The following is a 68058-nucleotide window of genomic DNA, read 5'->3' as shown; positions in this document are numbered from 1 at the left end:
ATATGGTTGAGGAGTATAGTCAATAGGATATTTGGTGTGGGACATAAAATCCATTAATGACATATCTTTGTATGTTTCTCAATTCATGCTAGATTCCATTTTGGTCACACTCATTTAATCATTTGGTGTTCAAACAATAGCTATTTCCAAAACCTGATTTTTTTTCAGCTATTATATGGGATAATAAATATAAAAGAAACAGCAATTAAACTCAGCTATTCTTCACTACCATCAAGTCAAATTATGCTGAAACTCAACACGATTGATTACAGTACATCCAGCAGTTATGCTACCGCTCAAGAAAACAAACACAAGAGATAAGAAAAAGGGACGTCCGGCTAACGATTGTCAAGTACCAAAGGCTATTCATGAAGTTTCACAACAATATATACACAATCCAACACAAGCTTTTAACATTCACTAACAAGAAACAGCATCCTCCACTTGAGTATAAGGATTCAAAGAAAATAGTCAAATCAATTGCTAGCAGTCTTTATTTTCAGCTCTATTAACTCCAATCACTTTTTTTTTTCCTTTTTCATTGTATCCAATTATACACTAAAAACTTAACACAATGAAGCTGTTCTAATTCATCAATTTTACTAACAAGAACCAACCCATTTGTAAGTCATCCAGAACTCAGCAATTGAAAGGCACCACTTTTAACTAATTCAACAAAATACAGCAAAATCTCAAATCCATACCATTAGGGATATCTTTAAGCTGAGTTCCACGACCCTGCAAAATCCAAAAAACCAATAAAAAAAAAAAACCTAAGACATAATCCATAAGTAATGATTAGAAAATTTTCATTTTTTTAGCGTTCCATACCTTCTCAATAGACACAGGCTTGGCCGCAGACCTTCCAGTAGAAGGCGCAGAGTACCTCTCCACGACTTTCCGCTCCCTGGTGGGCCTCTCACTAGTCGGCGTCACTGGCTCTTTCACTTTCTCCTTATCCTTATCCTTCTCCTTCTCCTTCTCTTTCTTCGGCTCGTCAGATTCCTCGCTCGGTTTTTTCACGCCCGCTTTACGCGACCTCTTCCCCTTCTTCGCTCCTTCCGGTTTCTCTTGCTTCTCCTCCTTGTCTTTGGTCTCCTCCTCCGCCTTCGCTGCCACGTCACCTTCCTTTGTGACATCATCATCTTTCGCGGAAACTTCCTCAGTGTGAACCTCCTCTTTCGTTTCCTTTTCGTCCTCTTTCTTCTCTTCTTCTTCTTCTTCGTTGTTCTCTTCTTTTACTGCCTCTCCATCTTTAGCGCCTTCCTGCGCCTCCGCTTTCTTTTCAACTTCCTCAGCTGGAGCAGGAGCAGCCTCCTCTTTTTGTTTCGCCTCTTCTAGGGTTTCCGACGCCATGGAAATTTCGAACCCCTGAGTCTAGGGTTTTAAGGTTTGAACTAATTTTCAAACGAACAAAACAAAGACACAACCCTAGAGTAGAGATCGCGCAGAATTGAGGTTTGCGAGAGAGTAATTTGAAATCAAAAGTCGAGTGTTTAATTAAATGATTTGAAACAGAGTGAGTGAGTGAGAGAGAGAGAGAGAAAAAATTAATTGCAAAAATAGAGAAAAAAAAATTAATGTGAGTTAGGGCGGGTTGGGAAAAAAGGGGCGGGGGTTCAAAAATTTTTATGCCAAAATTTTGAGAGCGGGCTTTCGTTGTTTTGCTTATTTTCTTTTTATTTTTGGCTTAATTTTTTATACCGCGGCAAAGCGAAAAATGTCTGATCCAAAACTGTGGAGCCAAAACAACGTCTGTGTCAATCCCCCCCCCCCACCCCGAATCGATTTTATATATATACAAACGTAAATATAAACCAAAAGTGTTTAATAATGTTCTCCAATCTTAACAAATTTAATGATTCTGAAGTAGAATATTTTTATATATTCTAATTCAGACCCTGAATTTATTAAAATTTTAAAAAAATTCTAATCTAAGATTAGTTTAATAATATAATAACAATAAAAACTATTAAATCACATGATTTAATAGTATATTTTTATTATCTTATTAAATTATATAGTTTAATAATTTTCTTCAACTTTAATGTGTATATATATATTCTTTAATGAAGGCATTCTTATTTTAATACTACTAACAAATAAAAAAAATTTGATTTCAATACACTAATTAACAAATTATGAAATTTGTTAAATTTTATATTTTTAATAGTTTAGTGTGTAACCTTATTTTAACAGATTAAAGATACCCTCCTCACTAATTGGGGATAACATCAATAGCCCTATTATTTTGGGTTAAATACGTTTTGTTCGATAAGAGTTGTAAATTTATCGTGTTGAATATCAAATAAACCACCAAACCAATCGTCGTCGCTATACCTTGACTGTGAATAGTGTAATTATCCATCCCCCACTTCTTTTTTCTTTAATATGATTGGTGGTGCATCTGTTACGCTCTACGTGCAAAACAAAAACTCATGTTCTGATCTGTAAATAAAACTCAGAATCGAAGTTCTACTCTTGACCTGCCAAACGTCATCCTCCCTCCAAATCTCACCTCAAAGGGTCGGTCACTATTTTGCTATAAATTGGCTTCAAGCCTTTGTAAACATTTCACTTGCAATTTCAACGGGATTTCCTCTCTCATTTGTCTATACAAACCTCCCGCTCTCCCTTTCAATATCATAAGCCTTCTTTAATTAATATTATAACAAAGTGTTCATTTTTTTTTTTTGCTAATATTAGGATAAATTTTTAAATAGCATGAGAGTTGATCAAGCACCGACCAAATTAATACAAGACGATATCGTTTGCCATGAACTTTGTATTTTGATGGATGACGTAAATGACGTTGTTTCGTATTGATTTGGATAAAACTTTCTCACTTACGGTTCTTCTACCTCCACAAATGTAAGAGTTCTAGTGCTCTTCATGGTTCTTACCCTCTAATTTTCTATTTGAAAATGATTCCACATTTATATTATTTGAATATGACTGAGGCTTCTACATTTTTAACATAACTAATATGTGACTCACCCAAATATAGGTTTATTTCTAAATATTTTTTTTGTTTCTTAATGAACATTTTTTTAATATGTTAACGCTTGAATTTGACCTTTTCGCTTATACCGTAAGAGACCAAACAAATGAAAGAGTGTCTTGTTGAAATAGTATTTGATTAATGAAGTGTCGCAAACTTGATGAAGATTTTTATTCTATTTAAAAATTAGTGTGTAATAATCAAAATTTAGAACTTGTAAAAGTAAATATATTTAATATAAAAATCAAGGGCTACAACGATATTATCTACTCATTACGCTTTTTAACCAATGGCCATTGGCCCGCATGCTCTGAACGTGACAATCTTTCCAAATTCCCAATTATTGATTTCAGTAATCATTGCAGTGTAAAGTGCTTAATCTAAGACATAACTTCTTTCTTGACCAATGTAGTTCAGGCTGTCTAATTAGTTAATCCGTTGCAATAATATACCCGTACAACAATCAAGTATATAATATTTTCATGTGTATGCATACTCAATTGTTTCTCAACCGATAGATAATCATTTATTTATTTTCATCTGTATTACATTAAAAAATTTTAGTTTTACAAATCTAACTTAAACGTGCCTGGATGACGCATAAGATGTCTCATTAGTTAGAATACGAACAAAATATCGTAAATGAATAAGTTTAGTATTACTTAGATTTATATTTTAAGTGACATATCATTAGTAAATTGTTGTGCGTTTATTTTTATCACTAATGTGATAATTTGACATCACTTATCAATGAATGACGAGTTATATGACGAATGACTTGGAACAAAAGTTGTATCCCCAACATTCCATGTGTAGTGTTGCACCTTTTTTTTTTTGGTTTGAGCAGTTAATTATTTGGAATCAATCATATGTGGTATCTCATAGTGATTGAGCATGATTACATAAATAATTTCTTAAAAACTGTATGCCCTAACAATATGCTTGTTAGGATACTACAAGCCAGAGATTTATCAAGCATTAAGTTTGAGAATTTTCTCCCACGAATATGCGGTAAGAAATCTACTTTTATTAAAAGAAAATGAGAATTATATGGCTCAACCTCATTTCCTCAATATTATCGACCATGTAGCATGGTTAAAGACTATTTTATTTGTAATCATTGATGTTAGTAAATCCAATGATAAAAAATGTGGATTGGGTAAACAATTTTTAAGGCGATTTTGTAATTGTTGTAGCTTATAAAATGAGTTGCTTCTACTGTGATGATGAAATAAGTTGCTAAATAAAAAATAAAAAAAATTAACTAGACATTTAGTAAATTGTATTGTTAAGTGGATTATAAATTTTTAAAAATAAAATGTGTTTGATAAATTTTATTATTATTTTTTATTGCCTAACGAACAAGATAAAAATAAGTTGTCTTTTTATTCTTATAATAAGAGATAAAGGTACAATACAAGACTAGATGAACTTATCAAATGAAACATAGAACTGACAAACACATATACCTTGCTTAGGTAATAGATTAATCAGTGGATGGCATATTTATATTAATGTATTTAGGTTGTCTTTGAATGTTGGATAAAAGGTTGGATTAGATTAGTTTTAAGGGTTAAAAAAATTAATACAATCCAAAATCATGTTTTGTTGTCAAGACTATTAAATTAGTCCAAATTTTAAGATAAAATTCATAGAATTATGATACGGTCTTCTAAAGAATAAATTTTTCAGTTATTTTTATTCTTAAGTTATTTTTATCTCTTTTGAGTTCTTATCATAATTTATTTTGACTAAGCAAAAATAGTTATTGTATTCACATAATTATGGGGAACATGGGGTATTGTGCTCATAATTTTTAGATCTAAGTTCTACAAGCTAGTATTTAGACTAGCATTGATGTCAATAACTGTAAGCTAAAATATTTTATTTGGCAACTAAGTAGTTCTCCTGAAATACAAAAATATGTATGTGGAGGCTTTGGTTTTCTCGAATTAACTCATTTATATCTTATTTTTTGTATTTTATTTGATTTTTTTGTGGTAGACAATTTGTATCTGTAACATTTAGCATCACAGCTTGGTTATTATTCATAAACACAACAACTAACGTCTCTTTTCCCGAATTTTAGTTTCTAGAAAAATAAATAAAAGATGAAACCATTTGAAACCAAGTTCATTAATGGTAGTTGGCAAAGAGTGAAGACAGTAATAGCGTCACAGTGGGGAATCAATGAGAACAAATGGAGGTTCTTCAAATTTTTTCATTGACTCCACTGAATGCTTGTTGTGCTTGCTATAGAGAAATAAAGTTGGTGATGAAAAATACAATGACCAAGGGATAGGTCGAGAAGACTTTTTACTTCAAAAATTTTAACCTTGAGAACAAGGGTATTTTCTAGGGAGAAGAGAATGGTACACTCTTCTAAAAAATAATTGTTTAAGTAATTTTATTATGAGGCTATCTCTATCTTTCTAGAGTTGTTATCATAGTTTATTTTGATTAAGTAAAAGTAATTGTTGCTTTTACATAATTTTAAGAAACATGGGATCTATTTTGTTCTTAATTTTTAGGCTCAAATTTTGTAATCTAATATTTAAACTAGCATCAATATCGGTAGGCTGAAATATTTTTATTTGGCAACTGAGTAGTTGTGATTTGAGATATTTGGTCCCTCAAAGTATCAAAAATATGTTTATGAAAGTTTGTGTTTCCTTGAATTAATTGATTTATCACTTGTTCTTTTTATTTTGTTTGATTTCCTATTGCAGACAATTTGTCTATGACAGATTAATTGTCCCCATATTCACATGGGTTTATGTAGGGTTAAATAGCCTAATATAATTCAAATTTGCTACATATCTAAATTTTATTCAATAAATTATTTTTAACTTGTATTTTACTTAAAATTAACATTAAAATTTTAATTCATTAGTTTATTTTAACTAACACCTAATAATATTAAACATAAAAGTTATATTCAATTATTTATATTCAACAATATTGAATATTAAATATTAAATTCAACAACTAGTAATGTAATTTAAAAAATAATATACTATTTAAATAGTTATTTTAGCTTCATTGAATTAAATTTAACATAATCTTGTCCAATATCATACCAAACAAAAAGACAACACTATATAATCTAATGGTGTGTTTACTAAATAAAAATCAAAATGGGCAGGAATCAAAACAGGTTAGAAAATGAATCATAATAAATTGTTTACTTGAACTGTAATAATTAGAATTAGAATGGATTGTATTCTCATTAATGTGTTTATTTTATCTTGGAATTATAATGAATTATTTTAAATTATTAAATGTCTTTGGTCTTTTATTGTAATTATTATCATTTATCATAATATTTGTCATATTGTTCAAAAACAATAATAATAATGACAATAATAAAAATTATAATATTATCACTATTGTTTGCTATATTAATGTTATTCAAAAAACTTATTATTATTAATAATAAAAGATAATAATAACTTTAGTTCAATAATAGTATTGATAAAATTAATAATAATAAACATGACAACATAAAAATAATAATATATACCCAAAAAAGAAAAAAATAACATTAATAATAAGAATAATAATCATCATAATTTTTTTAAAAAAAATCATCATTGTTTAAAAAAGAAAAATCATCATCATCATCATTTTTGCAACGTTTGCTAATGTGAGCAAGATCATTTGTTACTTCTGTGCGAGATTAGTTGATGATAGGGATTGTTATGGGGCAGATATGGGTTGGATCTACTCTGCCCCATATCCAAATCCATAATAAAAATCAAGATCCGTATTTGCTCCAGATCCGTCATGAATCCATATTTTTTGCTCCATATCCAGATCCAAAAAAGAAATAAATATCTATATCTGCTCCAAATTCGAAAAAAAAATTAAAATTCAAATCTGCTCTAAATCCGTCATGAATTCTAAAACTTAGTAATAAAAAAGTAATAATTTTTTAGAATGAAAATTGAAGGCTAAAATGTATTGATAACAAATAAATTATATAATTTTTCTCAAAAATATAATAAATATTGTAGCTTATATTTTTACACCAAAACAATAAATAAGAAAGATAATAAAATATCATTCAAAAGTAATTGTAGGAGTAAGATCAATCTAATATTTTATTATCTCCTTCATCATTCTACTATCCACGACATGCCCACCCTCATTCTTACAATATTAGATAATGACATATAAATTAAATATGATATATATCCAGTCATTTATCATTTTTATTATGACCATATTTGACTAAATATATGAATAACTATATTCCTTAAAAATTATTTGGCCAATATATTAAAATAAATTACCAGGTTGTATTACTTGACTTACAATTTGAATATTGCATGTACATGCTTTGGGCCTGACTGGCTTTTAAATTTACAAAACTAACCTTTAAGTTTTAAGAGTTTAAATGCATGGTAAATATCATTAATATGCTATGAATAAAATTTATTATCATTATAATTCCACAATTGTTAAGAAACTTTTAAAATAAAATAAAATTAAAAGATGAGTGGATATGGATTTAGATATTAAGATAGATCTAGATATGCTCCAGATCCGTCTTAGATCCGTACATTGATATCCAAATTCATTTTAAACTGACCAAAATTCGATCCATTGCCATCCCTAGTCGATGAAGCATCAACAACTGTTGTTTCCGACGATGATAGGTGTTGTTGCTGTGATTTGGGAAATTATTGCTTTTGTTCATTACAACATCGAGATTGCTAGACAATAGAAGATGCTGCTACTCGAAGCAAGATCCATGGTCGATCGTTAATGATTGAGCAATAAGAGATCGATGATGGAGGCCATAAATGCTTGGCTATGATGGAGGCTTGGTTGCAAGTGTTTGATGGAGAATTCGATGCAGGCCATAAAGAAATGTCTACTATTTTTAATTTAAATGAGGGCATTTTTAGAATATTATACTTTCAATGGGGGAAAATGGTCAATTCAAGGAATAAGAGATCGATTCTTACCTCCCCCTTGGGAATCTGTCTCCAATCTCAAATTAGTTTGGGCCCCATGACTCTGATTTTGATTTTTGCCTCTATTTTGTGAGGTAAACGTTATTAATGATTCCGACTTTAGTTGTCATATTCAGTATTTTTTTCTAAAAAAAAGTTGAATATTTCGATTTGATATAAAACTGAACACTCCTATTTGGTTTTCGGTTCAAAATTTTAAATTCAAGAACCTAATCGAAAAATTGAAAAAATCATTTTTAAATTAAAATAATGCCATGTGGCTTTCAAGGATTGGTTGGACCGAATTGGACCCTAAAAGAATTCAGTTTGATTAGGTTTTTTTTTTTTTTTTACTTTTGATTTGGTACTTTATGAGTAAAAAAACCGAATTGATTAATACTAAAACTGAACCGAATAGAAATATCCAAATTGATTTTTTAAAATTCCCATATTGAATTGAACCTAAAATTCACAAATCAAACTGAAATCGAACCGGTGTCGACCCCTGTCCCGATTCCCCAATTATGAGAGTAAACGTACTATACTATTGCCCAATCTAATAAAAAAGTTAATCCAATCTAATTTCGCCTTTCAAATGTAGCCTCACGGTTTAAGTTGAGTTTTGCGGTTGCGTTTTTTTAACCCAACCAAGCCATTGGGCGATTTGGGTTGGGTTCGGATTGGTCATGGGTTGCAGTACCTCTAGTCTAGTCATTAAAAATCCCAAAATGGCGCGCAGCTTCACTTATATGGGCGTCTGGGCCTCCGTTTGGGCCTCGTAGACCTGAATTAAACATACCGAACCCTACAAAACCCAGACCGGTCTATCTTTTTGCACCATCATATTTAATTAAATTACAAGAGCACCCATTGATATAACGCCACATTGCCCTAACTATAAAACATACTTCAAGTCCTCTTACTTAGTCTGTTCTGGCTAGGGTTTTTCTTTTCATTCGCCGTTCTCCAAAACCACAGAGCCTAGCAGAAGCGGCACGAAATGGTACGTCTCGAAACCCTAATTCTTTTCAACGATCTCTAGTTTAATTTCTATGCTCCTGATATTGATTCAGTTTAAGATTTGTGTATTAATTGTCAAATAAGTTTACATTGAATTGAAAATGAAAATCTCATGCGCTTAAGATAATTTAAATGGGTTTCTTTGTTATATTTCCGTTGTAATAATGAATTTAGTCACATTGGGACTGTTGGTTCTATAGGCTCCGAAGAGAGGAGGAAAGGTTGCTGCAGCACCAGCAAAGAAGAAGCCGGTATTTCTCCGATTACTATTTTGGGAATTTTTTATTTTTGTTTATTTGAGTGAGAGATGATGTTGATGTTAGTGCGCTCACTTGTTTGCCGATGTTGAAAATTTTAGGAGAAGGTTGTGAATCCACTGTTTGAGAAGCGTCCGAAGCAGTTTGGTATCGGTGGGGCTCTGCCGCCGAAGAAGGATCTTCACCGTTATGTGAAGTGGCCCAAGGCTATTCGTATTCAGAGGCAGAGGAGGATCCTCAGGCAGAGGTTGAAGGTTCCACCTGCTTTGAACCAATTCACCAAGACTTTGGACAAGAATCTTGGTAAGATTATATTAGATGGCTTTGCTTTCGCATTTCCTTGGATTTGCCTAACTGTCAATCCAGCAGATTTTATTTTCAAAACTGATATATTTCTTTTCTTTGTGGGTGAATATATTATGAACTTTTGGCATTGAGAATGTAAGAAAAAAGTGAAAAATAAAAAGAAAGGGCCTTTACATGAGAGTAATTGTGTGTAAGCTGGGAAGCTAAGGGTTGATTAGCTGTTGTGGTTATAATGCTGTGTCAATAGTCTTCATCTTTGCCATAATATGTCTGTTTTTAGTGTATCTATGTACCATGCAGCTGCGATTGTTCTGTCACTTATGATTAACTCTGAGCATTTCTGTCTTCATATTCTCAGAGACTAGAGAATTGAACTTGTAATAGCTTATCTTACTATTTCCATTGCATCCTGTTTGCAGCCTCAAGTCTTTTCAAGTTGCTCCTCAAGTACAGGCCTGAGGATAGAGCTGCTAAGAAGGAACGTCTTTTGAAGAGAGCTCAGGCTGAGGCTGAAGGGAAGACTGTGGAGGCTAAGAAGCCTATTGTTGTGAAATATGGCTTGAACCATGTGACATACCTCATTGAACAGGTAGACAAATTATTTTTGTTTATTTGTTTGCATGTGTTCTGTGTTTTGATTAATAGTCTCTGCAAGCCTCCATGAATAGTGTCTCAAACTAATTTAGATGCTTATTTGACTTCTTTGCAGAACAAGGCACAATTGGTTGTCATTGCTCATGATGTTGACCCGATTGAGTTGGTTGTCTGGCTTCCTGCCTTGTGCAGGAAGATGGAGATCCCATACTGCATTGTCAAAGGAAAATCACGTTTGGGATCGGTAAATATTCTTAATAGTTAGTGTGCTTGGTAGTTTCTTGATTATGGTTACTGATTGTGCTTAACTGCCTTTTGTACAGATTGTCCACAAGAAGACAGCTTCTGTATTGTGTTTGACAACAGTTAAGAATGAGGATAAGATGGAATTCAGCAAGATCCTTGAGGCCATCAAGGTATGTCAGAACTACATCTTTATAGAAAGTTATATACATGTTTTCAGCAGATTAAGAACTGCATCTCTGTGGTGTCATGGTTTTAAAATGATTATACATTAGATTGCGGCTCTATGGTGTACCTTAAAATATTTCTGATTTCTGTTTCAGGCTAACTTCAACGACAAGTACGAGGAGTTAAGAAAGAAGTGGGGAGGTGGTATTATGGGCTCCAAATCACAGGCAAAAACCAAGGCCAAGGAGAAACTTCTTGCCAAGGAAGCTGCTCAGAGGCTGACCTAGGATTTTGCTCAGTCTTAAGAGAGTCCCAATGTTTTGTTATTTCTTGTGCTTTCATCATCTTTTTATTTTAATGAACATGTTTCTATGTAGTCTCTTAGCATTTTACCTTATTAAGATTTTTAATTGAACTTCTGAACTGTTATATGTTTGCACCATTAGTATGTGCCTTTTTGATATGAGGAACTTATTGCAAGTCCACATTCCTATATAGATTTTGTGTGATCTTTTGTTGCAGCAATGTGATTGATTCCCCAGTTTTAATTTTTTTTTAATTAACATAGCCACACTGCCTTTTCTTGAGGATATTAGCTGTTAATGGAATGTGCTAATCTCATGGTTGAGGTTAAGACTTTTGGCTTTTGTTTTTCAATTGGTTAGAAAGCTGAAGCTGCAGGTACTTGTGCAAGTTTTGTGTTGTGGGTCAGCTAATGGTGGATACAACAGCTAATGGTAGCATATACTGAGAACGGTTGCCATGTGCATAAACTATCATTGAAATTGAATGGAAGTATTGCCAGAACTTTTACAAATATATGTTTATTTAAAGAAATTGAGAGGTTCAATATGTCGTTGAAAGGACAGATCCAATAATTGAGAACAAAAAAATAAATTGTGTTCTAGTTGCCTAATAATTTCTGCAAACGCGTTTGATGCATAAAATGTTCTTCAACCCAATCAGCAAGGAACTACTCCATCTATTTATAGAAAATAAAAATCAATTTACATAGGTCTTGAATGTTCGAGCTCAGGTTGCACTTGCCGAGCCACTAGCCATATTTCTTGCTGAGAAGTTCTCCATTAAAATTCTCTGCAAAGGAGGTCCATTTGTAAGAATTGTGAGAAAATTCAACAATTACCACTATGTTTCGAGCTCCGAAACTCAAAAAGACTTGTTAAGCAACACGAGGGCAGTCTCTTAATGCTTATATGATGCTTCATTATTTCTGTGGAGGACCCCGAGTAAAAATCAATTGCCAATTAAGTAATTCCTTGTTACTTAACCGCAGATCTGAAAGTTCTGTTAAGGTGGATTTAAGTATCTCAAGGCATTCTAGCAGCATAACACTCTTCTCTTAAGCTTATGGCGACATATTCCAACATCGAATATATCTCTTCCGAACATGGGTGCCTTCCATCTCCAACCATGAACTCATGTACAACATCATTAATCTCGATTACACTACAACCAGGGTTCTTGACAATATTTCTCTCTTTCATTAATCTCCTCATCTTACCGGCATCATCCCATTGTGCCTTCGCAGCATATATATTTGACATAAGAACATAGTTTCCATCATTGAACGGCTCCAACTTAATTAACCGTTCCATTGCAATCTCAGCCAACTCAACATTGGCACCATCATCGGCAGAAGCACAAGCAGTAAGCAAAGATCCCCACAAAACTGCATTTGGTTCCATTGGCATGTTTCTGATAACCTCATAGGCCTCATCCAGGAGCCTTGCCCTGCACAAAAGATCCACCAAGCAACCATAATGCTTGACATTGGGCTCAACCTTGTAATCCCTTCTCATGTTATAAAAAATCTCCTTTCCTTTCTCAATCAGCCCCGCATGAGAACATGCAGTCAAGACCGCAATCAATGTAACATTATCAGGTTTTATTCCACTCATTTGCATCTGCCAAAACATCTTTACCGCTTCCTCGCCACAACCATGTATTGCTAGTCCTCCAATAATAGAATTCCAAGTACAAACATTCTTCTCGAGCACAATCTTGAAAACTCTCAAAGCTTCTTCAATATACCCACATTTCGCATACATGTCAGTAAGTGCAGCACCAAGCTTGTCATTCAAAATAATGCAATTTTTATCAACAAACTCGTGCACCCATTTTCCCATCTCTGAAGCACCAAGGTTGGCGCAAGCCGATAACACAGACACCAAAGTCAGTTCATTCACCTCAACACCAGAATCTCTCATTTTACGGAACAAATCAATCCCTTCCCTATAATTCTTTTGCTTAACATGACCGTTGATCATAGCAGTCCAAGTAACCATGTTTTTCTCGGTCATTTGATCAAACAACAACTGGGCAGACTTGACATCGCCAAAATTACAATAAAAAGTTATCAAACGAGTGAGTGAATGTATCACCGAGTTAAAATCTTTGCTCTTGACAACGAGCGAGTGCACTCCTTTCACTTGTCGAAGATCACCACAAGCCTTTAAAAGAATTGGGTACGTGAAACTGTCAGGGTCCAGCCCATTCCCTATCATTTGTGTATAAAGTTGAATTCCTCTGTGGCCTAGACCAGCCTCTGCGTAGCCTCTAATCACGGTATTAAAAGCAAAAGTTGATGGGTTAATTATTTGGTTAAAAACTAAGTGAGCATAGGCAATTTGGGATGAGTTTACTAAAGATTCTATGAGCTTGGCTAGTTGGGTATCCGAAATGGTGCTGTTGTCAAAAGAAGCTTTAATGATTTGAGCTTGGACCTGCTTGAACTGCACTAAGTGGGTGCATTTTTGAAGTAAGGGAAGGTGGTGATGAGATTTAGTGGCGGTGTTTGAATTTTTATGCGAATTTGCTGAGTTGGTAAAGTGTGTAAATTGAGAATTTGGCACTAGCTGCTTGAGCATGTTTCGCAGTTGTTACTAAACTAGGAGACGCAGAAACAGAAATTGTTGTGAAGTTAGATGATGATTTATACCACAGCGAATATTGATTGAAGATTTCACAATTTGACATCAGAGTTGAAGGAAGTTATCAACTTACATATACCATGAATTCGCTACTGAACCCTTGTTCCAGTAGATTTTACCCTTTTTCAGCTGGTGTATATTTTTTAATTATATTTGAAGACTGTGTATTATAAGAATATGTAAATTTAAAATTTTAAACTCAATGTTGTAATATCTGTAAATTGTGATATAAAAAAAAAAATCACTTGTAGATTAATAGTATAAATAGCACAATAAAAAATAAATAAAGTAAAGTTAAATAGAGGGTCTACCAAGCAATAATAGATTAATTTCGCGTGTTAGTTTTTATAGAAAAAATTGCACAATAAAAACATTACATACTTCCCATTTTTGAATCATTCTTAATGAAAAATTATATACTGTAAAATTGTACAACAGGACAAGTGCACTGCAGATAATCAAGTTTAGTTCTTGATTTAATCACTCGCTCAATCTCATTTATGTGTTAATTAATTTATACTATAATCAAGTTGTTTGGCATAATTTATTTAATAGTTAAAAGTGCTTATTTAAACGTATAAATTTTTTTAATATTGTTTGATTATATTTTGGGCAAGATGTTTGGGAATTAAAATTTTTTTTTTTTACCTTTATTAGTAAAGCTCATATTTTAGATTTTTTAGGATTAGAGGTTATAAAAATGTTTTAAAACGATAAATTGTCTACAATACCCTTAATTTATTTTAAAATCTTATTTCATTTTTTTTTTCATAATATACCTTTAAAGAATTGCTATTAAATTGATTTTATAATTTTTAATAAAATTTTTTATTGACAGACAAACAACTCAAATATTTTTTGTAAAATCACTACTTATAAAAATTTTATTAATAAAAATTCTATTTAAAAAGCTTTACCAAAAGGAGCTTTTATCATAATATTGGCAACTCGAGTTGAACTAATGTTATTTGTTTCTGAATTTTTTTTCTGAAATAATGTTATTTATTTGATTTGATTTGTAGTATTTAGTAAAAAATTTCGACGTTATTAATGTTTGGTAATTTATATTTTAGGTGAAGTAACGAAAGTAAATCATAAGTGGGTCCCGAATCTAACATGTCAAAATCTGACTGGTGACTGACCTCACTTTTGCTACCTTATTATTTACCCAAGAGCCCTCTCGCTTGTTTTAAACCTATACAGAGCGAAATTTTTAGGTCGACTCCGACTCAATTCGTGGTTCAAGTCCGACATATGGAGATGCCACAATATGACCCGAATACTAAACCCGAATTCGAACTCTACACCATCCCAAGTCACTCCAGTAAGTCGCTCTTTAATTATAAAAGTTTCTGTTTGTCTCTCGAGAAAGTATTTTCTCGCGAAAATTAACTTTTTTTTTAAATTTTTTTTATTTTGTATAGGTTGGTTTAGATGGGACGACATTCACGAAACCGAGCGTACTGCCCTAAAAGAGTTCTTCGACGGGAGCTCAATTTCAAGAACACCGAAGATATACAAAGAGTACAGAGATTTTATGATAAACAAGTACAGGGAAGAGCCTTCGAGGAGGCTGACATTCACCCAAGTGAGAAAATCACTGGTGGGTGACGTTAGTTTGCTCCACAAGGTCTTTAGATTGTTGGACGAGTGGGGTTTGATCAATTTTGGTGCAGTATCGCGTGGTGATGATAGTGATAATAGAGACAGCAGCTTAGGGGATACAGAGCTTAAGAATCAAGTTAAGATTGAGGAAGGAGCCCCCAATGGTGTTCGTGTTGTTGCATTGCCCAATTCATTGAAACCCATTTCGGTTCCAAATTCTGGAGCAGATGGTAGTGGCAATGGTAAAGTGGTAGTGGCAGGTGAGACCGGGGTTAAATTGCCTCCCTTGACTTCGTATTTGGATGTTTTTGGTGATTTGGTGAAGTTGAAGGGGTTTAAGTGCGGTAGTTGTGGCGAGCAGTGTAATTCCGGATGCTATGAGTATAGCAAGGTATATTAATAACAGTTTACAAATGTTTGATTTTTTATTCTACTTAGCTTACAATGTAATCATAGTGGTCGCCTTGTTGGTTGTCTCTCGTGGTATTTACTTGATGTACTTAAAATTTGTGCTACTAACGGTTGTTTCTTGTAGCAGGTTATGCATCTGATTAGTTATATTAATTGATGGCTACTGATGGCATTAAATTTTCCACAAATGTTTATGACCATTAAAATTTCTATATATGAATGTCCAATCGTTGATTTTAGTTTTAATTTGGTTGGATATCTCACATTTATTCGGGGACTGATGATGCTATACATATTTAGGTGCTTCTGTGAAATACACACACACACACACACACACAAGGTGTCTGCGCTGAACCCATGGGTGGAGTAACTTTGATTACCAGGTTAAGAGTCATTCACGTGGTTTACTTGGTCATGGTGGTCCTGTGAAACTGGATATGCAGCTTATAGTATTTGAACTTGAATTTTGCTATACAAAATTACTATAATCAGTTTTGTATAATTTTGAGAGTTGAAACATCTGATACAACAGCCTCGATGGAAGTATCTGTTTATATTTAGTCCTAGACGTGGGATATGTGGAATTTTTTCATAAAGACCCACTGAAGTTATGTAAAAGTGTTTCTGTTCACTTTTCACATTTTTTTTCTTGATAGCTTTTGATTCCTTTTTAATTATGTTTTTCTTATCAGCAGGGTAGTTTTGTAATCTGTGAAAAGTGCTTCAAAAATGGAAATTATGGGGAGGACAAGTCCAAGGATGATTTCAGGTTTAGTGACCTAGGAGGAAACAGTCTTACTCATGGAGCTACTTGGACTGAGGCAGAAACTCTACTTCTTTTGGAATCTGTTATGAGGCATGGAGATAATTGGGAGCTTGTTGCTCAAAATGTTCCGACCAAAAGTAAACTTGATTGTATTTCAAAGCTTATTGAGCTGCCCTTTGGGGAGTTTATGATGGGTTCTGCACATGAAATGAATAGTTCTAGTTGCCCCACCGGGAGTCTGAATAGCTTAAAAGAAGGACAGTCAGCTTCATCTGAGAATCAAAATGATGTCAAAATGGAGGATCAAGTTCACGATCAGATGAATGAGAGCGAGCAAAATGGGGATGCTGCAACTGAAGAACCTCCTGCAAAAAGAAAACGCATTGCTCCCCTTTCAGATGGTGGTAGCTCACTGATAAAACAGGTAGGAGGCCTTGATTCTGTTCTTGACAATTTAGAACATTACCAGACTTTTCTTCTAATGGATTGTAGTGACGCTTCATTTGAGGTTCTTTTTACTTTGTTTCTCACTTGGAAAAGTTGAGTTTATTATTCAAACTTCGAATATGTTCAGTCATAGGGAGTTACAATGTTGTGATGATTGCTTTTGGTGCATACTATGGCGGTAGCATATGTTGACCAAAGGAAAAATGGAAAAAGAAATTAAAAAAACCTAGTTATGTGGTCTGTTCTGCTGATTACCATTTGGATTGACTTCTGGCTAGGAATTTTAGTTAATAAGACTTAATTGTTGGAAGTATTAATACATGAAGGGTAATGATTTTGAGATCTTAACGGTTTCAGACAATGCATGTGTTTTTTCCTTTTGACCTATTGTTTATTTTTATGATTTATTTATTTTTTAAATTAGGTAGCTCACATCTCAACTATGGTTGGCCCACACGTAACTGCTGCTGCAGCTGAGGCTGCAGTTGCAGCACTATGTAATGAAAGCTCATATCCAAGGGAGATATTTGACGGTGATGAGGATTATCTAGCTAATGGATTATTGTCTCCCACTATGGTTTCAGATCCAGAGAGGTTGATCATTTTGTTAATGTCTTTTCATTTTTCCCTATCATACTCCTAAGTTAATGGTTAGGCTCTTTCTTTGTTACTACAAATTGAAAGTTATTTTGTATTTTCTGTATTTCAGAGCACTTCAGGTTGATGCTTCAAAGATGGAGGAGAACCAATCAGGTATTTGTTGTAAATGAAATTGTGCAGAACTTTTTTGGTAAATTTTTAAAGGACTAAATTATAGAAATAGATGCTAGCTGTTCTAAAGATGCCTTTTGCAGATATTCTCATTTATTTCTTCATACCCCTTTGCTGAAGATTCTTGATATATCATATATGAACTTTCAGCTTGATATCTTTTTTTTTTCCTTTTCGGTCATTGTTGAACTTATGACCTTGACGTTTGGTTTTCCGTTGCTCAGTCTTTGTATCAGATTCTAATATTCTCATCCACATTTTTTTAATAGTTGGAGAGTTCTTTCCTTTAGTTTTCTATTGTTTACATTGTACCAGTCTTAATCTGAATCTATAAGATCTTACAGAAACTCAGGATGCATCCTCAGAGAAGAATGACGTACCTCTAAATTTACGAATTAGAACAGCAACAGCGACTGCTCTTGGGGCAGCTGCTGCTAATGCCAAGTTATTGGCTGACCAGGAAGACAGGGAGATTGAGCATTTAGTGGCTATCATAATTGAGACACAGGTGATTCTAAACTTTCTATTTGGTTTTCCTGTTGTTAACAGACTTGCGATTTTAGTGGGTTTTTAGCCCTTAAACTTTTTTTCTTTTGCATAAATGAATAATCATTAGATGAAGAAATTGCACTCCAAAATCAACTACTTTGATGATCTGGAGCTGATAATGGAGAAGGAATATAACGAGATGATGCAACTAAAAGAATGTCTCGTAGAAGAGAGGATTGACGTCTTAGAAAGGGCTCTTAAAACTGGTGTATCTAAATGGAGATCATAGTTCTGTAGATTGCTATCTGGTGGTGTACGTCAATGTAGATGTAGATCATTATATGTGTAAAGAAGCAGAAGCATCATAGATGAGGTTTAAAGATGTATTTGACAGGATTCAAATGCATGATTTATGTTCGATATTTTTCTTTCGAAGCAATTGCCAATTACGGCTGTGGAACACTGTACTGTTAGCTGGAATTTTTTGCAAAATTTTATGATTGCAAGCAAAGCATTCATGGCTGCATAACATTCACAATTTCTCTCTTCTATCAAGACAATCTGTTTGTATACATCTAAGATTTGCTCGTATTTCTACAATCTGTTCAGTCCCACGCTATATACGACGTTCCCACGCTATATACGACGTACAAACAAAGGAAATAAAACCAAGAAACAAACAATCAACTTTAATTTTCTGTACGGGAGATACTGATGAGCTACTTTTATATACTGTGTGGTTTTGTCCTTGTCTAGTGTTCTTAAGAGGAATGACCTGCGCATAGCATATCAGAAGAGCTATGAGCAAGATTTGATGAGTTTAAAACTTTGGAAGCTTCGTCCTTTAAAAAAGTTTGTAAAGAAGAAGCTTCTTGCTGGCTCCTGAGGAAGTTTCGGAGGAGTATTCAAGTTCCCCTTCACCTGTAAAATGGTTCGTCCTATCTGATGCTGGATGGAGTCAACAATTTTGGGATCAACAGGATTGCCAGAAGCGTCCGTGACAAAAAAGGTGTCTTTTACTTTTCTACCCATTGTGGATATTTCTGCTCTTCTGATGCACAAACCATATTCACGAAGTATCCTGGTAATATCCGAAAGGAGCCCAAAGCGATCATCTGTGTAAAGTTCCAGTTCAAGACCCTACAAGAAAAGAATAATTCTCTGCTTCAGTTATGCGATGAATACTGAAGGAAAATGATTGATTGATAAAGTGGTGAAAGTCTGAAACTAACCTCCGAGGCTCGCCTCTCAATCGCTGCTTCAAGACACGCCATAACACGTTGTCGTTCTGCTTCTGAGCTTATAGGGAACCCATCTACATGTTTGATGTAGTACTCCTACAAAATTGGTTTTGCCAAGTGAAGTTTAGAGGCACTAAAAGTCTACAACCACAACAGCAATCAAAATGTTCAGATGACAGATAGTTCGATAAATTCTAAATGCATCTGTCGATAAATTCTAAATGCGTCTGTGCGTGCTTGAATCATAATTTCTATGCAGTTACCTGATAAGCCTCCATTCTTCCTGTGACGACTGTGCCATGGTAAACCACATATTGCATGTCTGTTAGACAGCATACAGTGTCGAACAATAACTTTGGCCGATCTTTAGACCTTATTGTCACAGCTGTATAGTCTCTGTCACTACAATCCAGTATAGTCACATGAGGTCTGGAATTGTAGTTCGCACAATCAAGCCTCTCAAAATCCCTATCGGCAAACAACATTTGGTGCAATCTTCTTTCCCCGTGCAGTACCCTGGCTGAAGAAATCGACATGCTTGGTGTCCTCAAATCACCGTTGGTTCTTAAGACATTACAAAGAAGTTTCTTAATCTTTAACAGCCTTTTCTGGTCTTCAATTGCACAGCCTGATGATTGGTCCTTAACATGAAGCAATGCCGCAGCTCTAGCATTATGTGTCCAGATTTCGGCACTTACCACGCTGCAGCTGAGGTCTGTTAGGACAGCAGACACCTCTGATAGCAATCCAGGCCTGTCGGTTCCGGTTAATTCGATCGAGGTATACTCCTTAGAAGGCACTACACCAACAGAGCTTCTCATTGAATTTAAGAAACTTGCATTGGTCTCAACAGTCTGAGAAAATTGAAACAAATGGAGAACAATGTCAACAGATGTTTTCACATTTATACAATTGAGCATGATGTTGCTTACCGTTTTTATGTAACTGATGGTTGCCTGATCTCCAATCTTTTGTCCATTGATGTCAGTGACATAAAACACTGAAAAACCAAATTGCTAAGTCAGAAAGTTAAAAACCTTAAGGGGACAAATTTATATGAGTTTGCAGACTTACCATCCATTAAATATCCTCCATCAGAAGATATGTATGCTTTGGTAATAACAAGGTTAAGGTCTACTAGAAATTGGATTACTTCAAGTAAAATGCCATGCCTGTTGACACTATCCACCTAATTAGCAAAGAAGAGTACCGAATTAATAATTTGCATGAACACCATTTATGCAAGCAGAAGAAAGTTAATTTGCAATTGTTACCTGTATAACAGTGGCATGCTCACAAACATCATTGTCAATCACAACTCTGAAACAAAAGAAATACACATAAAAATTGAAACCAACTTGAAGATGGTAGATAATTCAAACAAATATTGCAAATAACTTTGTTGGGTACTTACCTTGGTGGGTTCATTCTCCTGATAAGCTTTGCAAATTCATCATCCATTATTTCAATTCTCAAATTCCCTGAAAACAGGAGACAATCGAAGTAACAAAACACACTTGTTGATTGTTATTTTTGCAGCGTGACTCGAGAACTGAAAATATAGTGAAGCGTTTAATTCGTTTATATATAGATAAAATAAAGTAGCGGACATGAGCAGTAAACAGAGGTGACTGTTAATTTGCCCAGAAATAGTAACGTGCAAACATTGTGGTGGGTACGTGTTCGTTTGTGATTGGTCAAAATTAACAGTTAGGAGTTAGGACGTTACTTGGGTTGGCCAAAAGTGAAGCTGACGAGCTGGGTGACTCTACTGTGCGCGCGCGGATTCTAATCCACGTGATATGATGATGTGGCATTCTAGTAGTATCATGCGCCATTATGCACTTCTAAATTCTTTTACATGAAGTCATAGGTACTATTTTCTTTTTTTTTTTTTTAGTTTGAAGGGGTTTAAATATAAATATGTAAATAATATGTTTATTTTTCTTTTATTAATATCTTAATATAAGTTTCATTTTATTTGTTTTTATAAATAAAAAACATCTTAAATATGTTATTTGACATTTATTTCCTTATAAATCAAAACAAAAAAGAATTAAAGTTTATAATTTAGGAAATAAGTATATCTAACAGAGATATTTTTATAATATTATACTTACTTCTTATTCAAATAATTTTTTATTCAAATAAAAATCACAAAAAAATATTTTTTCTATTTAGATGTAAATGTCTAAAAATCATATATAAACCACAAAAAAATAAACAAGTAATTTTTTTTTAAAAAATAAAATCTAAAATTAATAAATTTCAGACTTAACACATTTAATAAATAAGTCCTTTATTATCTTTCTCTATAGGTACATATGGATTTTTACTTGCCTTTGACAAAATTTTTTTACATCTATGTGGATGGATAAATCCGATTAGATTTGTGAAATCCGATTAGATTTGTGACAGATCATTTTGTGTCCACAAATGGATTAATTGCTCACGACAACAATGTGATTATTGGATGATGAGTGTGTCTGTATATTATTAGAATGTTACCGAATACTAAGTAGTGGATAAGGTTAAAGATAGGATATTAAAGGTATATATGAAGAAATATAGAAAAACAATTATGTTGAAAATCGAAATGGTTATCTACTTGAAAAACCTAGAGATATGAGAATATCAACTTATATCTATCTATCGATCTTTCCTTAAAAGGACAAACCCATGAAAGCGACTACAGTGATAGAGAAACTATAAACGTGGCTACATCAAGCAGTGACAAGTTGTGCACGTTCAATCAAATTCTTTCTAGATTTAGTAGTTGAAGAAATTGGGTGTTTACAAATATCTCATTAAGCTCTTTTTCGATGGTACCTAGGCTTACTACTCGTGATGATATATTACTAAGAAGGTCTTTGGTGTTATTAGAAGATTATTTCATATTTATTCACTTTTTATTAAGCGTGTGCGAAGAAAATGAGTAAAATAGTATTCAATATGTTTCCCCCTCAGAAGAAAACTTGATTTCTCATTTGTATTATGACAGTGTTAAGTGAGTTCAGCTAGCATTATCATTGGTATTATGATATTTTAAGAAGAGCACCCACAATTTAGGTGAAAAAAATCAGGCAAATAGTCTCAAACGGGGAAGCCGATTTGACTTGGGGTATGTTTGGGGTTGAATTTAGACAACTATAATTTAAAAATTACAGTATTAAAAGTGTTTGGTAAACATTATCTGTTGTATCTTGAAAGCTAAATTAATTTGATTTTATACTTGTAGATGAAAATTTTATTATAGCTCTATTAATTTTGTCAAAATTATTTTTAAAAATTGCATTTGCTATATACTATTTCTTTTATTTCATAATTATATTTTTTTTCCACAACAATTGTATCTTTTACAATACAATACTTTAATACTGCATAGGGCTCATTCCCTTGATTAAGAAGCAGATCTATGCACTAAGCTGAAATGAATCAAGAAATTTAATAGTCTTCAATGAAATATGGCCCGTATTTATTTATTTCTTCTATTACAGTCTCTTTAAGTTTGTTGTTTATTTATTATAACTCCATCAAACTGAGTCCTATCCACCATTACTTACGGTGAAAGCAAGAAGTTAAAGCTTTCAATAGATCTATCAGGCTCATTCCCTTTGAATGGAGGTAGTTATAATGAGAGCAGATTCCTAAGTTAATGTTCGACAGACTTCTGAGTTGTAATACAAAGTCTAAGTATCTAAAATCTCAGAGATTTTTTTTATTTTATATTATAATATATCTGTATATTATAACAATTTGAAACAAAAAAAATTGTAATAGAGCGAGAAGTTTAATTTGGGTAAGGTCGCATGAGTACATGGCCCATGAATAACCAAAGAGAAGAGATGGTGCTTTGCTGTGAATAATGGGGCCTATGATGGATTGATGTTGATAGCTTAATACTGATGCAGCTCTAGACATGGCGTATGAGTGCAAATTAGACAAGATTATTTGGAGGCCGCGATAGATTCTGTGTTTGTTTGATACCATGCACAAATATTTTTCATTTGTTTCCCTAAGCTTATATTATTGGTAGTTGAAAGTTTTGCACACATGTTTACTTGTTTCCTTTGGAAGAACAAAAATGGGGACAAGTAACTGCTGCTGCTTTAATTTTGCCTGATTTATCACGAGCAATCATGTTGCCACTAATTTCTTAGTGATGCTCACAATATTTTTGTGATCATGAGCTTGAGCCTCAAGAATTCTCATCACTTTCATGGGTAAAGAAAAGGCTCTTAATTAGCTCCTTAATTATTGATCAACAAAGTTGAAACCAACAAGTGGGATTAATTTTGTGTGCTTTTTCTTCTTCATGGACTTAGTTTCCTCTCTTTATTTCTTGTCTTTTGTCCGGTTATTCAATAACTTACGTTATTTTCTTTAGAGTAATAATAAGCTTACAAAATTAGAATCCAAAATTTGTATCTTAAATGACGTAACGCCAATCAATGATTGCAATAAGATTATGTAAGCATATTACTACTCTTTTCTTTGCGTGCTCAGCCCAGGCAAATGCAGAACTTTCCCTGGGAGCGAGCCGGTCGCACAAGTAGCACTGAGAAATTTTTGCTGTAAAGCCTTTTTGCATTCGGCAATCCATTGAGGAAGTGTGCATGGATTGAGTTGGATCCCAAATGCACAATCCCCGAAATTTGCACCGAAAACCAAGACCCCTATCATCATGGTTATCAAAATCAGAGCCATCCTCTTCATCCCTTCACCTTCCATTGAAAATTGAAACACCCAATTGAGTGTATGGTATCTTTCTTTTTGGGCACTGATATTCAAGTGTCTTGGAAAAGAACCAACACAGATTATTACCTATTTATAGGGAGAATAAGAATCTAAAATGATTCTCCCCATTGGCTAAGACATTAAATTTAAATGAAAAGGTGAGAAACCACACCATTGAGCAATAATAATAATGTAGCTATATATAGTTTTAAACAAGTTGATCAATCCCATTATGTTTCAGTGTTTTCTGCTTACTTATACACCCACCAAATTTGCAAATAGCCACTTTTCTCTATGATTAGTGAATCTCAACAAATTAGAGATTAACATATGGCTTCGACCAAGTGTGCTGTCATTTCCAGGTGTAGACATTTGATTCTTTAATTAGCTCTCTATCTACCAGTTTAGGTTAAAAAATTTCATTCATATATAGGCCACCACTTTCTGCAATGATGCTACTCAACAGAGGGTGCAATATCATTCTGTCTGCTTACGTTGAGCAATTATTATAAATATTTCATAGTGTTCCCTTTGATAAAAACATGACACTCATTTTTGCAAATGCTACTGTTAGAATTACTTGCATACTTGCTCAAACACATGCCTGCTACCCTCATTATTGGGCTGTTCGAGGATCATAATTTTGCTAATGAGATACCAACTTACTATCTATTTGTGTGGTTCGAAATGATTTAAATGCAGCCACTATATCTTCAAAATATACCTTATCTACCACCACCAAATTAGTAATGGCGGGTTGGTGCCCTTGTAACATTTTGGGTATCAATTTGTGTCTTTTTTTCAAGCTATACTCAGTAGACTTTTAATTTAGATTACCGATACACACACACACACACACACACACTTGATATTCTAATATATTTTACAGATCTTAATAATTAAGAAATATATCCGTTGGACAGTGATTTGAGCAATGCCGTCTCTTCTCCTATAAGTAATTCCTCACTTTTTAGAAAGAAAGATCCCACAAAATAAAATATTTATGGAATATATATTAACATATATTCTGTAATTTTAGGAAAAAAAAAATACATCTTCCTTAGGCTTTTTTGTTGCTATGACTAAATTAGTAAACGGATATATTCTGATTTAAAAACAAGTTATTACCTTAATTTCTCATCTTTTTCCAAATAAATTGCCATTCTATTGATTTAATCTCCACGTAAGACCTGCAAACATGAAATATTATGATCACAATCTTTTTCGCTTTGCTAGCAGTGAGTGTAATTTGCAAATGACAACACATAGGTGATCGGCCCCCGGATATTGGGCCTCTGGGTCTCAGTAAATCGGGTCGAATTAAGGCGACAAGGCCCAAACTTCCCTCCCTTAAAAAAGTTCAAAAAGAATCTGCATACAATTTTACAAAAAAAACTGGAGGGAAAACGAATAGACAAATAAAGTCAAATCAGTCAACGGAGAGAGAGAGTCTCACTCACCGCCAAAAAAAATGCCCAGAAGACGCCTCAGACTCCACAGCTCTTCCGATTCAGAAGAAGAAGCGCCAAATCATCAGCAAAGTAGTCGCCAACAATCTACTGTCACTGACCCGCCTGTCAATTTATCAACTCCTAACCCTAACCCTAACTCTAACCCGAATACTGATCCCTTTACAATCCCTCTCGACGACGACGACGACGACTACTACTTCACGCCGCCGTCACCGGACCGAACCACCGGTTCTCCGATTTCAGACTCTCTATTGAGACTCGGGTTAAGCCTCAAGAGAGAGTGGTTGGATTCTTGTGTTCAGGGTCTTGAGAGTTCTGTTTCGGGATTCTCACAACTCGATGTGTCGGCAAAAGCTAAGCTTTGTTTTCAGCAGTTCTTGTTCTCTGATATGAACTACTCCGGCGCCGGCTTGCTTCCGCGAAATGTGCAGTCTATGCATTTGGTCGATCTCAAGGGACCCTTTGTTTTGCAGGTGCATTAACGCTGTATAAAAAGATTAAAAAAACTTGGACTTTGGATTAAATTAATTACTGATTTTTTTAATTCAATTTTTTAAAAAATTTTTATCGCTCTTTTCAGGTTGACGAGGTAATTAATATCAGCTGTCCTCTAAGAGGCAGGTATCAGGATGCGGCCCCTGGGATCAAAAGGTGCCTCAAGTTGTCCATGACAGATGGTGTTCAACGCGTGTTTGGCATGGAATACAGGCCAATCAAAGATCTCAAAGTTTTGGCTCCTTCAGGATTTAAGGTTCTCTTTTTTTTTCCAGTCCATCAGTGGATTGCGTAACCTAGTGCCATCTTGGAAAATAGTGAATTTTAGTTTTGTGCATGTAATATCTAGTTCCAAGATTTATGCCTTTCGTGGGTTTAGAGCACTTTCAAAGGTTTGATGATGGTGTTTATATTCTATTGAAATTCTACACTAGAAGGCTGGTTCACAATTGTGGACTAGGCTTATGAGTTAGTGATGGGTAATGTTGAACTCGTTTAATATATTCAATTTTGAATGCTTTTTTAATTGATTTAAGGTTTTGAATTGTTAAATGAAGAGTAGCGTCTCTGTGACATGGATTATGTACAAAACGGTAGTTGAAATGCCTGCATATTAATGCTTCAATACAAAGAAATTAACGTTAAAGGAATGAAATGTTTTTAATAGACAAGGTGCAGTAACGTGTTATCTCGTTAACTTATGGTGTGGTCAATGTGATTTTTTTTTGGCATAAAATATGTGATTTATTTTTGCATAGGCAAATGGTTTGTAAATGCTTAGAGAGTATCATCAATCCAGTTAACTGTCAACTGTAACTTCTTATTTGTGGAATTTTTTTCGCTGTTGAACTATCTGAGTTTGCCACGTGGCAGCTTTACTGTATTTTGACCACACTATTTCATCTGAGTTTGCCATGTGGCAGCTTTATTGTATTCTGGCCACACAATTTCATCATGCCAACTGATATAACAGGAAGTCTATATTCTCTCTTTTGTGCTCAATAGATGTTATTCCTCTCTGGATTTCAGGTTGTCATCTGTAATGTACATATACGGCATGGACTGTTCATGTTGGTTCCTGAAGCTATTGAAGTTCTAGGAGGAATGGTGCAGGAACTGGATGCTGCAAGGCAGCGTCTCATTAATGAAATAAACAAGCCGCCCCGAGGAAAAAGGTAATTATGGAGTTGTAAGGATGCACTGATCCTGTTGAAGACTTACTCCATGGTGCTATCCATTTTGTAAACCTAATGATACTGAAAAACAAAAATCTTTCTCCCCTCATTTATTGCTTTTGGTAAACAATTTGATTGCACTGTTTTTTCTGCTCTGAAAATCTTCAGCTGGCCATCTTATTGATTGAATATGATAGTAGTTGGAAAAAAGTTTCTGGTGTCAGATTCTCTACTTCCAGAGCTTTGTATATATACAAATTCTATCTGTGTTAAGTTCTTTCATGTGATTTCAAATTTATGCTTGATTTCAAAGTTTTTATGTCGTAGTTTTTTGTTGCCATCAGGTTTGGTTAGATCAAAACCATTGTTAAGTTAACTACGTACTTTTAATTCATCTTGGGAGTATGCTCTATGATTCTTTTGGTCATTGGCAGTTTATTTCTATGAAGTGATTTTGATTCAAGACTCTCTAAGTGCCATTTCAAACACAACTGTCTGACTTCTTTCATGTGGGTACTAAGTTGATAACAGTTTTCTTCATTCTTATGCAGGACAAGGACAGGAGTGGTTCCTTCTTTAGCAACTAGAGCTACTCTTGCTGCGTGGCCATCAAATGGTGTTCGTGTTACTGAGCGCGGCAGTAATTTACCATCACAAAATGCAACTCCTATCCAGGAAAATGAGCAAGGTCGATACTCTATTTATTTTTAACCTGCCATTCATTACATTTGACTTTTGTCAAATACAAACAAATTTGTTCTTGTGCAGCGGTTACCATAATTTCCTAGACATATCATCTTGAGTGAGATTATTAGGAATGATAAAACCTTTTTTACTTGTAGCCTTTTGGGAATTTTCTTTGCGATATTCCATAATTTGATCCCTTTCTTTTCATTTTTATTTCTTCTTTCATTTATCATGGGTAGGGTCCCTTCTGTGAAATAGGATGCTAGTAATGTTTATGGTTGTTCGGTTGAGAAATTGATGTGTAATTTTTTTATTTTTGAAAAATTGGAACATCTTTTATGTGATTGTCATGCTAAAGGTTATAATTTAGTGCATTATCTTTCTATGATGGCCTTTCTTGTTTCATTAGTTAGTAAAACAGGAATTGATATACACTGGATATTGTCAACATATTCCGGTAGACAATTGGAAGGCCTATGATGATATTATCATGGAAGGTTTCTCATAAATCCATCTTTTTATTTTGTTCATGTCCTTAGGTGCTAATTCGGTTGCATCTGGCATTAACACTCAAAGACCTACAGTTGGTCCCATCAATGAGGAGCATGCTGTTCCTAATTCATCATCTAATGTTTTCATGGATTATGAGGATATGCATCATGATACCATTCCAATTGGAAGAGATAATACCATGCCTAGTTCAAACAATAATGTTGCATTGGATATTGAGGATACTGTCATGGTTAATGAGGTTGAGGATAACATCATGGTTAATGAGGTTGAGGATACCATCATGGTTGATGAGGTTGAACATCCACTCATTTTATCTAGAGACCGTGAAATCCCTTTCACTTACTTGGCAAGTTTGTCAGCTAAGTGGGCTGCCACTAATGGGAAAGCCCATTCTGTTCAGGGGAAAATTAAGGTATGTATAACTTGTTCATTTTCTCTTGAGTAAATTTTTATCTATTTTAATGGATCATCTTTTAGCATTGAACTTCTGTTTAGTTCCTCACAACCCAATTAAATGCAATTGATTGAAGTAACCCCAATAATTCTGGTTCATCACATCTTTGGTGGTAAAATGAAACTGTGAATGAATATAATTTACTCTCAGGCATAAATAGTCTTGTAATTTGGTCTAATCCTGTATTTGGAAGAAAATATGAAACTTAACTGGTATGATATCCATCTTTTCTATTTTATATACACTAATGAAATGTGAATTAAATTTTGTAGTGCTTTCTGACTGGTGTTAAGCGATTCCAATATAAAGGGAGGGAAACGTATGAGCTTTTGGTTTATGTTGATGATGGCAGCCTCATCTCTGAGATACTTATTGATCACAATGTAAGTTGGATTTTATCTTGTTAATGCTATTATTGTGTTTAAAATTGAGATCTTGATTAGGTTTTTATGTTTTCAGGTTGTACAGAAAGGAATAGGTCATTCTCCCCAGGAAGTAACTGCCGCTCTTTCCTCTTCGGATCTGAAGAAAGTTATTGATATGAAGGAGATTTTTAGGCAGTTCCAGTTATTCTTAGTGGATTTTGAGGTAAGAGCTCCAAGTATACAATATTTATGATCTTGTGTTTGTCTGAATTTTCCCTTAAATGCTGCAACATTCTTTCCTCCATCAGATTTCATCACCTAGAAATGTTTTGTTGCAGGGCACAATGCTTATAGAGATGAGCGACAAATCTCCTCATCCAATTGCTCTTGAGATTACCCAGGGCTGTCCTTCATCAGATGCGTGGTTACTTTTGAGAAGACTCAATTCCTCTCCTTCTGTTAATGCTCAGACTCCGCCACGCCGCCCCATGGATCCCCATCCTCCAATGGATCCCATTGAGATATCCCCTTGATTACCCCACAAATTGAGCACTCTGTCCAGAAATGAAGGTTGAATGACCATGAAAATTGCTTTTACTGAAAATCTGCACCTGTCCAGGTTATATGTGGATTCCTCTTAATGTCATTATTCAAATTCATATACCATAAGTGCACGCTGCAGACAAGTGGGGGACATGGAGATTCACGCTGATGAATAGATTTGCAGATGTGTGTGTGATAACTTGGCCATTGTTTTAGGTTTGCCTCCAAAACCGATAATGTTCAATTTAAACCATTGGTGGCATCGGGATTCCTTCTTTGTGTTAAACCATTGGAGCACCAGGATTCTCCCTCTCGGTCTTTGGCCCTGCAACCTCACCTTAACTGATGATATTTGGAATGTTATTTGATTGAGTACATTGCCTGTGGCATGAAGAATTTCATCGAATGCTCCGTCATATGTAGAGAGAGATTATGTTTGAAGGGGATAATGGATAAACAAATACTCCAAAGAGGAGTGCAGCCCGGTGGACAAAGATGGAAACTGCTGAAGCTATGAAGTGTCCACATCTATTAACGTGGTATTCCTTCTCGTGGTATTTCTCCTTTTTCCCGACCTTAATTGTTTTTCTCTTTTTGCCCGACCTTAATTGGCAATAGTTTTTGGAATGCTCAATTGTGTATCATAAATGCACTTTGCTTAATCGTGTGTAATACATGCTACTGTTTTGAAATTGAGCTTGTTCTCTTCTAGAAGAATAAATTAGTACGAACATAATTAACTGAAAGTCTGACAGTACGACATAATTAACGTCCGATACTGAGTTTAGAGATATTTGCATCAAACTTCAGTGAAGTGCAGCATCCCAAAGTTGTTTATAACATTGCATTACATAAACCCAGAGACGTTTTCCTTTCACGAGGGACAATTACATGTTTCTGACTTGCCTAATACTAATAACGCTTATACTTTTGATAATCTACATGGGTCTTGAGCTCATCGAATGGGACTGTACCTGGCGTCAGAAATTCCTTGATTTCATTTGCTGCATCCAATATCTTCTTGCTTAATGTGTCTCTCTGGGAAGTCCCAGGACCGGTCATCAATAGCACTCGGTTGCACCACTCAATGATCTCAGGCCAAAGCATCTTCCAGTAGTAGGTCACCCCGACCCAAGATGGCTGTGTCAAGTATCTATCTCCGCGGCAAGCACTGTTCACAATAGCCTTGGCACATTCTTCGGTTGGTTGTACTGGCAGTAGACTTATTTGAACCTTACAGCATTATAGTCTTAAGTTTGTAAGTGGAAGAATAGAATAGAAAAAATGGATGGAAATCGTGCATATATGTGAAGGGTAGGCTTACATCTCTGATTTCTTGATCTACTTCCAATTTGCCATTCTTGTTTAGGAACTTCCCTCCTGTAATTTCTGATTCGATCAACCCAGGAGTCACAATTGTTATTCCTATGTCTCCTCCAAATTCGATCCTCAATGTCTCGTATAAGGCAATTTTTGCAGCTTTACTTGCCTGAAGTCATATTAAATCAGAATTATTTAAAGTTCATAGTAAGTGACAGACTGTAGGGGATCCGAATGCTGAAGAAACTTCTTACATTATAGAAGCTCATTCTTGGCGGAGGTAACCATCCAGCAGCTGAGGCAACTACAATGATCTTTCCTTTTGTCTGCTTTAGGTACGGAATTGCGAAATAGGTGCCATATGCTGAGCCCCAGAAGTTGATGTCCTGAAAAATGATAACAGAGGAAGTTTGTGGACACATTGTCAAACGTTATATTCTTCATAAACAAAAAAAGAAAAGAGAAAAAAAGAGGCTTTACTATTACCATAGCCGGCGCAGGTTTCGTAATATCAGTGTAATCTTCAAACAAGCACATTGGAACAACACCGGCATTGGTCACTAGGTGATCCACTGTTAGCATAGAAGTAGATTAACACATATATGTTCTGAGAAGCCACGACAATGGATGAATCATGCTCATGTGCAGGGCCAAAACTCCGCACAATTCATTTTATAAAAGGTGAACTCACACCTTTACATCGATGTAAAAGTGCTTTCCTCAGGGCGAGTTCGCACATTATACTCACCCCTTTACATCGACGTAAAGTAAAGGGGCGTGTGAGTGCAGACTTCTGCACCTGAGCATTTTCAGACAATGGATTATATAAATAGAGTGACCAAAGTCTACTTACATCTACCGAAATGCTCCATCGTTACATCAACAAAATGCTTACAGTCATCGACTTTGGAAACATCTGCAGGGATGGCAAGAGCAAAAGGAGAGCCCATCAGCTCGGCTTGGTCGGCGACTTCTCGGAGCTGACGCTCTCTTCTTGCAACTAAGACTAAACGAGCTCTTCTTCTAGCATACTCATAAGCAAGATGCTTTCAAAACACCACCACCACCACAACAAACATGAACTCAGTAACAGAAGAAAAATTTAATAACACAAGTTAAATTAAACAAGCTGTTAAATTAGAAATATTGTGAAAAACCTTTCCGATGCCTGAGGATGCTCCAGTTATGAGAACTACTTTGCCAGCAACATCTTCAGCATTTATGGTTCTTATAACGAAATGAAGAAACTTGAACAATAGGTACAGAGGCAGGAAAGAAGGCAGTATTGCAATGGTTAAAACAGGAGCTACGATGTTCAAGAACTCATTGACCAGATCCATGGCTTCTCTGCGGATGAGGGGGGGGGGGGGGGGGGGTGCTTTTGAATGTTAACGGTTTATTGAACTTTGCGGATCAATTTACCAATAATTAAATGTGTAGGCATAGCTAGCTAGGTTAGGATGCTACGTCGGTGCTTTGCATGTACAGGAAACAACACGTAGCAGTTATGTGTTTGATTTTATCCCAACTTTCATTTACATGACAAAACAAAAAAAACAAAGCTGGGCAGCCTGACAAACCGTTATGTGTACCTGGCCTGCATGTTAAATAATTATACATGTGTGAAGCTTGGTGATGGATCAAACTCAGCAGAATGAAACGCCAGCGTTTTGAACGAGATGGTGCATTTAAAAGGTCACGAGATAAGCACATGCTTCACCTATGAATTATTAACATCAAAACGACATCGCTTGCAGCTATTTTGAATTTTTGATCATTACTTAAGTAATGCACGTGACGAACATGTGAGCAGCCTTAAGTCAAGTTCGGTAACGGTAAGGCCATTATCTACGTGTCGTCAAGCTCTACGATTTGGGTTTGCTAGTTCGTTACTGATGGGAGTTATAAAGCTGGCTAACGAAGTAGGTTGGGATCATCACGGCGAACCAAAAAGAGAGAGAGTGTTCTAACTTGTTCTATATAATCTCATGTATTAGCTTTGTAAAGATTCTTCATTGATTGTCAATAAAATTTCAATACAAAGTTTCTCCCGTGGATGTAGGTTGTAATATTCTTGGTAACAACTGAATCACGTAAAATCTCTCTTTGTTTCTTGTGATAACTTAATTAAGGTTAATTCTCTTCAATTCTTGTGTCTTTATTCTGATTAATTGTTCAAAGATTGAATCTTTCCGGATTAGACAGTGAGGTTTTGCAACTTGTAAACTGTTCATGACTCAAGCGGTGATTGATCTTGTCAAGTTTATAAGCAAGTCAAATTACTACACGTAATTCGAGAAACGCTTCAGCTCTGAAATGTATCTCAATTTTTTTTTTTCATTTTAGTAAGGCTTTCAAGTGCTGTAATTCATAATTATAAAATAAAAATTAATAATATAAAATAAAAATAATTTATAAATAATAATTAAATTTTTTATTATAAAATAGTTAATCAAATTAATTTATCTTCTAAATTACAGTAATTAATATTTATCAATTACTTTAATACTATAATTTAAAAACTGTAATTGTCTAATGACAGGGCGATCCTTTTAATAATCTCTGGATGATACTTTTAATAATATTGAAGTTAGGCATCAATTTGAGATTTTCCAGAGACTAAGTTTCTCTCCAATGTAATATTATTAACAAAGAAAATTTTGGAACTAACTTTAATAGATTATTGCACTATATTATAAATATATACATCTATATTGTAAGGTATAAATGTATTTATTACATTATCTGTTTGAGGGAAAAATAGGAAAGGTAATAGAGCGCCACGTGTCAACCAATGGAATGATTCCGGCACAATCTGAGGTACCCCGCACAATCCGAGGTGCCCGGCGTGATTTGAGGTACCCCGCATAATTAGAGGTACCCCACACAAATAGAGGTACCTCGTACAATTAGAGGTACTCCACGTAACTCGAGGTACCCGGCAGAATAGATGTAAGAGAATCCTCCGAAAATATCCGCCATGAGAAACGTCTCTGCCTCCTAAAAGATATTTTTCGATTTTGTCAGAATTAAGAATAAAAAACGACGTGCTAAAAGGAGGGACAGTCGCCTGCCACCTTTGCCAAAAGTGAAGGACACTGTCCCAAGGACAGTGGTCTCCAGCTGCCTACTCGACAGCTAGTGCAGAGGTACCCTGGACCACTCTCCAACGCCGCCACGTTTCCAGAAGATGAGATACGCTGTGAACATGCAGATAACAGCCTAAAAATTATAAAGCGGTAAAAGGACGTTAGCCAAAAAGGGTACGCCACGTGGCAGTTGAGGTACTCCATGTATAAAGGCGCCTATGTTTCATTCTCCATGATGCTCTCATTCACCTAAAAACACTCACACTTCAAAAAAGAGGTTTTCTTCAACCTTAAACTCTAATTTACAGAGGGCTAGCCAGCTCTCTTTACCATAAAAGCTTGAATTTGCTAACTTGAGCGTCGGAGTGTGAACGCCGGGGTACCCCGGCTTCACCTCTAACCTCTATTTCACTGTTTTGTAGGCGTGAAGCTCATTTGGAAGGACATCTCTCTTAGTTCTGAACTATCTCCATTGTTACCACTCCCTCTACCCTTTTTTGCCTCCCCCGAACTTCAGATACACCGCACCGTACACAATATACTAGTGAGGTACCCCATCTCCTCCAAAAAATATAAATTCATTGTTTAAGATAGATTTTGGATTTTCTTACCCCAAAATCAGTTGAAAACATTATATCTCGATAATGACTTGTTAAAACATAATGATTTTTTTTTATTTTTTTTTATTTCTAGCGTGTTAAACAATCGGACTTTACCGAAATAAAAGAGTCACTTATTATTAACGTTAAAGATTGTATAGGTAATTGATTTGAATATCTTGGGACGATTTAATAATTAGCTGACGCAAATGATGGTTCATGCTCGTAGATGTCAGAAAGAACTTCTTATAAACTCTCAACAGCAAACTTTTATAGATTTTACAAGAGAGATCTTCAGAAAAGGTATGAAATAAGCACCTGAATTCTCAGCAAAAATCAGCATTCTTTAGTATATTACAAAACAATTTTAAGAGAGTATCATATACATAAATTTATCAATTTTTTTTCCCTAGTATCAACAATCAACATGTTCAGGTGTCTTGTGTGCCTATTTCTCTTTTAAGAGAATAGCATATGCAAAAAAAACCAGAGAAGCAATTACCAAAAAAGGCCTTAAAATTTTCCAAAATGAACAAAATACAAGGGCAGTAGTAGTACTTCTTCTCACTTTCATGTACAATAAATTTAAATTAGTTCTCCAAAAGGATAAAACCTAAATACTCTCTTAAAACACAAAGTTCCTAAACATGCAAAACAAGCAAGTCCTACTTCGTTATTTCTAGGGCAAACTGCCAGTACCCGGATGCTATTCTGTCTTGATATCAGCTGACTGATCTGAGCTTGGGTACAAAACATTCTGAGCTCCAGTGTAGTCCGAGACTTTCTGGCTCGGCGCTTCGTAGGAAGGCTCCTCAGGCCTACCCATATAAAAAACTCGGTACCAAAATTCGAGTAGCTCAGGACACAGCACCTTCATCCAGTATGTAGTCCTGAACCACGATGGCACGACCAGGTATGTATCTCCGCGGCATACACTGTTCACTATCGCCTTTGCACATGACCACGCTGATTGAACTGGGATAGTGCTCACTTGCGCCTGCTCCAACAATCAGAACATTAAATTTCAAAATGATCAAAGAAACATGGGTTTGTTTTTATGAGCAGATTTCATCAAAGTGGAGGAGCTAGCTTACATCTCTTAAGTTTTCATCTATCTGAATTCTGCCTTCCCCCGTTAAGAATTTTCCTTGGGTTAATTCCGACTCTATGAACCCAGGCGTAACAATTGTTACACCAACGTCGGAACCAAGTTCGACCCTTAATGTTTCGAAAAAGAGTACCAACGCCGCTTTGCTTGCCTAAGGATGCAATTGGGATATCAGAAACTAACTCTATCTAAATGTAGATAAAAACACCTTAGTTTCAGAAATAGGCACACAGACTCCTTTTACCGATATTCATTTGACTGAATAAGAGAGTAACTTTTTTTTAATTTGTGATTTACGGAAGTAATTGCTTACATTGTAAAAGCTCATTCTTGGTGCAGTTAGCCATGAAGCAGAGGATGATAAAACCGCGATCTTGCCTTTGGTGTATCTAAGATGTGGAACCGCAAATCGAGTGGTATAAACTGATCCCCAGAAATTTATGTCCTTAGTAGAGAACAAACACATGGTAATGAAAAATATTAGTTCCATACACATGTCAAGAATTTGGATCCTTTCTTGCTATTAGCTTAAACTAAAACAGAGCAAACCAATACGTTTCGCACTGTCATAATAGATAGCATCCGATTTCGTGATACAAAGAATAACATTAAAAAAAAAATACCATTATTTGCTTAAAATCGGTGATATTAACAGTATCTTCGAACGGGGCAACTGAAGAAATCCCAGCATTATTCACAAGATGATCCACTGCCCAGTAAAGTATAAACCAAGATCATGAGATCAACATTAGACACTGCAAGGTAATAAAAAGAGAGCAATCAAACGGTAAATTTTGATCTTACTTACATCTGCCAAAGTGATTCATAGTTTCTTCAACAAGGCTCCTACAGTCATCAACTTTTGAAACGTCAGCACGAATCGTGATAACATCAGGAGAGCCGATTTCACGCGCTGTATCGGCAACTTCTTCAAGACTCTTTTCCCTGCGGGCGCATAGAGCTAGGCAGGCTCCTCTTCTAGCATACTCATACGCCAAGTGCTACAAAATTGAATCACCAAAAAGAAAATCACCCGTTGAGTTATTAAAACATGGGGAGTGTGGACTAGACTGGCTAATTAAACTAATTAAATGATTACCTCTCCGATGCCGGAGGAAGCACCGGTGATGATGACGACCTTTCCGGAAACATCTTCACTGAATATGGAGTTAAAGACGGAGAGTAAGAACTTGTAACATAGAAATGGTGGTAAGAAGAGGCAAAGGGAGAATAAGGTGAAGGGGGGTGCCACAAGATTAAGGAACTTGTTAATCAAATCCATGGCTGACTAGTTGTTATTATTGTAGATAAATTGAATGAATAATTCTCACTTAAAAAATGAAAATTTTTATAGGCACTGGAGAAAGGGAAAAAAGACTATTGAAGAAGGTGGAGGCGGCGGCGGTGGCACTATTGCATGTCAAAGATATGACACGTTGTTACAGACAAAACTGCATGAAGTTCACATTTGTCTGTCTCGTAACACATCTACTGATCATCACGTAATTTCGTCGCTTATAGAATATGGATAGGTGATAACTACATCCATTTTTGAGTTATGTACTAGCCAGTGCGTTGTTGTAAATTGTAGAACAAAAATGGCAAGTTTATAATTATATCTTTTTAATTATTTATAGTGATAATTAGGTGTCAATTGTGTTGTGCACTGTTGTGACATTGCACGAAAATTTATTGGAATAAGATTATTTACACTCTAAAAAATATTTTGGACGCACTAGTATTATAGACACATATTCATTATTTTTTTTTTTAATACGACACACATTCATTAGATTAGAAGTATAAACTATAACTTGGTACACTCAATAAAATCTCAAATGTACCCTCAATAAATCTTTTTCTCTCACTCTTTTTTCCTGCCCTTCTTGCACACCATAACATCAATAACTGGAAAGCTCTCCATGGAAGATTTTAAAAATCTTTCACGTAATAATGGTCGTTAAGTACGTTTAGTGACGGTTTCTAAAATATAGGTTATTGTTTTACATTTTTGCAGTAGTGCACAATATAAAAAATTCTGTATCATGCCGATAACTTACTTTTTCTCTCACTTATGTCACCCATTGTTTGCCTGCCCTTTTTTGTTTCTTACTTTTTCTTTTTGGGGTTTATTACCTACTATATTAATTAAAAAAAATTATTCTTATAAAATTTGTCATCTTCAATATGCTATAATCTTAAAGGAGTCCTTAATTTCAGTTTAATTTCATAAATTTCTCATGTCAGTTCCTGAAAATTATAAGACTGGAAAAGTATTGAGGAAATAAAATCACTCATTCCTTTTGAGAGAACTCTCAAAAAATAAATTTAGAATTATACCCACTTAATTTCACCTTCTTTCAAGCAAATACACATGAATTTCATTTGAAATGTTTTTGGACAATATATCTCATTTAGAAATTTCATAAGAAAATCTATCTCATATATCTTTTATGTTAGTTTAGGTTTAATTTACTAAAAGATAATATTTAAGGTTTTAAAAATTTTTAGTGGGTGTGTTAGAAGGGTGTCAAAAGTCATATCATTTTATTTATTATATTGAAAAGTTCTTAATAGTAAATTACTTTGACGATATTTTAATAATAAAATTTTTAATTAAAATTTAAATATTCAAAATATTTTTTAGAGATAAAATAGTCTAACCCTTTGTCAAAATTAGCTGACAGATCGGATAATTGTTTTGCTAAAATTTGGATACAGTAACAATCATAGTTTTAACAGATTTGGGCTAATTTCATTTTCTAGTCTAATCTTCAGTCGCCCACTGTGTCTAGCTATTTATATGCCCGTTTTATAGAATAATCCTCTTTAGATAGAAAATCCTCATTTAATTGTCACTAATAAGTTTATAGAATTCTCTTCAAACGAGAAAATCCTCATTTTATTATTACTACTAATTATTTTTATTTAACGCACATTATTTTTCTAGTCTAATCCTCAGTCATCCCATTACGCCTAGCTAATTCTTCATTTATAATTATTATTAATTATTTTTATTTAACACAACATAGTAATAAGATTGAACTTAAGTTTTAAGAAGACTACTTCTTACCACTAGAGCAAAATTGTTGCCTCATCTTCATTTTATTATTTAAGAAGAATATATATATATATATATATATATATATATATATATATATATATATATATATATATATATATATCTTGGTAAATTTACCAAAGAGGAAAAGGATTTATTTGATATTATGGATGACTGGTTACGAAGGGACCGATTCGTTTTTGTAGGTTGGTCTGGCCTATTGCTCTTTCTTTGTGCCTATTTCGCTTTAGGGGGTTGGTTCACAGGCACAACCTTTGTAACTTCATGGTATACTCATGAATTAGCCAGTTCCTATTTATCCAAAATCTTGAATTTCTAGATCAGCACTATATATGTATATACATACACTAACTAGAGGATACAATAAACTCCGTTACGTCCATCACAATGTTACGATCCTTGATTTTCAAATTACATTTGAAGTCAGATATACTTCAATTAGAAGTCGAAGATAGAGACATTAATTAAATATGCAACCAAAAAGCCTTACAGCTTCAACCAAATCATTCCTTTGTGGAGATGTATTTGGTCAAAAAATGATTTGATCTAAAGAAAGTAACATTTATCAAATTGTCAATACAAATGTGTGTGTAGACCTTTTCTCATGCAGACGCTCTTATTTTTTTTTTTTCATACCGACATGTTAATTAGTCATATAATTTAATAGAGCCAATGTAGATATGGTATTAAACCAAATGATTTTATCATAAATTGAGTACAAATGGTGCATTTACTAATAAGTAATTGGAATGGGTTGGAATCAGAATGTGTTGAAATTGCAATAAGCTGGAATCGAAATGAGAAATGAAAAGTACAATAAATTGTTTACTTTAACTAAGTAAATCAGAATCGGAAAGAGCTATATTGTGATTAATATGTTTAATTTATCTTGAAATCGAAATGAATAGTTGTAAGTAACTAAAATGACCTTAGTTGATTATTGTCATTTTTTATTATGATAATTGTGATTATCATTATTCAAAATAATTATTGTTAATAATAATAATAATAAGGAATTTCACCAAGATCTTAGAGGTCTTGTCAATGTTTGCTTAATGAGTAATTTCACCAAGAGTTGAATTCTGCTCTTGTCAATGTGACTAATGAAATACAAGTATGCAACCCAAGAGGGGTGGGGGGTGAATTGAGATTCTAAAAAATTATTCAATTTATAAAGAAAAACTTAATGCAAATATAATCCAAATTCAAAGCAATAACAATTAAGTTGATCACAATATAAAAAGATAAGGGAAGAGAGATTCAAACACAGAGATTTTTACGTGGTTCGGCCAACCTCGCCTACGTCCATGCCTCAAAGCTTTCCGGGCTTGAGGATTCCACTAAGCAAGCCTCCAAGGCTTCAAATGCTTACACTTGACTTCCAAGGTGTCAATAAACCTTTACAACAAGAGATTATCCCCAATCTTTTAACCCAAGTGTATCCCAACACTTAAAATCACTCAAAGTAAAAGATTACAAACTGTTTTGCCTCTCACAATATATAAGATTACACAATGATGCTTAATATGTGAATAGATGAAGTAAGAATGTGTTCTAAGCTCTATGAAGATTGTATTATCGAATATTAGCTCAATGGTCGTGTTGTGATCAACCTTGTTTGAATTTGAATGAGCTTATTTATAGTTGGAGCTGAAAAATTAGCCGTTACAAACTGTCGGTCTGAAAACGGTTCGCCGTTAGCCATTAACGGTTAACCGTTTACGCTGGTCAAAAGTTACCGTTGGGCCAAATTTCAAATAAACGATTTGCCGTTTAGGATTGCCCTTTCGCCGTTAAATTCCAGAGACTTGCAAAATGAATATCAGCTATCCGTTTAAAGTAAACGGTTAAGGATTTGCATGAAGTGACTTCTCTGGATATTATCGGTTGACCGTTTGTAATAAACGGTTCGCTGTTTGTCTCCAGTAACCTGCAAAACAATTCAGCCTTAACCGGTTTTGTTAATCAGTGATTCTGGATGTTATCGGTTAACCGTTTAAATAAACGGTTCACCGTTAAGTTCCAGTAGCCTTCCCATCTTTGGTGTTTTCCGTTTTTTATAAACGGTTAGAGCTTAGGCAATATGTTGCTCTCTGGTGTTAATCGGCTAACCGTTTAAATAAACGGTTCACCGTTAAGTTCCAGTAGCCTTCCTATCTTTGGTGTTTTCCATTTTTCATAAACGTTTAGAGGTTTAGGAAATATGTTGCTCTCTGGCATTAATCGGTTAACCGTTTAAAGGAAAACGGTTTATCGTTCATTTCCAGAATCACACTTTAAAACAGATTTTACAGAGAATCATTTTTGAATTTGAAGGTCCATCTTTTATGAAAAAATGAATGGAATGATTATTAAGGCTTTCGTTTATTAAGGAATAGCTGCAACACTTTTATCAAAAACCATTTAAAGTTTGTTATCATCAAAATCAATATTATTAACATATTCATGTTAACAATCTCCCCCTTTTTGATAATGACAAACTTCATTCAATATTAAGCTCCCCCTTAATATATGCTCCCCCTAAATGCATGGCAAGATTAAGAAATGTCCAATAAAAAGATTTTTGCTTAAGAAAACATTTTTAAATACATTTTAGATAATCTCCCAATTATCTCCCCCTTCATCATAAAAAAAAAAAAAGAGAGAAGGGAAAAACGCAAATCCTTTAAAGAAGTTACCCGGTTTTGGCGAGTGAAAATTTTGGCAGAGTTTCCCCTTAAAAAAGAGCAAAACCACTAATACAAAATGAGATTAAAACACTTCCAAAATAGATTAACACCAATTTCATCTTTCAACAACCCAACAACTTCATGAACAAACAAACCAACACTTCAATATCCAATAAACCACAAATTTCATCAACTAATAACCAAGTTATCCAATCATCAAGAACATCACAAATATATGTCATCAAAATCCAGAAAGAGCATATAGAGGAAACAATGTACGTAAAAATAGAAATGGCAACATGCAATCAACCAAAATATGAGATATATGTGCAAAAACAGAACCCAGAAACTATGGAGGCGGAGAAGATGTGCTCCCCGGATCATAGCCGAAATAGCGGAGAAGAGTGCGCTGTCCAGCGATAAGCTCAAGTTGCTGATCGATGCTCTGCTGCTGGAAGGTCTGAAAGTCAGATCGTAGCTACTGGTGGTCACGGGAAACAAAGTCCAACCAATCAAGAATTAGCTGTTGACGCTCCGAAATCCGCTGAACATCAGTAATCAACTGTTGCACAACGTCTGAAGCAGGGGGCTGAACATGAGCTGGCGATAGGGATGGCAATGGGGAAGGGAAGGGAGGGGACCAATCTCCCCGTATCCATCCCCGATATTTTGCGTATGTCCCCGTCCCCTCCCCGTCCCCGTCAGAATTACTTAAGAGAATCTCCATCCCCTCCCCGAATAATAATAGGGGATCCTCGAGGGTCCCCGATCCCCGAATAACTAATACATTTTTTTATTTTTGATTTGAGTTAATCATATTAAAATAAAAAATTCAAATAAAAGTAAAGTTCGAAAAATATCTTACATTAATATCCATTACAAAAGTCACATACATTAAATTAGTAAGTAACGCAGCATGCAAGGGATATAAACTTCTTTTACAAACTATCATGAACAAATTAATAGTCTAATATAAAATTGTTACAGATAAAATTGAATTTAGATTCAAAATTAACTTTTTCAATGGTGGCGTGGGCACTTTATAAATGTGGACTATTCCCTTTACATCATAATAGTTAAGTTGGAGCAAATCAAGAGCAAATATTAGATTAAATTAGATTAGATATTAAAATTGTGATTCGCTGTGGGCAATTATAACATCTAAAAATAAATAAAAAATAGATTTAAATTTAAAATATTTAATGAATATTAAAATTAAATCAAAATTTTTAGGCTAATAGAATCTATCTGGTCTTTTTAATTAGGCCTAAAAATTTAATAATATAAATATTTTGATATTTTTTATTTTTACCAATTTTTATAATTTTATAATTCAAATTTTATAATTTATTTACTAGTAATTTTTTTAAAAAAAATTAAAATTAAAATGGGGAAATGGGTAGGGGATGGGGATTCCACCTCATCCCTGTTCCCTCCCCGAATAAGAAATTGGGTAAAAAAATTTCCCCGTCCCTTCCCCGAATAAGAAATTGGGTATGAAATTATTCCCATACTCTCCCCGAATGGGGAAAATCCCCGAGGGTACCTGTCCCCGTGGGGATTTTTGCCATCCCTAGCTGGCGACGGCATAGAGGCAGATGGCTACTCAGGAACAGTAGATGGCTCAAGAGCAGGAGGCGGCTCGGAAGAGGAGGGAATGTCAGCATCCATCGCACGCTCCTCAGGGTCAGAGTCAGCTGGAGGCCGATGGACAAAATGGCGACGTGGAGGATAAGTCTCGACGACGACATGTATTACGGACGCCATCAGTATGAGAAAAACTGTCAAAGGAAGGGGCTTTCCTAGAGGTGTAAATATCAACCCCCTCACAAGGGATACCAAGAAAGCCAGCTAGATCCACATCATCAAACTCTATTGGCACACGGCCAACTTGAGTAACTATCCTATTTGGGCGAGTATTGGAAATTTCCATGTTTGAATAAAAGACTCGCACTAAACTTGGATAAACACGGTCATCAAGGTCAATGGCAGCCTCCCATGGCTGAAGCATATCCCTAATGCTTCTACCACATACAATTAAGTTGCGGAAATCATCAATATCAACAAAGAAGGAGTCAAGTACCTTTCGACCATTGAAGCACTCTTCGAACTGCTTGGCCAAAGAAGGTGTGGGGAAGTGAATGCGTGCAAATTCAAAGACATCCCGTGGTGGTATAGGATTCCTTGGAGGCACAGATTTACGCCTGAGATTTCTCCGAGAGGGTTCAGCCATGGAGAAACGCAATGAAGTGTGGAAAATGCAAGAGAGATGTGATGAGAAGAAAATGAATCGATAAATGGCTTAAGAATGAATAGAGGATGTGAGTAGGATGTTCAATTTGGTTGAAGAAGGGTAAAAAATAGATTAAAAATGAAGAAACCCGACCCGCGGCGGTTAGGGTTTAGATTTGAGATTTTTGAATTTTAGGCTCGATTTGAAGTTTTGAATCGGTAGAATTGTTCTAAAGGTGATAAGAAATGATTTTGAAGGTTTGATCTGGCAAGAAAAGCAAGAAAAAATAAGGGTTTGAGGACAGAGAAACATTCGGTTGCGTAACAATGGCCGAAACGGTGAAAGGTTAATTGGAAAAGGAGAAGAAAAACCTTTGAACAGTTTTTATTGTCGCGAAAACGGGTAACCGTTTATTTAAACGGTTAAGGGGTAACTGCCAGAGGCTAAAGAAAGGGCAACGGTGAAAGCCTAAGTGCTTAACGGCTAAGGAGTAATTGTTAGAAGACTCTCTGTATACAAACGGTTCACCGATTGTAGCAAACGGTGACAGAGTAAACGGACAGACGCATAATCTCGTTTCTGGAACAAAACGGTTCACTGTTTATTGGAAACGGTTATCCGTTTATTTTATTTGTAATTTTGCACATTTGATTTAATTTTTGGCCAGCTAATAATATATTCCAAGATCATTTAATTGATCTGAAAATATTTTATAAGCCATTTTAATGCATGATTCATGAACGTGTTTTCAACCAATTTAATTTATATAATCAAGAATTAACAAGGTAAATTCATCATTTGACTATCAAGTTCAAGCATTTCATAAATATTTGATCACAACTAAGTCAATCAATTAAGTACACTCAATAACATGAATAGAGATATTAATGCGAAAATTTCATCATCCCAAGTTCATGCCGAATTTTTGAAAATTGTTCTTCGCAAAGTGGTTTTGTGAAAATATCGGGAAGTTGTTTTTCCGTGGAAATAAACTCTAATGCAATATCTCCCTTTTAAACATGATCTCTCAAGAAATGATTTCTAATTTCTATATGCTTGGTTCTAGAGTGTTGAATGGGATTCTTTGAAAGATTTATAGCACTAGTATTATCACACTTAATAGGAATTTGTTCAAGATTAATGCCATAATCTCTAAGTGTTTATTTCATTCAAAGTGCTTGTGCACAACAACTTCCGGCAGCTATATATTTAGCATCGGTAGTTGAAAGTGCGACAGAATTTTGTTTCTTGCTAAACCATGAAACAAGAGAGTGTCCTAGAATATAGCAAGTTCCACTAGTGCTCTTCCTATCCACTTTATAACCGGCAAAGTCTGCATCCCAATAACATGTTAAATCTATATGAGTTCCCCTAGGATACCAAAGGCCAATATCTATGGTTCCACTCAAATAACGGAAAATTCTTTTAACAGCAAGCAAATGGGATTCCTTGGGACATTGAAATCTTGCACACAAACATACACTAAACATGATATCGGGTCTACTTGCAGTAAAATAAAGTAGGGATCCGATCATACATCGATACATTTTGATATCCACTTCTTTGCCTTTTTCATCTTTGTCTAGCTTGGTTGTTGTGCTCATTGGTGTATTTTTGGTCTTTGAGTCATCAATGCCGAATCGTTTGAGTAGATCTTTTACGTACTTGGCTTGATTTATGAAAATTCCTTCCTCGTATTGTTTGATTTGAAGTCCAAGGAAATACTTCAACTCACCCATCATACTCATCTCAAATTCTTTGCTCATACACGATGAAAATTCTTTACACAACAATTCATTAGTAGAACCAAAAATAATATCATCAACATAAATTTGAATAACAAGTACACCTTGGTTATTATGCTTAACAAATAGAGTAGTATCCGCTTTACCCATTGAAAAATCATTTTCCAACAGGAAATTCTTAAGTCTATCATACCATGCTCTAGGTGCTTGTTTTAATCCATACAAGGCTTTAAGCAACTTATAAACGTGATTTGAAAATTTTTCATTTTTAAAACCAGGGGGTTGTTTTACATACACTTCTTCCATAATATACCCATTTAGGAAAGCACTTTTCACATCCATTTGAAATAAGATGAAATCTTTATGACATGCAAATGCCAACAACATTCTAATTGATTCTAGTCTAGCAACGGGTGCAAAAGTTTTATCAAAATCAATTCCTTCTTCTTGGTTGTAACCTTGAGCCACTAATCTAGCTTTATTTCTTACAACCACACCGGATTTATCCATCTTATTTCTAAATATTCATTTAGTACCTATGACGGATTGATGTTCCGGTTTAAGAACTAATTCCCACACATTGTTTCTTTCAAATTGATTTAACTCCTCTTGCATTGCCATAATCCAAGATTCATCATTTTCCGCATCCTCAAAGGATTTTGGTTCAATTTGAGAAATGAATGCATTATGCTCACAAGTATTTCTAAGTGATGATCTAGTTGTAATACCTCGTGAGGAATCTCCTAAAATTACATCTTTAGGGTGAGAAGAGACATACCTCCACTCCTTGGGGAGTGTTTAAAAAGTACCTTCATTTTGCTCCACATTTGGTTCTTCATGATGTTCCTCTTGAATTCTATGTGGGACGTCTTCTTGGTTGTCATTTGGTGCTTCTTCTTGTTGTTCTTCTTCTGCATTATCATCAACAGCGACTTTCTCCGTAGAGGAGGGGTTAGACTCATCAAATGTGACATGGATAGATTCTTCCACAACTAAAGTTCTTTTATTATAGACTCTATAAGCTTTGCTTGAATTTGAATAACCAAGAAAAATACCAACATCAGATTTTGGATCAAATTTACCAAGATTATCTTTTGTGTTCAAAACAAAACATTTGCATATAAAAACTTTAAAATAGCCAATGTTGGGTTTTTTATCTTTCCAAAGCTCATATGGAATTTTATTAAGATTAGGTCTAATCAACACCCTATTTAAAACATAACAAGCGGTGTTGACGGCTTCGGCCTAAAAATATTTTGGTAATGCATTTTCATTTAACATGGTCCTAGCCATTTCTTGAATGGACCTATTCTTTCTCTCAACAACTCTATTTTGTTGTAGAGTTCTAGGTGATGAAAATTGATGCTCAATGCCTAGATTATTGCAAAAAATCTTAAATGCATGATTTTCAAATTCTCCTCCATGATCACTCCTAATGCATACAATACCATGCCCTTTTTCATTTTGTAATTTCTTACAAAGCACTTTAAAAGCATCAAGAGCATCATCCTTATTGGCTAAGAATAATACCTACGTATATCTAGAATAATCATCCACTATCACAAATGCATAATATTTGCCATTTAGACTCACATATCTAGATGGCCCAAAAAGATCTATGTGAAGAAGTTCAAGTGGTTTTGAAATAGAAATATGATTTTTATTCTTGAAAGAAGTTTTAGTTTGTTTTCCAAATTGACAAGCTTCACAGATCTTATCCTTTTGAAAACCAATTTTCGGAAGACCTTTAACTAAATCATCTTTCGAAATTTTTGAAATTAAATCCATACTTGCATGTCCTAACCTTCTACGCCATAACCAACAATCATCATGCAATGCCGAAAAACATTTATCAAGTGTAGATGCACTTTCTATGTCAATGATATAAGCATTACCACATCTATTCCCAACAAATAAGGTTTTGCCATCACATGAGTTCTCAATAACACAACTAAATTTATCAAAGATAACTTTATAACCTTTGTCACATAATTGACTATTGCTAATTAAGTTGTGTTTCAAGTTCTCAACCAAACATACATTCTCAATTAGAGTTGAAGAGATTTTACCAACATTTCCAATTCCAAGAATTTTTTCTTTTGAGTTGTCTCCAAAAGATACGTCTCCACTATTTTTAATTTTGCTGAAGCTTGAGAACCATGCATAGTTTCCGGTCATGTGCCTTGAACAACCGTTGTCCAAGTACCATTTATTTTTCTTCTTCTTCAAGCCCTACAAGAAAAAATCTCAAGTTTTAGGTACCCAAAGCTTTTTGGGTCCTTGAGAGTTAGCAACGGTTCCTTTTGGAACCCAAATGCATTTGACACCATAATATGCATTCCTTTTCACGGGACATCTAAATTTCATGTGACCATTTTGATTACAATAATGACATACAATCTTATGATCATTTGTGGAGGTAGCTTTAACAAAATAATTCTTATAATACTTTTGCTTCAAGTTAGGCTTATATCCAAGTCCTCTTTTATCAAAAACACATTTTTGTGAGTTAAGCATATTATCCAACATCTTTTGCCCATTTGTAAATTTCAAAACAATTTCATTCAATTCATTACTCTTTTTCTTGAGCATTTCGTTCTCATTTTTCAACTCATCTATGTGTGATTTTAAATGCTCATGTAAGATGCTAGGTTTCTCATTTGATAATGCAATGTTTTGTTTCCTACTTCTAGGCATACAATTCTTGCATTTAGAGATTCATTTTCATTTTTAAGCTTTGCCATTTCCTTTTTAAGACATACATTTTTTTTACCAATCTTCATCACCTCATTTTGCAAATCTTTAAAAGCATCATACAATTCATCATAGGTGGGATCACTTACCTCATTGAGATCATCATCCCCTCCTATTGCCATGTGTGCTAGGTTTGATAGTTCTTGTGATCCTTCTTCATTATTTGATTCTTCCTCACTATCATCCCAAGTTGCAACTATTGCTTTCTTCTTGAGTTTGTTGATAAGTGGGCACTCCGATCTTATATGTCCAGGCCTCTTGCATTCATAGCATGTGATTGCCTCCTTCTTCTCCCTATGGTTCTTGAAGTTTTTGAAATTTCTTCGCTCTCCGATTTTCTTGAAGAATTTTCTGAACATCCTTGCTAGAATGGCTAGCTCTTCATCATCCGATTCACTCTCCTCTTCACTCTCATATTTTGAAGCTTTGAGAGCAATGCTTTTTTTCTTTTCCTCATGTCCTTTTTCTGCAGCTAAATCCTCTTCATACGAAATAAGAGAACCAATTAAATCATCAAGAGGTAAAGTATTTAAATCTTTGGCCTCTTCAATGGTGGTTTTTTTAGGTCTCCATTCTTTTGGAAGTGACCTAATGATTTTATTAACTTTCTCACTATTTAAGAAGGTTTTCCCTAAAGCACCTAGGGTGTTCACTATGTCCGTGAATCTAGTGTACATAGAATACACATTTTCATTTTGTTCCATTTGGAACAACTCATATTGACGAGTGTATCTACTGATTTTAGACTCTTTTACTTGATTTGTCCCTTCATAGACAACTTCAAGTTTGTTCCATATTTCTTGTGCACTTTCACAACTAGATACTCTATGAAATTCTTTCTTATCAAGGGCACAAAACAAAGCATTCATAGCCTTGGAGTTTAGAGACATCTTTCTCTTTTCTAACTCACTCCATTGACTCGATGGTTTAGGAATATCATCTCCTACTTTATCTTTAAACGTAGACATGAATGGTCCATCACAAACAACTTCTCATATTTCATAATCTAAGGCTTGCAAATAGATTCTCATTCTAGTTTTCCAATAAGTGTTGTGCAAATTTTAATGTACTCGCAAGCGCATGAATCTATTGTAGTATAGATCAATGGCGACGAGTGTCGATCCCACGAGGATGTGGATTTTAATTGTGTAGAATTAATTTTGTGAATGGGTGATTGGATTTATGGTAGAAATGATTTGGAATATGCTAAAACTTAAATTAAAATGGCGAGAATAAATTAAAGAGAATTCTAATAAAATGACGTACTTGGGTATCTGGATCCGTATCAACATGCATCATGGGCTAAATAATCCGTATTAATGCCAATTAAATCATGAGGGGGGAATCCACACCACATGAAACCACGCTCTAATCAATATGGTGCTAAGGGTTTATCGTACCAAATAATAATAACCTTATACTAGAGAGCCGGTGTAACCAAGGCGGTATCTAGACAAGATTATTATTATTTGTCGACGAAAAGTCAAAACATCCACAAAAACTAGAGGGGAAGAGAAAATAAATTTACCAAATTAAGCCCATGACACATGTTGAGACTTCACCTTCAACCCAAGCTTGAAAGAAAATTAGCCACTCATAGTTGAACTAGGGGTAAAATGGGAATTTATTAAAATAAGAAGAAAATACAAGATGGAGAAGGAATTACAGAAAATGGATCCCAAAAATGGATTCAGAAATATCAAATTAGGGGGGAGAGGCCCCCTTTTTATAGATACATGGAGTAAATCATGGCCATCGGATTAAAAACAGTTTGGACGCTCAGGATTACACCACGTCATCAGTCAACAGTCCACGGTTTAACCACGCGGATGAACAGTAACACAGTTTGGTTGAAAATAATCCTGTGTGATGCATGCACCGTGTGCGAGATTTTTCGTCCACTGATATGCTGCCACGTCACCATCAACAGTATATAAGAATTTTAGTCCAACAGGATCGTGACACCTCATCAGTCAATACCACGTCATCGGTCCGTCTATGTGAATAGTGTCATGAACAGTAACGTATACAGTACCGTACATGTGAATAGTACCGTACATGTGAACAGTGTCATTTTTCCTTTTATGCTCCTCCTAAGGTTTTCGACCGTCCTGAGTTCAAAAGTGATGTCCGTTTTGCCATCTGATTTCTCGTTTATTGTGAAATGACTATGATGCCCCTAAAATACATAAAATACTTAATTAAAATAAAACACATGTAATTAAATCACAAGAAGGTTAAATACATAAAAGTAAGGGTTGTTAGTAAGACTTGAAATGTAAAATGACGGTTTTCTCCTTTATAAATATGCATTTTCTAACACTCAACAATAAGCATAGTCATTACCATCGAAAAATGGTGGTCTAGTTGTAGATTGCCCTTCTCTAAAGGTTGAGTCATTTAGGGTTACCTTAGATTTTTTACTTTTAGATGATTAAGTCTTAACAAGAGAATAAGGGTCTGATATTAATTGAAATACAAGTATGCAACCCAAGAGGGGGGGGGGTGAATTGGGATTCTAAAAAATTATTCAATTTATAAAGAAAAACTTAATGCAAATATAATCCAAATTCAAAGCAATAACAATTAAGTTGATCACAATATAAAAAGATAAGGGAAGAGAGATTCAAACACAGAGATTTTTACGTGGTTCGGCCAACCTCGCCTACGTCCATGCCTCAAAGCTTTCCGGGCTTGAGGATTCCACTAAGCAAGCCTCCAAGGCTTCAAATGCTTACACTTGACTTCCAAGGTGTCAATAAACCTTTACAACAAGAGATTATCCCCAATTTCTTAACTCAAGTGTATCCCAACACTTACAATCACTCAAAGTAAAAGATTACAAACTGTTTTGCCTCTCACAATATATAAGATTACACAATGATGCTTAATATGTGAATAGATGAAGTAAGAATGTGTTCTAAGCTCTATGAAGATTGTATTATCAAATATTAGCTCAATGGTCGTGTTGTGATCAATCTTGTTTGAATTTGAATGAGCTTATTTATAGTTGGAGCTGAAAAATTAGCCGTTACAAACTGTCGGTCTGAAAACGGTTCGCCGTTAGCCATTAACGGTTAACCGTTTACGCTGGTCAAAAGTTACCGTTGGGCCAAATTTCAAATAAACAGTTTGCTGTTTAGGATTGCCCTTTCGCCGTTAAATTCCAGAGACCTGCAAAATGAATATCAGCTATCCGTTTAAAGTAAACGGTTAAAGATTTGCATGAAGTGACTTCTCTGGATATTATCGGTTGACCGTTTGTAATAAACGGTTCGCTGTTTGTCTCCAGTAACCTGCAAAACAATTCAGCCTTAACCGGTTTTGTTAATCAGTGATTCTGGATGTTATCGGTTAACCGTTTAAATAAACGGTTCACCGTTAAGTTCAGTAGCCTTCCCATCTTTGATGTTTTCCATTTTTCATAAATGGTTAGAGCTTAAGCAATATATTGCTCTCTGGTGTTAATCGGCTAACCATTTAAATAAACGGTTCACCGTTAAGTTCCAGTAGCCTTCCCATCTTTGGTGTTTTTCGTTTTTCATAAACAGTTAGAGGTTTAGGAAATATGTTGCTCTCTGGCATTAATCGGTTAACCGTTTAAAGGAAAACAGTTTACCGTTTATTTCCAGAATCACACTTTAAAACAGATTTTACAGAGAATCATTTTTGAATTTGAAGGTCCATCTTTTATGAAAAAATGAATGGAATGATTATTAAGGCTTTCGTTTATTAAGGAATAGCTCCAACACTTTTATCAAAAACCATTTAAAGTTTGTTATCATCAAAATCAATATTATTAACATATTCATGTTAACAACTAATATATCTTTAGTCTCATGACCTTTCCTTTCTCACATGTGATCAAAGAATGAATTTTAATTTGAGTTTTCAATTCCAGTGATAGTATCTCATTTGCAAGATTAATTGCTTTAAGAAGCCTCTACAAGATAAGTGATCTCTGAAGAACATGAACCCCTTTAGTCTTAAATTTCTTCAACTATCACTTCACCACTGCAACGTTAAATTTGAGCTCTCCCATAAATAAATTGATAATCTTTGTTATCACTTGCACAAGTTAATTGGAAGCATAATTTAGCAATAAGTAATGAAAAAAATTTCAAATTACAAAACAATAAATATATTATAGTCACCATTGGAAATCTTCTAATAGTAAACTTAAAAGTTTCTCTAAAATTCAAAAAATAGCAACAAGACGCTTCTTATTCTTAATGAAATGAGATGGCAAGTGCGATTAAAATAGGCTTATTAATAAGAGCCAACTCTTCAAGGTTGTCAAAAGTACTATTGTCGATTGTTACTCACCTTTGATCTTTGTTGAAGCAAGCAAGAATGGCGATCACAGCCTTAGTAACACATGCTTAAGAAAAGATCCAATAATTTCTATCATCTTTCTCATAAGAAATCTTTAAAGCTTACTTAGAGAATACATCATCTTAGAGAATATATCATCTTGTCCATCTCGATCATCACATCCCCATTAGGTCCTTCAACAATCTAAAATAAATAGTGATTTTTTTTTCACGTGATCATTTGCTTTCTACCAATGAAATGCTTAAATATAGGGTAATTTTCACTTTTCTCCCTTGAAGTCTAGTGTATCTCTACTTTGATGGAATGTATTGGCTTATTTCCGCTTTCCTTCGCTCACGTTAGGATGCAGTTTAAATGGTTGTTAGTTGATTAAGTAAATGATGAAAATACCCTTGAACCATTATAATCAAAGATAACGAAGATCTACTGGGTAAGAGCTCTTAGTCACAATTGGCGCCAAAGTGTATGAGCAATATAAAATTATCATATTATCCCTAACAAAACTCAAATTGTCTTTGTTGATTTACAAATCAAAAGTTGACAAAACAATGCTTTAAAAATGTTAAACATCACTGCCAATATTACCCTGAATGCAAATGGCTATATTGGCAGTGATGTTGCCTATATATTCATCATCTCAATATCACCATTTACAAGTGGTTTACTTGACATTTGCATCAACAATCAAAAACTTCAAATAAAGCTCATTCATTGAAAAGTTCATACTCCCATTCTGATTCATCATCCAACTCAATTTTGAAAGAATCATCAACCATTAATTCTTTAAACACAAAGATCCATCACTTGAGTATCCATGGAATCACAAAGCTCAAGCATTTCAAACACATCAAAGAAATATCAATGGTAAGCTCATCAAGTATTCAAATAAAATATGCAAATGTCAAATGAAAGTTGATATGAAGGTTTCTAAATTTGATGGCAATCCACATATGCTTATTATTGTTGTGCCAAGGAGAAAGGGTGTGGATATTTCAAGTGGTGGGTATCAAAGAGGACTGACTTCAACAATGGAGTTATTTTTGAAGAGGGTGTGGCAACTAATAAACTAAACTCATCAATATCAACACAACTAAAATGCATACAATTTCTTTATATTTACTACTCTATCAACTTCACTCAAGTCAATGCTCTCTAATAACAACACTATCACTTTCAAATTCAGTGCACGACATATCTTATGCAATTTAATAAGCTTGAATAAACACATAACAATATAACCCAGACTACCATTTTTGGACAAAAACAAACACAGACATTCTGAGCATGTCATGTCATATTCTCAGCTTTTGCAAATCTTCATCAAACACTGACATTTCACGCTTGCAAAAATTCATAATATCACCTAATATTAAACCAACACAATCACTGCAGCAACTGAGTATATATAAAAAACAAATACCCAAAAATAGAACTCAATAAACTTAACAAATGCATATAACAGTTGATATTATCTCCCAGTCACGTACCAATAGTTCACTACAACAACTGACTATATATACTGCTAACAAATACCTAAAAAAAAAAGAATCCAATAAACTAGGCATCCAACAGTTGCTTGCAAAAATAATAAGCAATTAAAACACCATTTTTTGTTTGCAAAAATTAAAAACAATGAAATGGGATTTAGCTTTTGCTTAATCTATTTACATTGATTTTTGAACAAAGATTGTTATTTAATTACTTTAGGTACAACTTGGACAACAATATATATCGTTTCTACATTACCCCTGAATTTATGGACAAAATTTTAACTATGATACCAATTTGGTTCATCCAGTTTCAGACTTTAAAGAAAAAATATATAAAAATCATCCCAACAAACCCACATCACCAATAACAATAACAATCTCAACTATACTTTAACCGATCCCATCACCATTATAAGCACAAAAAATCAAAATAAATGCGGGAAAATTGCAGTTACCTAGCTCTTGACTCTAATGCAAGATGACGATTTCTAGGTCGTCGTCAATATTCAATAATTGCAGTTCGTTGAAGTTCCTTCATCGAATCTGCCCCAACTGTTATTGATTGAGAATGATTCTTGTAAAATTATTAACATCAGCTTCTGATTTCTCAAATAATTTGAGAACAATTAAAATGGATTATGAGCTTTCCTGTGACTTCGATTCTGGTAAATGAAAGAGAAAAGTATGACTTTTGTTTTGAGTCAAAACACAATGGATAAAATCATGGATCTATTGTTACTCAAAGGATATTAGTATGTTTTAATGAGTTCACAAATTTCAAAGTGAACTTTTAAATTTGTTTGATTTTAAAATTAATAAAGTGTGCAATTACAAATTTATTATCAGTGACTAACGATATAGGAAACCGCATACTAACGTGAGGGGAGGAAAGTGGAAATACACCAATACATTCTATAAACGTGGAGATACACCAAACCTCAAGGTAGGAAAATGGAAATTACCCCTTAAATATAAATAATATCTTGAGTGGGTTTGAGATAGTAAGAGAATAAGGGCTTTTAACAACTGACACACCTTATTTGTTGGAGTCATGGTGAACATTGATGATGTATACTAATTACATTTCATAAACTTATCTTTTTTGTTGAGTTTTTCAGAGTACATAACAATCTTAGAGCCTTAAAATAAAACATTAATAATGTATACCAATTCCATTTCATAAATTTATCATTCTTGTTGAGTTTTTCATAATATATAACATGCTTTTTCATAATGAACTATTTCCAAAGATGTCTTTCACAAGATTTCTTACTACTGATAAATTGCTTAGGCCTCCTATATCAATAATTTTACCAACATTATTGATGGTGATAATCGCAGCCTTTAGACAACCTTTGCCTTCTTGTTGGGTCTGCTCAATGAAGACTTTTAGCAAATAGTTAAATTTTGCTCATGTCTAATTTGACATTGTCTTTCTCACATTTGACCAAAGAGTGAAATCTAATTTGAGTTTTTGACTCTGATGATAGTATCTCTTTTATAAGATTAGTTGTTATAACAAACCTCTGTAAGATAAATGATCACTCAAGAACATCAACCCTTCAGTCTTAAATTTCTTTGACTATCACTTTACCAATACAACATTAAATTTCAACCATCCCAAAATAAATTGCTAGTCTTTGTTATCACTTGGACAAGTTAATTACAAGCATAATCTAGCAGTAAACAAAAAATAAATTTCATATTACAAGCAATTAATACCTTATTGTATCCGGTAGAAATCTTTAGGATAGCAAAGTTAAAAGTTTCTCTGAAATAAAAAAAAGGAACAAGTCACTATTCATCGATAACCATTTTATTATGCTTTTATAATGTCTCTCCCCATTGACATAAGTAATTAATTTATTCTGTGTGATGTTAATGAGAATTTTCAAATAATGGTTGATCATATAATATATGTGTGTGAAACAATGAATAGAATTTTCTCCTTAATTTATTGTTCATTAACAATGTCTGTAACCTCTTTAATTTCTACCAATTTCTAACTACACATGCATATGTAATTCTTATTATTTTTTTAATCCCCTTTCGTGTGGTTAGTTATCTAATTTTTAGTCTTTTCTTTTTCTCCCTCTTCGTTTGGTTAGTGTCAAATAAATCTTGATTTCATGGAGAACTTTACCTGATTTGCTGAAGAAATTAACTTTAATTACGCGCTTCAAAGTGGGCCTTTTAGCGTTGAGATGGCGATCGAGAAGATGAGACAATTCGAGATTGCGGTTGAAAAGCCTGAGATCGACATTGAATCTACTGCTATTATAATATCTCAGTGTGTCATAGACAATTATGAAGGAATTTTGGATGAAGATTTAATATATATAGGCTACGGTTAAGTTACATGAATAACAAACATTAGTCGAATAGGCTCATTAGATATTAGATTTAATCGAACGGCTAGAAATACAATGAATAATAAAAGAAGAGTTGTGAAATGTAGTAAAAAACTGATGATTAGTCATTAGCTTGTTAATTCCTTTAATGTATGTAACATGTAATGTAAGGTAACAAGGTCTATATATATATATATTTATAATTACAAAATTGCCATATATAGATATAATATTGATTTGATCCAGGATTCTAAACTTTATTAAAGTTTAATAAAGCTATTAAGTCATATGGTTTAATAGTATCTAGAACTTTCTATCGAACATATACTTAAATCTGAGTAATGTGTTAAGTGGGCTCAAGGTAATAAGAGAATATGATGTTTTACCAACTGGTGCACCTTATTTTTTGAAGTCACGGTAAATGTTGATGATGTATACCAATTCCATTTTACAAACTTAACATTTTGTTGACTTTGTCAGAATATATAACAATCTTATAGCCTTATACGCAATTTCAAATTGTAGTTAGAGTACATTAATAATCGTGTTGGATATGAAATGATAACTGCATGCAAAATGAATGTGCTTACCAAACAAAAAGAAAAAAAAGTGCAAAATCCATGCTTTCACCATATTTAAAGATGGTAGTACATTTGGCCTAAAACAATAATAATCAGGAAATGATTAATTGCAAAAATCACAAATGAGTCTTATTACTCCTCAAGCGTTTTTGCAATCTTTCAAAGCGCAAGGCAAAAAAGTTTTAGGACTGAATCTTAGCGGGAATTCATTGGCATGGCACTTGGGAAATTTGCTAACTCTGTTGTTGGATTATCAAATTTGAGGTAGGGTGACTTTTAACTATAACAACATGTTGTTTCTTAAAAAATAAAATCGTATTGATTTTAGAAAATGGACCTTGCTTATGCTTTATGTTATTTTTTAATGTCACAAGAGCCTAACACCGACACCAAAAGGAAACCTTGATGTTATTAAACAAATAAAACAATATGTAAATTCACATATGAAATTGCATTAATTATTATGTACTAGATTCTCCTGTATATAATGTATTTTAATTGACTTTTGTAATTGTAGATTGAGGATCGTGAAATTGGAGGAGTGTTGATAGGAGATCCACGAGTCAAAAGCTATTCAGAGAGTGCAGAGAAGCTGACACTGGTGATTTTCTTTTAATTTTTTCAAATGATTTCTTAGTTTAATGTAGTTCTTTTATAAAAATAAATATAAAAATATTTTTAATTTTTGAAAGGATACGACCATTCGAAACATGAAATTACTCAATACATTTATTTTATTACATAAAATAGCTATTTTTTGTTTTACCATCTAGGACTAGCTTATTCAATAATAAGGATAACTAATTTTTTAATTATTTAATTGTATTAAGCTTATATCATTCGCGATTTATTTAATTGACGAGCACTTTCTGCACTAATTTGATTAATTTTGTATAATGTTCGTGAGAAATGAAATATTTTGATGGTTATACTATGTCTATGGTGATCAATTATTTTTTTGTTATTTTTTCTATATCAACATAAAGCATATAATAAGAGCACTTAATCCTCCATAAGATTAAGGTAGCCCGGTGTCTTAATTTATTTGAATAAATTTAGAATTTATGATTTATTTTATAGATAACCATTTCATTATGCATTTATAATGTCTCTCCCCCTTGAGATATGTAATTAAGTTATTTTGTGTGATGTTGATGAAAATTTTCAAACAATAGTTGATCATATAATATATGTGTGAAATAATGAATAAATTTTTCTCCTTAATTTATTTTTTATTGACAATGTATTTAACCTCATTAATTTCTACCAATTTTTATCTGCACATGCATATCAAATTTTTATTCTTTTTTTTAATCCCTTTTCGTTTGGTTAGTTATCTAATTTTTATCCTTTGTTTTCTCCCTCTTTGTTTGGTTAGTGTCAAATAACTCTTGATTTCATGGAGATATTTATCCGTTTGTTGAAGAAATTGACATTAATTACGCGTTTCAAACTGGAGCTGTTAGAGCTGAGATGACAATCGAGAAGATGAGACAATTTGAGATTGAAGTTGAAATTTGCTACTGTGATGATATCTTAGAGTGTCATAGACAATTATGAAGGAATTTTGGGTGAAGAAATTTGTCTGGGAGGAGAGTGTTTTACCCTTACCTCTGACTCTGAGTGAAAAAAAAACTGCAAGTTTCTTATCCATCAATATTTCAAAACTACTTTAATTTGTAAGACTGAATTTAAAAAGTAAATCATATGTATATAGGCCACGGTTAAGTTACGTGAATAATAAACGTTAATCAAATAAGCTCATTAGATATTAGATTTAATCAAACGGCTAGAAATGCAATGAATAATAAAAGAAGAATTGTGAAATGTAGTCAAAAATTGATGATTATTCATTAGCTTATTAATTCCTTTAATAGCTTTCCTAGACTTTAATAAAGTTTAGAATCTTGGATCAAATCAATACGTAATCTATATACAGTGGTTTTGTTATTATTATAATATATATATATATATATAATAAATTGTATGATTTAATAACTTTCTTGGACTTTAACAAATTTAGGATCCTGGATTGGAACACATATATACATATATCTAATCTAAGATCTTTGATCATATTTTATATATGTATGTATATAGTCATTTTTTAACGAGGATATCCTTAATTTTTTAAAATAAAAATGCCACTAAAATGTAAAAAAACACAGACTTCAATATATTAAATACTGTTTTTTTAGTTTGTTAATGTATTGAAATTTGTGTTTTCTTTTGTTTAAGTAGCAACCTTACTTTGTTAAAATTATTACTATTAGTTGGAAGAGAAATATGTTCTTCAATTAAATTATAGTCATAAACTCTTACATACAATATGTTCCTCAATTTTATTGCTGAAGTTGTATGACTGTAAGCATAATTTGCAAAATGTACAACCAACATATATGATATATTGAATGACCCTTTTGTTGACGCTCGAAAGAACTTATGAGAAGACAATCTATCTGAGCTCCCTTTTTTGATATACTTTTTCATCAATTTACTTTGGGCTCCCCGCTTATGCGAGATTCATTTGGGTAAAAAAAAAAAACCGCTTCAAAGTATATTTATGATCCATATCCTTGTCAACATATCAAACGTAAAGAATGCAAATATCGAACATAAAAAGCTTAAGAAAAATAAATATTCATTGATTACCACTTTTAATTTGTAAATTCCTTCGTATTTTTTATATGAGGTTGTTCAACAATAGATCTTTCTCTGGAGAGATTTGATTTACGAAGATAACAATAATTTTGAAGTCCTACAAGGGCATCAAGTGAAAGAAAATTTGTCAACACAGATCATTTGGGATTCTTATTTCATTTGATTTCATTTTCTATTCACGATTCAAGGAGAATTTTAAATTCAATGAATCATTGTATTTTTACAGGGCATCATTTTCATTTGTAAGTTCTAGCATTTTCTTTTTAAGGCATGCATTCTTTTTACCAATTTTCATCCACTCATCATGCAATTCTTTAAAAGTATCATGTAAGTCATCATATGTAAGAAGATCACATACCTCATCAAGTTCATCTAATGACTCTTCCTCAATAGCCATGAGAGCTAGATTTGTCATCTCTTGGTGCTCTTCATCATCACTTATTTCCCCATCGCTATCATCCTATGTAGCTACCATTGCTTTCTTCTTGAGCTTGTTGAGAAAAGGACATTCAGACCATATATGTCCAGGCTTTTTGCACTCATAGCAAGTGATTGGCTCATTCTTCTCCTTTTGGTTCTTGAAGTTTCTGAACTTTCTTCGCTCACTAGTTTTCTTGTAGAATTTTCTGAATCTCCTAATTAGCATAGCCATCTCCTCATCATCCAGCTCACTTTCTTCATTGCTCTCATGTTTTAAAACTTTGAGAGCAATGCTTTTCTTCTTCTCCTCATGCCCTTTTTCTGCTGCTAAGTCTTCTTCATATAAAATAAGAGAGCCAATTAAATCATCAATAGGTAAAATATTTAAATTTTTGGCTTCTTCAATGGCTGTCCTCTTAAGTCTCCACTCTTTTGGAAGTGATCTAATGATTTTCTTTACTTTCTCGCTATTTGAAAAAGGCTTTTCTAAGGCTCCTAGGGTGTTCACTATGTTTGTAAATCGTGTATACATAGAATACACACTTTCATTTTGTTCCATTTGGAACAATTCGTATTGACGAGTGTATCTATTGATTTTAGATTTTTTAATTTGATTTGTCCCTTCATAGATAACCTCAAGTTTATTTCATATTTCTTGATCACTTTCACAACTAGATACTCTATGAAATTCCTTCTTATCTAATGCACAAAATAAAGCATTCATTGCCTTGGAGTTTAAAGATATATTTTTCTTTTCTAACTCACTCTATGGACTTGACAGTTTAGGAATATCATCTCCTTCTTTATTTTTAGACATAGGTATAAATGGACCATCACAAACAACTTCCCAAATTTCGTACTCTAGACGGTTAAGTCCGAATAAGAGAACAAGACTCTGATACCAAATGAAATACTATCTAAGTAACCCAAGAAGGGGGGTGAATTAGGTTTCTAAAAATTTTACAAAACTTAAACAAAACTTAATTCAAATCTTAAATGAATTTAAAACAACAATAAGTAAATTAACCAAAATATAAAAAGATAAGGGAAGAGAGATTCAAACACAAAGATTTTTATGTGGTGCGGCCAACCTCGCCTACGTCTATGCCTCCAAGCACATCGGGCTTGAGGATTCTACAAGTTAAGCCTTCAAGGCTTCAAGAATACTTACAATTGACTTCAAAGGTGTCAATCTCTTAACCCAAGTGTATCCCAACACTTACAATCACTCAAAACAAAGATTACAATTTTTTTTTCTCTCCCGCAATATATATGATTACAAATCAATGCCCAATGTGTGAATTAATAAAGCAAGAATGAATTTGAAGCTTAATGAATTTTGTATTCTCGATTATAAGCTTAATGATAACATTGTGATCAACTTTTGTTTGAATTTGATTGAACTTATTTATAGTTGGATCTGAATTATAGTCATTGTTGACTTTCTGCCCGAAATCGAATTGCCGTTAATAGTTATCGACTAACTATTTTGACTGGTCCAAGTGACCGTTGACCTAAATTTCAAATAAATTTTTGACCGTTGTCACTATCGGTTTGCCGTTAATTTGCAGAGACCTGCAAAACAAATTTCCGCTAACCGTTCTTACTAAACGGTTGAAGTTTAGTATGGAATGACATCCTGAAAATTATTGGTTAACCATTTTAAGTTAACAGTTCACCGGTTATTTCCAGTAACTTGTAAAACAAAATAGGCTTATCCATTTCAGTTCAACGGTTCAAGATTAGCACATAATTCCCCTCTGAAAATTATCGGTTAACCGTTTGATATAAATGGTTCACCGTTTAATTCCAGTGACCTTCCCAGCATACTTGCATTGTTCGTTTTTGCTAATTGGTTCAAGTTTAAGGAATTACCCATGTCTGGAAATTATTGGTTAACCGTTTAAAGGTCAACGGTTCACCATTTGTTTTTAGAATCATAGTTTTAACAGAATTTTGCAGGGAATGTTTTGCCAATTTAAAGTTAATTATTATCCATATTTCATGAACATATTTAGAAATATTATACGGCTTTTAAGAAAATGTTTATTAATAAAAACTCCAACATTTTAATAAAAAACAATTAAAGTTTGTTATCATCAAAATTAATATAATGAACATATACATATAAACAATATTAATTAGTACGTTTGACCTTATAGTATTAGAAATTTTTTTAACGCTTAATAATAATAATTTTTTAAAGAGTTGACTTAATTGTTAATTTAGAATTATATAGAGTCATATATCATATTTCACAATAATATTAATGCATATTTATAAATCATGATATTTATGATTTTATTCATTAAAATCATGATAGCAATTATTTATTTAATAAATTATAAATATAAATCAATTATAGTATTTTTTTTAAACTAAGAATTAAATGAATTTAAAAAATTCAACTTCAAGTTATTTGTAAAATCATAAAATTTTAAGTTTACTTTCATTAAAAAATAAAACATGCTTATTGCGGATTTTCTCATCGTATCGTGCTTAGCCCATCTCTAATTGTGTCGTGCTTTTAAAGTCCATGTGCCTAAAATTCTTAGCCCAGCCCAGCCCACGTGCGTGCTGTGCCATGCCACGTGCTCCACCGACACGTGCTCGTGTTGTACGGACACGAGCCCATGCCCATGCCATGTCACGTGACGTTTGTCCCATTGGCCATCTCTATCGATAAGTTGTACCTCATCTTGTGTCATCTCAAATGACTCTTCTTTTTGTACCTCATCTTGTGTCATCTCAAACACGAGTCTTCTTCCTAAAAAATGGATGAACTTATTGGCACATTTTTAGTCACTATCTTGAATTTCTTACATGTATCTTTAAGTACTTCTTGCATAATCTTATTAATCTTGTTTGTAAGTACTCTTTCGAATTACAATTCAATTTACTTAGCTAAAAGAATTGCATGTTGTAAAGTACAGATAATGTATGTGGACATTTTTTCTTGGATATAAAAATTGAGCCCCTAAAAGATCTTGTAGTTTATGCTCTCCACATTCGTAATAATATTTATGCTCATTAAATTGTTCAAACTCATAAGCATAATAAAAAACCATACTCATTCCTTTTTGTACCAAGCAATAACCAAGAGGAATGAATCTCTATCTCAACATTTGCTTCAAACAACTCTATGATCCAATCTAAAAATATCTTTTAGAGGTACTCTACGCCTTTGCACTTCACCAATCTAAAGCACTCCATGTTAATAGAAAATTGACTACAAATTGTACTCGATCACGTTGTACTAAATTCAAATGCTATTGGTGTCAATGTGCAAGTGTACACAACAAGTAATATAATGATAAATATTTAAGATCGTTTCCATAGGGATTGATGTTATCAGACTTGTTACAACAATCTCAACAGTGCAATTTTGCCTTCATTTGGAAATAGAATGCACAACTAAACTAATAAACTAATTAATTAAAATAAAATGCACTAAATAAAAATGAAGGAAAGCAAAATCTCACGTCTTATACAAGGATAAAATCAATAGGAATAAAGTAGTTGAGTGGTTAAACTCTCTTAATAGTTTTGACTATTTCTTGTAATTTTAGGTGCAGTCGCTGCAACATCTGCTGCAACATCTGCTGCAACACTGGGCAGAATCTTTATGTATCCTCAGTTGTTGCTTGTTGAATGTCTTATAACCGTATGCAAGCTAACAACGACCAATTATTATGCAAACATAAGATATAATATTACACACTTAGATTCTATTTACCCTACAAGGTGAATCCCTATGTCTAATTCATCATTAATTTTAGATTAAGCATGACCCTTTTGGATCAAGTGAAACTCAACTCATAAAATCCAATCTAAAACCAAGTATTACTCTGATATGTTCCACTAAGATAGGCCTTTTTGTGTCTCTTTATTAGCTTGTATCATTAAATGAGTGGTCAGTCGAAATAATGACTAGAACAAGCTTTACCAAAATAAAATGCTATAGCAAACATGAGGCAACATATAAATTCAGTTAAGAAACCATTAAGATTGTCTATCACTCTACCACAATTAAATTAGTTCATTATCTGCGAAAGTAAAATAAACAAAAGAGTTTTAGCCATCAAATACATCCCCATGATTAAAGAGTAAACAAGACAACAAAAGAAGAATAAAAAAGACTGGATTCCAATTGACTCCTGCAAATTCTCCTTGTTGCAACCCTTAGTTTAGATCGTTGATGCTCTTTTTCTCTTTTTTCTTTTTCAGTTTTTGTTCTTGGTTGATAGCCTCCTCTTTTCTTTGTGTGTGTGCTTCTTTTTATAGTTGAAAACTAGGGTATCGAAAGTCTAGGGCGCGTATCTTCCAGATTACGAAATTCTATATCGCAATCTATTAAGTGTCTCGCGTGAAATATTTTATATCAATGCTTCAGGGTAGCTATAGCAATGACTACAGTATCTGCACTGTTCCAGACTTGCCTCCATTCTTTTGCAACCATGTTCTTTTTTTCTTTTTGCAAGCCCATTGCAACAACATCATTTTCTTGAAATTCGAGCTTCCAATTACCTACAATTATGCATAAGATTTAAACACACAATTATTTGAATTAAAAAAAATTTCATTAAAATTAAACTAAAATAGATGTAGATGCAAACTGTTATTAAAACGCAACAAAACACATCATTTACTCTCTAAGTAATCTTGATTTAAGTCTAAAAGTGCCATGATAACTCTCATTTCATAGAGTTATCAATCATACTTTGGCAATCTTATAAAATAAAACTATTCCTCAATTTCATCCAACCATGAAAGAAATTGTTCAAGATTGCAATTGCCATTAAGCTTTTGAAACATGAGGCCCTTTTAATATTTAAATGACAAATACAAAGCCGATGGCAAACTGTAAATATGGGTTAACTCTTGGGTTTCGAATTATCGGTAGCTAGTGGCCGTGATTTGGAGAGATGATGGTTGAATCTAGTTGATCGCCTTTAGAATGTTTGAATTCACAAGGGTAGAAATAGATCAAAGTGGTGAAACTCGCAGGTTTGGGCTTGTTTGTACGACAGTTCTGGTGATGGCTAAAGACTGCAATTGACTGGGTTTTTTAGGTGGTGGTTGGGGCTCGTAATGGCAATGACAATCAACGATTATAAAGGTTGCACGCAACATATTTTAGAGTGATGGTTCACAGGTTTGGGTTGATTTTGCGCGATCGTTATAGGTTATAGTTGAGGGCAGGGTTGACTAGGGTTTGGTTGATGCTGGTTGGTGAGTTTGATGGTCTCAACTGATGGTAATGGGCTTCTAGATTATGAAGGCAATGGTAGTGGCAGGTGGTGGCTAGGGTTTGTAATTTTGGATTTTTAAAATTTTTTTAATTAGTGGACACAATAGGGGCAGCCAAGAAAGATGTGCAATTGGCAAAGAAATTTTTTTATACTAATTGACAGAGTGGGATAAGTAAAAGCAGATTGGTAGGGTAGATAAACAAGATCTAGTATCGGATCAGACCAATATGATTAGATTACACTCAGGTCGAAGCGTGATTAGATCTTGTTCTAATCCAAATGACTCAATGAAATTTTGATAATGTATTAAGCGAGATTAAATGACACTTTAATCCTAATAATTCTACAAGAGAGATTTTGATAGATAATCTCAGTTGAATTATAAAAGAATTTTTTTATTATTAATTAAAAGGTTATGAAAATAATAACAAAACCTCCCTATTTATAATAGGGTTAACTTACTTTCCTAAATTAATTTAAAAAAGAAACTAAATCGTAATTATAATCGAAATAGAAAACTAAAATTCATAACATAATTTATCTTACTTAAAATAGAAAATATAAAAAAAACATAATATAATAAAATTCTAAAATCTTAAAATAATGTCCTACATCCGTACTTCGTAAAACCTGGTAAAAATGAAACCACTGGTAGAACAATGCCACTGCTGATCCAACCAAATAGTGAATTCATGAATCTCACCAATTTCTTCAAAAGTGGTGACGTGTTGTGCTCTGCTGTTTATTTAAATTTTGCAAAACTGAATCAATTGCATGCCATTTTAGCCCCTTTTCTAAGTTGTCAAACTTTAACAAGCCTTTTATATTTGGTGCCTGCAAATAAGTACACATTGAATTTGAGTTAATTCAAGATTCAACAAAAATTTATTATAGAAAATGCAAAAATGTTTCACAATCAAAAAATCTTTTAGAGTCTTCGGCAGCATAATTTCTATCTACTCGAAGTACAACAAACCTGAAATTAATTTATTTCAATGAAACTAATTAATTCGCATCGAATAAACCCAAAAAATAAAATTTAAATCATAATAATAACTCACTGGCTGAATACTACTGGTATTGACTTTGGAGGCGAGGCCAGTGACAAAACGCCACATGGTTTGAGATTTTGTTGCTTAGGGGTGGAATTGATCAAAAGAGAGCCGTTTTGTTTGTTTCTTTATTCTCAAGTACAGCCGCTAATGCGGCTCTCATACAGACTTCGGCTACGACTATGATTTGTCATTTGTTAGATGGTATTGAGCACTCTCTCAATTTCAAAAATAGTTTAAAGGGTCACGCATTGAACTTTGGTTCAGAAGTATCAGAAGTATAGATACTCGTTCTCCTTATTAGATTGTTGGATTGAGATTGTTGGTGAATTTAGACTTTAATACTAGTGTTAGGTGGTCTCTTGGCTTCTCTCAACCTCAAAAACTAGGGATGAAACTTTCCCTTACACTTAAGTCACTATCAGTTCCTTCCACAATCGATGTAGAATAACTCAATATTATAAATTCATAACTTATAAAATTACTTAACCATCCTAATTACTAAATCGGCTGGGACTCAAATTAAAATTTATATGTTGGAATACCTAAAATTACCTGTTTCATTAACATTAATAATATAAGAATAAAAATATATTTGTTATTTTACCATGCTATTAAAAAATAGTTATAATTTGTGAAAAATATTACACTTACATAGTAATCAGATTGCATAATTTATACTTCAAGTGATTTGGCATCGAATGTTTGACTTAGAGTTGTAGCAAACATTTGAGCTACATTTGTAGTAACTCGTTGCCAGAACTGTGGAGATCTTGTGGGAGAAGTCTCTACGCAACAACAACCTGGCTTCGTTAGCATGGGATTTTGAATTTTAGACCTATGCGGTTCGAATGATTTTTTTCTTATCGCATAAAAAATCCAAATTCATTCCCAATTATGGGTGCATTTAGAATTGAGGTTAGGCAGCTGTAGCTTAAAAGTTATAGCACTAAAGTGTTTGGTAAACACTAACTGCTATAAGTTTTAAGTTATGTTGATATGAGTTTTCACTTATATAATGAAAAATCTATTATATCTTTAATAATTTCATCAAAATTATTATTTAAAATTTATATTTACTATATATTACTAACTTTTATTTAATGCTTACAACTTTTTTTTCCACAATTTAAACTACAACACTTCAATCTCAAACGCACCCTATATCAGTCAGCTTATTTCTCCATAATTTGCTTAGTACTCCCCAGTCCCCACTCAAAAACAAAGAGAATTCAGTAGTTGGAAACGAAAAATATCCACAATTTCAATATGTAACTTAACATTGGTCAAAACAGTTCCTCAACGTTTTTTTTTTTTGCTTTTAATTTCCAATTTGTCTTATGCTTAAATGGTTAATGAATAAAAATGATGCCTCAAAAAGTTTATTACAGGCTTCCTCCCATTCCTCATGTAACGAGGAATTTACATTCAAGACCTTCCCTCTCATCCTTCACATGCTCAGCCGCCGTGGACTAAATTGTATTTTTTTAATGAAATCATACTTCACAAGAAGCAGCAATCAGTATTTATTGAGATTGAAGAATATAGATTACGTAAATTTAAGAGGTCTAACCAATTGCTTTCCAGCGCTTGCAAATTCTGATCGGACAAGTTTCAATGGATCAACAACGCCACACAGAAACGT

The 68058-nt window shown here is 33.7% G+C and overlaps 8 protein-coding genes across 12 annotated transcripts in view; 3 read left to right on the top strand and 5 right to left on the bottom strand.

Annotated features, from left to right (window-relative positions):
* Positions 1 to 1750, bottom strand: part of LOC102626375 (DEK domain-containing chromatin-associated protein 1) — a 7467-nt gene extending 5717 nt beyond the window's left edge. The window contains exons 1-2 of the mRNA XM_006493180.4: positions 832 to 1750; positions 705 to 738 (exon numbers count right to left, since the gene is read on the bottom strand). Of these exons, the coding sequence (XP_006493243.1) occupies positions 705 to 738; positions 832 to 1356 (559 nt within the window). The 5' untranslated portion in view covers positions 1357 to 1750. The remainder of the gene's footprint in view (positions 1 to 704; positions 739 to 831) is intronic.
* A 7065-nt stretch (positions 1751 to 8815) lies between these two features.
* LOC102626082 (60S ribosomal protein L7a-2) lies at positions 8816 to 11047 on the top strand. Its single transcript, XM_006493179.4, has 7 exons — positions 8816 to 8965; positions 9183 to 9233; positions 9341 to 9542; positions 9965 to 10134; positions 10255 to 10383; positions 10463 to 10555; positions 10706 to 11047. Exons 1-7 carry the CDS (start codon positions 8963 to 8965, stop codon positions 10835 to 10837), a joined length of 780 nt encoding a protein of 259 aa, XP_006493242.1. The 5' UTR covers positions 8816 to 8962; the 3' UTR covers positions 10838 to 11047.
* An 831-nt stretch (positions 11048 to 11878) lies between these two features.
* On the bottom strand, positions 11879 to 13075 carry LOC102625792 (pentatricopeptide repeat-containing protein At5g66520-like). The gene has a single exon (XM_006493178.3). The coding sequence runs from the start codon at positions 13073 to 13075 to the stop codon at positions 11879 to 11881; it is 1197 nt and encodes a 398-aa protein (XP_006493241.2).
* Positions 13076 to 14658: 1583 nt separating this feature from the next.
* On the top strand, positions 14659 to 18528 carry LOC102625519 (SWI/SNF complex subunit SWI3A). Of its 2 annotated transcripts, none has more exons than XM_006493177.3 (7): positions 14659 to 14825; positions 14926 to 15497; positions 16213 to 16707; positions 17155 to 17324; positions 17440 to 17483; positions 17846 to 18009; positions 18118 to 18528. In XM_006493177.3, exons 1-7 carry the CDS (start codon positions 14756 to 14758, stop codon positions 18277 to 18279), a joined length of 1677 nt encoding a protein of 558 aa, XP_006493240.1. In that variant the 5' UTR covers positions 14659 to 14755; the 3' UTR covers positions 18280 to 18528. The 2 variants fall into 2 exon arrangements, with proteins under 2 accessions (XP_006493240.1, XP_015381042.1); XM_015525556.3 differs by having other exon boundaries at positions 16210 to 16707.
* Positions 18519 to 20811, bottom strand: LOC102624849 (ACT domain-containing protein ACR6-like). Of its 3 annotated transcripts, none has more exons than XM_006493175.4 (7): positions 20646 to 20811; positions 20506 to 20551; positions 20306 to 20420; positions 20164 to 20231; positions 19495 to 20085; positions 19223 to 19327; positions 18519 to 19130 (listed from the first exon to the last, which is right to left on the bottom strand). In XM_006493175.4, exons 1-7 carry the CDS (start codon positions 20690 to 20692, stop codon positions 18789 to 18791), a joined length of 1314 nt encoding a protein of 437 aa, XP_006493238.1. In that variant the 5' UTR covers positions 20693 to 20811; the 3' UTR covers positions 18519 to 18788. The 3 variants fall into 3 exon arrangements, with proteins under 3 accessions (XP_006493238.1, XP_006493239.1, XP_024949200.1); XM_006493176.4 differs by having other exon boundaries at positions 20306 to 20403; positions 20646 to 20810; XM_025093432.2 differs by having other exon boundaries at positions 19495 to 20231.
* A 4433-nt stretch (positions 20812 to 25244) lies between these two features.
* Positions 25245 to 30408, top strand: LOC102624575 (recQ-mediated genome instability protein 1). The gene is made up of 8 exons (XM_006493173.3): positions 25245 to 25913; positions 26021 to 26191; positions 26965 to 27110; positions 27662 to 27798; positions 28337 to 28722; positions 29037 to 29147; positions 29224 to 29352; positions 29468 to 30408. Exons 1-8 carry the CDS (start codon positions 25440 to 25442, stop codon positions 29660 to 29662), a joined length of 1749 nt encoding a protein of 582 aa, XP_006493236.1. The 5' UTR covers positions 25245 to 25439; the 3' UTR covers positions 29663 to 30408.
* Positions 30409 to 30534: 126 nt separating this feature from the next.
* On the bottom strand, positions 30535 to 32385 carry LOC102624285 (11-beta-hydroxysteroid dehydrogenase A-like). Its single transcript, XM_006493172.4, has 6 exons — positions 32150 to 32385; positions 31846 to 32038; positions 31479 to 31564; positions 31247 to 31378; positions 30997 to 31161; positions 30535 to 30905 (listed from the first exon to the last, which is right to left on the bottom strand). The coding sequence occupies exons 1-6, from the start codon at positions 32330 to 32332 to the stop codon at positions 30585 to 30587; spliced, it is 1080 nt and encodes a 359-aa protein (XP_006493235.1). The 5' UTR covers positions 32333 to 32385; the 3' UTR covers positions 30535 to 30584.
* A 2793-nt stretch (positions 32386 to 35178) lies between these two features.
* Positions 35179 to 37133, bottom strand: LOC102624002 (11-beta-hydroxysteroid dehydrogenase A-like). Of its 2 annotated transcripts, XM_006493171.4 has the most exons (6): positions 36888 to 37128; positions 36597 to 36789; positions 36412 to 36497; positions 36102 to 36233; positions 35775 to 35939; positions 35179 to 35677 (listed from the first exon to the last, which is right to left on the bottom strand). In XM_006493171.4, exons 1-6 carry the CDS (start codon positions 37068 to 37070, stop codon positions 35387 to 35389), a joined length of 1050 nt encoding a protein of 349 aa, XP_006493234.1. In that variant the 5' UTR covers positions 37071 to 37128; the 3' UTR covers positions 35179 to 35386. The 2 variants fall into 2 exon arrangements, with proteins under 2 accessions (XP_006493234.1, XP_024949194.1); XM_025093426.2 differs by lacking the exon at positions 35775 to 35939 and having other exon boundaries at positions 36888 to 37133.
* Between the last annotated feature and the right edge of the window lie 30925 nt (positions 37134 to 68058).

Source organism: Citrus sinensis, chromosome 4 (assembly GCF_022201045.2).
Source record: "Citrus sinensis cultivar Valencia sweet orange chromosome 4, DVS_A1.0, whole genome shotgun sequence".
Taxonomy (NCBI): Eukaryota; Viridiplantae; Streptophyta; class Magnoliopsida; order Sapindales; family Rutaceae; genus Citrus; species Citrus sinensis.
This window is presented reverse-complemented; position numbering and strand designations above follow the sequence as displayed.

Bases quoted from the DNA above. Each gene is read 5' to 3' on its own strand.
- LOC102626082 (XM_006493179.4), top strand. The intron at 10,135-10,254 runs GTAGACAAATTA...ACTTCTTTGCAG, and splicing joins TGACATACCTCATTGAACAG to AACAAGGCACAATTGGTTGT. The intron at 10,556-10,705 runs GTATGTCAGAAC...TTTCTGTTTCAG, and splicing joins AGATCCTTGAGGCCATCAAG to GCTAACTTCAACGACAAGTA.
- LOC102625792 (XM_006493178.3), bottom strand. From the start codon at position 13,075: ATGATAGGGAATGGGCTGGACCCTGACAGTTTCACGTACCCAATTCTT.
- LOC102625519 (XM_015525556.3), top strand. From the start codon at position 14,756: ATGGAGATGCCACAATATGACCCGAATACTAAACCCGAATTCGAACTC. The intron at 14,826-14,925 runs GTAAGTCGCTCT...TATTTTGTATAG, and splicing joins CACCATCCCAAGTCACTCCA to GTTGGTTTAGATGGGACGAC. The intron at 17,325-17,439 runs GTTGATCATTTT...TCTGTATTTCAG, and splicing joins ATGGTTTCAGATCCAGAGAG to AGCACTTCAGGTTGATGCTT.
- LOC102624849 (XM_025093432.2), bottom strand. From the start codon at position 20,692: ATGGATGATGAATTTGCAAAGCTTATCAGGAGAATGAACCCACCAAG. The intron at 20,421-20,505 runs GTAACAATTGCA...TTTGCTAATTAG, and splicing joins AGCATGCCACTGTTATACAG to GTGGATAGTGTCAACAGGCA. The intron at 19,328-19,494 runs GTAACTGCATAG...CCAATTTTGTAG, and splicing joins GAAGAATGGAGGCTTATCAG to GAGTACTACATCAAACATGT.
- LOC102624575 (XM_006493173.3), top strand. From the start codon at position 25,440: ATGCCCAGAAGACGCCTCAGACTCCACAGCTCTTCCGATTCAGAAGAA. The intron at 26,192-26,964 runs GTTCTCTTTTTT...TCTGGATTTCAG, and splicing joins TGGCTCCTTCAGGATTTAAG to GTTGTCATCTGTAATGTACA. The intron at 27,799-28,336 runs GTCGATACTCTA...TCATGTCCTTAG, and splicing joins TATCCAGGAAAATGAGCAAG to GTGCTAATTCGGTTGCATCT.
- LOC102624285 (XM_006493172.4), bottom strand. From the start codon at position 32,332: ATGGATCTGGTCAATGAGTTCTTGAACATCGTAGCTCCTGTTTTAACC. The intron at 31,565-31,845 runs GTAAGTAGACTT...CTATGCTAACAG, and splicing joins GATGGAGCATTTCGGTAGAT to TGGATCACCTAGTGACCAAT. The intron at 31,379-31,478 runs GTAATAGTAAAG...ATCATTTTTCAG, and splicing joins CGAAACCTGCGCCGGCTATG to GACATCAACTTCTGGGGCTC.
- LOC102624002 (XM_006493171.4), bottom strand. From the start codon at position 37,070: ATGGATTTGATTAACAAGTTCCTTAATCTTGTGGCACCCCCCTTCACC. The intron at 36,498-36,596 runs GTAAGTAAGATC...TTTACTGGGCAG, and splicing joins TATGAATCACTTTGGCAGAT to TGGATCATCTTGTGAATAAT. The intron at 36,234-36,411 runs GTATTTTTTTTT...TTCTCTACTAAG, and splicing joins CCGATTTTAAGCAAATAATG to GACATAAATTTCTGGGGATC.